Source organism: Arvicanthis niloticus, chromosome 15, assembly GCF_011762505.2.
Source record: "Arvicanthis niloticus isolate mArvNil1 chromosome 15, mArvNil1.pat.X, whole genome shotgun sequence".
Lineage (NCBI taxonomy): Eukaryota > Metazoa > Chordata > Mammalia > Rodentia > Muridae > Arvicanthis > Arvicanthis niloticus.
In genome coordinates this window covers 44,459,665-44,531,753 of record NC_047672.1, presented here as the reverse complement: position 1 = coordinate 44,531,753, position 72,089 = coordinate 44,459,665, and the positions used below count along the sequence as shown (strand labels likewise).

Here is a 72,089-nt window from a genome sequence, read left to right as displayed (position 1 = left end):
ATGAAGAAAGAGTACCAAGCCCCTCATGTTGTCCTCTGATCTCCACATATGTGCTGTGGCATCCATATACAAAATTAATAATAAAATTATTTATTAATTAATAAGACTTTAATAAAAGTATCCTCAAAACAAGAAAGCAGCTTCATGATCCACTGTTAATAGTGGGGAAAGACTACTCCACAGTTTTGCAAAAACTAGGACACCACCTGAATTTAGAGGAAATTACACTTCTTAAAAGTTTAACTTAAAGTTAGTCCTCACCAAAGCTTCATGAGTTCCTACTTCATGTTCCGGAAAGATAAATTATCAAAGTCCTATAGAGATGTCTTTTTAATATATACAATACTCCAGATGTCAATGAAAGATACTTAGAAGGCTAAACAGGAAAATCCTTTACTTATGAAAAACAGGATAAAATAAAACTAAAATTAATCCTCTTGCATTGTTCTGAATGAGAATTGAGTGACTTATCCAATCACCATCAACAGTGAATACAGACTTCTCAAGAGTACACTAGTGCCCTGCTGTTTCTAGAATTTATTACTACTACTACCACCACTACTCAACACACAGTCTTAAATCTGAGCTATAATATTTTGGGTTTTGTCCAAACTAAAATCTCAAATCAACCCGCAGCAGTATGGTTCTATAGCTTAAGGCTTAAATTCAAAGCTCCAGGATTTCCCACACGCACACAAAAAGTAATTCTGAAAATTCTTGTGTATGACTTTTTTTGGGCAAGGGGATCCTATTTGAAACAGACTAAATATTAAGCTGCCACCAATCCCAAACAAGCTAGTCTGCCTTAATATTAAACCAGAAATTCCTGGTCACAGATACAGGACTTTTTACATGGGTCAGGGAGAAAAAGACAAGTGGCATGTAAAAAATGAAACTGAGAGAACTTTCACTAAGTATCTGGCACCATTCCATATGTGTGACAGTTGAAATTTAAGGACAAACATTTTCTATCTAATCTTTTAAATTTCAGGGGTCAGGGTCCATCATCAGGAGATGGGGGATGGTGGAGGGAGAGAGTTAAGTGAGGAGAGAAAAAGGTGTGAGAAACACACACACACACACACACACAAACCTATGGAGCTATTAAAGGAATTACTCACTCAAAATCCATGTGCCATAAAGAGATTGGCTCAAACAAGAAGAAGCAACCATGCTTCCAAATTTCTCAAGCTTTGTCCTGTGACAGTAAAAGCTGATCAACAGATGCCTTGTTTTTCTTCTAACAAGGACATGGATTCCTCAATTAAAGTCTCCTAAAACTTGGGGAAATTATTCAATAGGTGATATTTGCCAAAAATCCCAGAATTTCATACAGCCTTAGGGTGAAATATAAAAGATTAAAACATCCCCAAATTCATGGTGTTCCAGATATAATCATCTAAACAATCCATACCTTTTTGATGACAAGTGTAGGAGGTCTGACAAACAGACAAGGTTTGGAAATTGTTTCTGGGGCTTTCTTGATGGATCTGCATAACCCTTAACCAATACCAACATTGTATTGAAATTTTGAACACTGATTATTTTGAAATTCTTAAAGAATATATAAATTTCTTCATTTAACTTTTTATAAATGTATATGTAATTTTATGTTGGACTTAGCTTTTTGTAGATATGAAGACGTTTCTCAATTAAGAATCAGGCTTTCTGATAAATTATTAGTACACTTCCAAACTTTGTCTTAAGTAGGGGCTTATTAATATGCAGTGAGGCCTCAGTTTTTCATGTGACATATTTCAATAGTGGTGAATTTCATGGTTCTCAGACCCAGGAAAGGCAGGGAAAGGTGACTTGTGTCCTCAGGGGACATTTGGCAATGTCTGAAAACATTTAGTGTTGTCATGACTGCACAGAATTATCTGCAGCTAGTGAGGCAGAAGCCAGGGATGTTGCTAAACATACAGTTCTTGGGACAAGCCCTCAAAGCACAGGGTGATCTGGCTGAATATGCCAATAATGTGGAAGTTGAGCAAGCCTCCTCTTACCCAAGTGCTTTAAATGTCAAGAAATTATTTCCATCAATGACCAATTCCATGCATAGCCAAGGAGTACAGCTGTATGTGAGCAATGCAGGGCACTAGAAGATATACTTGTGATTTAAGAAGAAAACTTTAGAGGGAAACTGATTTTGTTCATATGAGTATTCACAAACACATTACAATAAGCCAGAAAAAGATCTTTCTTTCTTTCTTTCTTTCTTTCTTTCTTTCTTTCTTTCAAATACTAATCTATGATCAAGTTGTACTCCCCCATTATTTTTATATGAAATCAAAAGCTCAGTCTTATTAGAAGACATGGTACACAATCACAGCTAGAAAGAGACAGCACCAGCATTGATTTTCATATGACATTTAGTGTCCCCTTCCTTATAACGGAATACGTTTTTGAGGCTCGTTGAAGGGTCATCCAGCATGCTGGACAATGCTCGTGTGGGCTCGTCCATTTAGCTATAACATCTTTACTTTTTTTTCTTTATCAGTTTAGCCTGAATAAGACTGTCTTTGCTGTGGGAATCATGCTGACTTAATCCCCTTGAGGATAATGGTGGCTGCCATTATACACAAAAATTTCAGATTATATAATCTTGACAAATGTCTTTATTGCCATGATGAAATGCCTCTATTTTTTCTATTTGAGCTGATATTAACACAATCATCTCTACATTCTTTTCTCCCTGTGTCTAAGAATATTCTAGTAAGAGCATCAAAATCATTTTTATAGAAATCCTTAAAAAAAAAAAAAAAACTTGAATTAAAATAGCGAACCAGGCAAGAATGTCTTTAATATAAGTGTCACCAAGTCCCAATCCATGGTAGAGGGATATATTCAGTAAGTCAACAAATGAGTCTTCCTCTATTGAATTCTTCACAGCATACACCAAATCTAGACAGGTTCTGCTTTTAGCATAAGCTTCAGAGACATCTTTTATAAATACCTATAATTTTACAAATGAATCTATAACTGTAACTGTCCAATAAAAGAAATTAGATTTACCTCTCGATGGCCTCCTGTCTCCACTACCTGAAAACTCAGCAATTATTTGCAACAGTTCTTTCAACTGTCCTAAGGAGGACATTGGGAATGTGATGGTATCCTGAAGACATGGAAGAGAAATAGCCTCAGGGCCAGATGTCCCAGCCACCACCCTGACTGCAGCTGTGATTTTTGTTTTCTCAAGAAAGAGCTTACAACTTTGAGGAAATGTAGCTTTATGAAAGATTAATTAGATGTAATCTATTGCTTCCAGATCCTTGGTAATCAATATCATGGCCTTCCCTTCAAACTCCTGCCTTCCAGTGGCAGCATCTAGACCCTATCAGATTCTCAGAAAGTCTGAATGAATGCAGGAGCATGAAATGCCGAGAAAACAAGTGTAAGGCCTATAAAGGACAAGTATAATTCAGGGAGACAGGGAGGCTTGAGTAACAGAACTATGTGAGGGAGAGAAGTCTCCAGGACCTGGGATTCAACCCTGTGACATCCTGCATTACTGCCACACTGACCCACACACTGCAAAGTTTTGCCTTCATACATACAGAGTTTTGCCTTCAGAATACGTTTCCCTGTCAGTTCCCGGGTTGTCTGGTTGGTTGGTTGGTTGTTTTGTAACTTTCATTACTCCCCAAATAGCCTTTCCAAAGAATCCTTCAAATCGAATCCCTACAAGAGATTTTTTTTTTTTCAGGAGGCTCTAAAGTCTGCTGTCCAAAGCAATGTCTGCTCTTTGGTACTACCTCTTGGGCTCTGGGCAAGCTGCAAGCATCATTCCATATCTATATTCAACAAATTCCCGCAGGCAAATTTTAAGGTTACCAGATGGCAAACTCTTTATGCCAACTCCTCCCAACTGAAGCTCTTGAGGGAATGGTCCGCAGGCCCATTCACGTACCATGACGTGGTTTTAGGCTTCTGTTTATGCTCCTCCTATGATGGTATTACAGATCTGTCTGCACGGTATTAATTCCTGCAATCTTTGAACAGAATCCTGACTCAAGGGAAAATCCAGTGTTGTAGTTTGGAGGTAGAAGAGCAGACCTCTCCTCGGAAGGCACAAACTCCTAGAACAACTCACATACCAACTCTGGGGAAAAAAAAACAAAACAAAACAAACAAAAACAAAACAAAACAAAACAGAAGGGGCTCCAGGAGCCCATCATCTGCCCATAAGGTACGCTTGACTCTTAGCCTCACAATTCAGCAACACTGCTGTGAGTTAGGGACCAAGTAAACTTAGGAATTAACATCTCATTCTCTCGGGTTAGCTCTGTGGAGCAGGTGCCACAACTCTAACCCAACCAGCAATGCATGTAGACTTTCCTATTGCTTGCCCCTAGCACCTCCAGACCTTCTCTTAGTACACACACTTCCCGGACCAATCCTCCTGCCCTTAAGCATCCCAGTTGGAATTGCTCTCCAAGTGGCCCGGGAGGTCTGCTTTGCCCGGCTTTACCGAGCCAGGAGATGACTCATCCAGCCGGTTCCCCAGTCTCCTTGGGGCTCTGGCAAGCAACTGGAGAGGTGCCCTCCCTCCCCGCAGGCCCAGAGGGTCGGGGCGGGGCTCGGCCAGCCAAGGCTGGGAGCGGGAACCGGCAGCGGGAAGCGGCCGCCGCCCGTGGAGCCCGAGGCTAGGCAGGGCGAAGCCAGGCGGGGCGGGGCTGGGCGCCACGGGAAGGGGAGGCCGGGCTGCCTTGGGACCGACCGACCCGAGCCACTCTCCCAACGCCAGCCACGATGGGGCTGGAGACCGAGAAGGCTGACGTGCAGCTCTTCATGGCCGATGACGCCTACAGCCACCACAGTGGTGTCGACTACGCAGATCCCGAGAAGTATGTTGACTCGAGTCATGACCGGGATCCTCACCAGCTCAACTCGCATCTTAAGGTGAGTTTCAGGCTGGGCTATCAATCACCTGGGCTGGAGGCTGCTGCAGGAGGATGACTCTTCAACTTCTCCCCAGTAGTGGGAGTTGGTCCCATTGCTCCGGCTGGTCCCATTGGCACTCTGCCCTGGTCCCACAGCCTTCAGGCTCCCTGCACAGCCAGGAATGTGTGTCCAATTCCTGTGTGCCCACTGTCACTCTAAGAAAAGCTGAGGATACTCTAGCCAGGTCGCCTTTCCTTCGGACCTCCCCGGTTTAGAGTGCTTCTGCCACCGCCCCTTACTCCGTCCCCACCCCACCCCCACCCTACTCCTGACAGGTTGGATGATAGCAGGAGTCCTTGCATCTTGTCTCTCTGCAGCTAGGCTTTGAAGATCTGATTGCAGAGCCTGAGACTACACACTCCTTTGACAAAGTGTGGATCTGCAGCCATGCCCTCTTTGAAATCAGCAAATACGTGATCTACAAGTTCCTGACAGTGTTTTTGGCCATCCCCTTGGCCTTCGTTGCGGGTATCCTGTTTGCTACCCTCAGCTGTCTGCACATCTGGTGAGAAGGGACACACGCGGGGTGGATCCGCTTTCTGAAGCTTACAGAAGTTTTTGCCACCTGCCCTCTGCTTTTCCTACCTTCCAGGCCGGTTTACAGAGAGAACGCTTACTTAGTTCCCAAGGGTAGCAAGACCTGAGAAATCTTGAGGGGCAGTGTGCTTTCTTTAGAATAATAGTCCCAGCTGAGTGTTTAAACAGAAGGAAGCAAGGGCCTTTTTCCTGGGTGTGATTTTTCCTTCCATGCAGAAGGTTGAGCTGAGTGCAGAGGTGGGGGCTGGATGGCCACTTCCTGTCATAGGCTGCTCTCTCTAGGGCCTGTTGTGACTTGTGCCTGTGGTTCTGGGCAGGTCCTTTCCTCCTTTCATTGACTTCTATTCAGTCACCATCTGTGCTTGAGCAAAACAAACGTGATCTTTGAGCAAAACAGCGCTATATTCTGACCCATGGAGAAGGGCAGGCTGTGGACTGGGCCACTCAAGTCTTGCTATTGGCAAATGGTAGCAATGAACCCCGGGGAGATGGGAGGTGTTTACAATGATGGGTTGCACACCTTCCATGAAAGAGTAAAATCTCAAGGTATGAAACGAGAAAATAGGCCGCTACATTATTGTTTCACCTATGAAGCAGAAACGAAAATGCCATCTAGTTACGAGAAAAAAAACATGGACACCAATCGAAAGTTGATAGGATGTCTGTAAAGTTATTCACCTTCAAAATATACCATAAGCCTTATAGATCATTTTTAAGCACTCAATCTTTTCTTAGGGGAAACAAGCACATTCCTTCGAGAAATTCTTTCGTGTTAAAGATTATCTACTTTGTTCAAGGAATCATCCCCACTGTCACAATAGTTCTCAAGATGGCACCTCAAAGTGGTCCTGGGGACATGTGTAACCCTAGATACCACCGTTTAGTTTTTCACTTTATGGGGCATTGCCACACCCCAATGCAGTTTCAGTGTTCAGGAGTTACCCAACTCGCTCCTTCTTTTGGTCTCTAGTTACACTTTGTCATGTTAGCTAGCTAGTTCTGAATGTCACACCTATTAGGTGCACAGTTTTGCTGGGCGAGGACACACACCTTTCTTCAGCTAGCCATCACCTGGGAGGGGTATCTAGAAACAAATGCAAATGGTGAGAAAACATGGTGAACCCCAATGGAGAAGCTGGGAAACAATGGGAACTTTGTGAGGGAAAGGAATCTGAAGACCAAAAGAAGTCTTTTGGAAGATAAATATAAATTCAGATGATGAAAGGACAAACAAACAACACCAATTCAATCCATTGAGGCTATAAGCAGCCATGTTGAAAGGGCCAAAAGATTGCCAGAGATGTGAAACTCTTTGTTTTTGTGTATATGTAGGTCCGAACAAGCATGTTCTATTGTTATACAGTTAAATAGTTATCGAATATCGGACATTCCCACACATGTGATTTTTTTTACATGCCTAAATCAACATACAAAACTTACTAAAATCGCCAACTGAACAACTGAATTTGTTTTTTTTTTTTTTTTACTTTCAAAAAATAAGAGAAAACAAAGGACCCATAACATTTTGTGACATGCTAGCTTTGAACAATGGAGGTTTATTGACAACACTATGTCTTCTCACAGCTTTGGAGGAAGAATTGAAAAAAAAGGCAAGTTCTCATTTGCTAAACAGTGGAAAGATATTAACAATATGACAATGAGCTAATTGATGGTTCTCTCCACCTGTCTTCCCTGGGAGTGGGAGGAGCTTCGTGACTGGCTTCCACTGGTGAATCATCATACCATGTCCCTTTTAGACACAGAATATTTATTATTTAACTTCGGCTCCTTTGTCAAACTGTATTCATGTTGGGCATTAATATTTAACTGTTACATGCTTGTCATCGGGTAGCTATGAATCGGTGTTTAAATGTTACTTTTTACCTTTGATTACGAAACAGTAATCATCAATGAATTACATGCCCCTAACATATAAGCTGGATCAACTGGAAGGCTTATAGAACAGTAGACTTGCCTGAGCAAGCTTGGCTTTTTGTTTTTGTATTTTACTCATCAGGTGTTTATTTTATATTTTTTAAGCAGGGATTGTTCATTGTTTAGCCACAGTTGAGAAAACGAAAGGGGCTTTTAACCAAGTCAGTGTCACCACACACCTGATTTTAGATGTTTTGTTTTGGTTGTTGTTATCGTTGGGACAGGAGTTATTTGGTTTATTAGTGGTTTTGTATATTCGTGAACACAGAGCTCACTATGCTGTGCAGGTTGGCCTTGAACTCCTGGGCTCAAGCAGTCCTTGTGCCTCAGCCTCTCCAATAGCTAGAACTACAGCTAGACATCACAACAGGTAGATATCAGATTCTTCAGCCAAGCAAATAACAAAAACTAAATTATAAACATCTGGTTATATTGGACCTTCAGCCAAATGTTCGGCTCATTAGGACTGGTGAGTTGATTTTATTCGATGCCTTGATCAGATCCTCTTACCATTTGGCAAGTAAGTTTTGTTGTAAATGTAAGTTTTGTTGTTCATAACTGAAGAAATGTCACAGGGGCATCTATACTCTCATATTTTCTTTTTCTGGAATGCTAGGAAAATAGATGTCAGGTTACTGGAAATACACTGCTCAGTTTCTCATTTCCAATACAGCACATTGCTGAGACAACACAGGCTTCAAGACACTGTAGTATAAAGACAAATAATAACCCCTGACCCCAGGCTAGTTGTCCAGTAGCAGCACAGAGGGCTGTAGATTAGGCAGTTCACATAAGTAGCATTTGGTTGGTTATGTGGCGCCTCAACACATTTATCATCAGTCTAAACTGTGTGCAGATTTAGGAGAGAAGTGATTCACAATGTTAAGAACATAACTCAACACCGGGCGGTGGTGGCGCATGCCTTTAATCCCAGCACTGGGGAGGCAGAGGCAGGCAGATTTCTGAGTTCAAGGCCAGCCTGGTCTACAGAGTGAGTTCCAGGACAGCTAGGACTACACAGAAAAACCCTGTCTCGAAAAACAAAAAACAAACAAACAAACAAAAAAAAAAAACAAAAACAAATACATAACTCAAATTCTATATCCAAGGCCTGTTGAACTCTCTGATAAAAATGAGAATAACTTGCAGAAAATAAAATACTCTCATCACATCCAATGAACTGAAATCTTCAAACATGGCCAATTGGAGTTCAGTGAATCACAAACTGCTCAAGTGCCTTTTTACAGCCCAGAAATATAAGGGGTTATGAAAAGCAAAAGGGATTAGCCTAAGGAGAGTGGAGAGTGCAATTTATTCAATGTGAAGTGGATTTGATTAACAAACTTTCAGACATAAACTTAGAGATGTCTATTAATTTGAGGTTATTTTGTTAATATTTTCATTATATATTCTGGTTTCAAAATAGGTCTATTGATTATCATTTATTAGATGACAGTACCATGTGACATCTCAGGGACATGTAATAAAGCTTAGGCCCATAACTGGTTCTGTAAGATTTCCAGTCTCTTGTTAATGTGTGGCAGCGTGTGGAAGTGACATCATGTGAGAAGCATGCAGAATAAGAAATGAAATGTTGCTATCACTCAACTATTAGTCACCTGTTTAGTTCTAAATATCCATAATTAATGCTCTTACAAAATAAATTGTTTCAAATATTTAGCAGTTGAAACAAAACATAACATATAGTCTATGTAAATGGGCAGCATGAATAATTCAGTACTCTAAAAACATATTAATCAAACACACAGTTGCTGATCATTTGGGTTAAAATCAATATTCAGATTTTATTGTTTGTTTGTTTGTTTGTGACAAGGTTTCTCTGTATAGCCCTGACTATCCTGGAACTCACTCTGTAGACCAGGCTGGCCTCGAACTCAGAAATCCGCCTGCCTCTGCCTCCCAAGTGCTGGGATTAAAGGCATGCACCACCATTGCCCAGCAATAGTCAGATTTTAAAAACAAACTGAAAATATCAACCTTACCCCCAACTCTCCACCAAGTAACAAGTAATAATTCCATCAAGATCTCTGGCAGAATTCAGAATTCACAAACACTTTTTTTTTGTCAAAGGGAACATTGTTTAGGGGATCACACAAAAACTTCACCTGGGTAATTGAAGAATATTAAGCTATCTTAATACAAGCACATGGGAAAAAGAGAAGGTATACAAACACGTGGGAATAAACACTCTCTCTTTTAACTAGAGAATACAGGCCTTCTTGGTGAGTATAATTACTGTGGAGAATAATAATATGCAGTCGTTAATGTTGTGAATGGTGATAACAATATGAAGCTGGACAGAATACTAAATTCATTTCCACACCAATCTTAATGAAAGAAAAACTTCAGCATATAATCTAGAAGGGAAAACAGAAATATAACTATCTACTCTCCATGCTTTTTTGATAAATTTGAAAATCACTAGGTTTGTTTCAGCACATTAGAAATGCGGAGAGGTTGCTACCAACCAGACTGGCTAAGAGGATAGGCCAAGCGAGAGAAAAGGGAAAGGCAGGCAGGAAGTAGAACCGCAGAGAAACAGGAAGTGCTAGCCAGTTAATGTTCAGGGGCAGAGATCTGGCAGAGAACTAAATCACTTTGCTTATTTTCGTTTTACCGTTTCCACCAGCGTTCAACCAGCAAAAAGAATATTAACATGTATTATCTATGGGCCCGTTTATCTTTTAAACAGCGTGCCTTCTTACCACGCTGGCCACTGTTCATTTATGTATTGTGAACTGTTGAACCAGGTTTGAGTTAAGTCATTATTATAGTTGTTCATGTGTGTGTGTCAGGCCCCTTACTTGGTAACACAAATTGTTAGCGGTAACATTAACAATGCTTATATCGCCCTTTCCCCCCGTTCCAGGATCCTGATGCCTTTTGTGAAGACCTGCCTCATGGTCCTGCCTTCCGTGCAGACAATATGGAAGAGTGTAACAGACGTTGTCATTGGCCCATTGTGTACAAGTGTAGGACGCACCTTCTCATCTGTCAGCATACAACTGAACCACGACTGATCACTCAGGCCTCAGGTCCAAACATTTGGATGCTGTACAACTCTGTTGATGTAACGAGAAAGTACTACTGTCCTGTTCGCTTCCCAACTGTTATAATTACTCTTACAATGGGACTTTTAAGATGGGTTTATCGATGTTCGCTGACAGATCTTTACAAATAATGATTTCCCCACTAAAAGCCAAGGATTCTATATCTAATTCTATGTTTTGTATACTAAGAATCAGCAACACGCAATGTAAGAACAGACAGCTTTTTACTTTAGGAAAAAACATCCATCAATCAGGAGCAACGTCCTCAGACATTAGAGTAATTTTGTGCCTAACTGCTCATAAAAGTAAAAAATTTCTCATTTTCTTTTACTTTAGGAGTAATGCCCTTAAAGCTACTTTTCCAGACATGATCATAAGGCTAGCTAGAGGTAATATATTCCAAGATTCTAGAAACGTTGTGCATATACTTATGATACAAAAGCATATACTTATGATAATAACTATCAAATATAATAAGAAAGATAAATGTGAAAATGTGTTCCTCTGCAATATTATTAGCCTGTCAGCCTATTTAATAAGATGTTTCATTTTGCTGTATATTTTACACCTAATGCAAGTGTTATTCTAATGCAGTCGCCTTGGAGTGTGTTTTTCTTGCATTTGCCATCTTATTGATCTCATATATAAAGTAAGCATAGCTAAGTTTCTTGGTAAGACTGTGATCTCGTATCTGAGAGTTCTGATAGCTTCTTTGGAATGCAGTGTAAAACATGCTGTCTAAGTGTCCTTTCCAACTTTCCCAGCAAATGTTTTATGACTGGGGTTTGTCTGTCTGTGACCATAAGATGTGTAGCTGTTTTGTTTACTAGAAGTTTTCTCCCATATAGTTAGAAACTGAATCTGTATTCTACATTCCTATGAATGCGTCACTTACTTTCAAGTAATTCTGGTGCTAGTTAATAATATTTTTATGATAAAGGCTATGTCTAACATCTAAGCACTTTTTTTTTTACTGCAGTGGCTCACGTGGAGAACTTACAGGAGAATTAACAATTGTGAGGGTTTAGAAAATTAAGTACATGTGTAAATTAAAAACTAACAGTTACAAATTTTCAAGATGTTCTCTAGTGTGAATGTTGTAACCCATAAAACATTTTTTCTTTTCAATTCTAGACCTATTTTAGCAGTTACTCAGCACGGCCTTTTAAGAATTGGTATATAAAAACTTTCTATGTTATAATTATGTAATTTTTCAAACTTCAGAATTATTATCAAAACCTGAATGAGCTCATAGGTGTCAAATCTTCACTGAATGAAGATAATTGTTTTGAAACTTTCAATTCTGGTCAGTATTATTGGTGATTGAACTGGGATTCTATTGCAGACCAGATCAAAATATCATATCAAGAGACTAAGCTATAAAATTCATATCAATTTGATGGTAATCATAAAAGAAACATTTCAAAACTCCTTAGGGTATTGTACCATCTGCAGAAAAAGAAGTCATAGCATGGTAATAGCCACAGAGCATTGTCATTAAAGTGACTCTGAAAATTGTATCATACTAGTCTCCAAGGTCAGTCTCATGGCTTTATATTACTTTTTGTTATTTAAGTTTTAAACACCTGGATATATTGATTAGTCAAAACTTTAACAATAAAATATCAGTTTAATAAATTATAAGCTTCAACCTTTTAAAATAGTTCTTGACAGATTTTAAAGACAAATATGTATAATTATATATAAAAAACCTTTAATTTCTAATATATATGATTTCCTTTTGCTGAATAATGATTACTTTCGAGTGAACTTTGATTAAAACTTTTCCTGAATTATTTTGTCTCAAAAACTCAAATTATGAATAAAAGAAATCAAAGTTGAATATGTAAATGTGTTGTTTCTTCTTTGGGGGGCAGTTGGAAGTCAGAGGCAAAGAAATTCACTCATTATTTATAATAAGCATTTTTAGAAACAGTGAATGACTTCATTGATTTTATTATAGCTTGTCTTTCTGCTGTTTATTTCATACATCTGGAACTCAAGAGCAAGAAGCTTTTCAAATAAAGTATATTAAAACCTGAAATAACAAGTACAGGAATTGCTGTTCCAAGATGTATCTGTGAGGATGAGCAGATGGGTAAATGGCTAACGTGAGTGCTTCTCATGCAAGCATAAGGATTAGAGTTTGGATTCCCAGAACCCAGATAAAAGCTGTGTAAACTTGCCAGCCCATCTTTGGCTCCATTGTTACAAAGACAGAGATGAGATCTCCAGAGCCAGCTGGAAAACTAGTCATATCCATGACCTCTGAGGTTAACTGAGAAATCTTGTTCAGCGAACAAGGTGAATAGTGATAGAAGACTTCCAACAACAAACCTCAGGCCCTGCATGCATACAGATGCATGCACAACCACGTACCCAAGTGTGTGCACACATGAGAGAATGTGAACACACACTGCAAATGCACATAAGGAAAAAGAATGCTGTCCTTAAGAATTATGAGACTGACTATTTCATTCTCTGTTTTTCTAGCACTTGAAGAGATTCTGCATAAACTTTCCTGTCACTTGATAACCAATATGTGGTGGCTTGCTCACAAACCAACCACTCTGGATCTTTGGAAAGTCTCATTTTGCTAATCCCAAATAAACTGATATTTCTATTTCTAACTCTTAAATACGAAAGTGATACCAATATAACTCACATACTAAAATACCTTGTATCCCAAAGCCAGATTTCTCCAAAATTATTTTTGGAAAGTAAGTATGTGAGGAACAACTGCTGATATTGGCATAGACTTTCTTGTGGTCAATTAATTTGTTAATAAATCAGATATTTGGCTGCTTTTGACTGTTCTTTATGGACTGAAAGAACTTTAAAAGTCCCTCTTTTTACCAGTCATCTAAATCTCATTCATTTACTTTCAAGTCTTTCTTGGGAAGCTGTTGCCTGTAGAAAAAGACCCCTACCCTAGAAGTGAGATATCCCTATTCCACCCTCAGCACCACCAGGACTCCTGTAATTCACCTTCTGTAAATGGCTTAGCCTCAGAGACTTGTATTTTTATCTATAAGGAAAATAGGGAGTTAAATGTTCTCCCAAAAGCTCCACACTCCGCTTTATTTTATAACACGAAGATTTGGGTATGTCTCTTCTTAGAAATTTAGCTATTTAGTCCAGGAACTTTAACAACAACAACAACAGTAAATAATAATGAGGAGAAAGATCAGGAGGAGGAGGAGGAGGAGGAAGAGGAGGAGGAGGAGAGGAGAAGGACAAGGAAGGAGGAGGAGGAGGAGGAGGAGGTGGAGGAGGAGGTGGAGGAGGAGGAGGGGGTGGAGGAGGAGGTGGAGTAGTACTGTAATTCCTGTCAGTTACTCAGTTGGGATACTAAATATACATTCACAGACATACTTTGTACTCTTTCATTGCTTATAGGACTCTTTTTTTTATGACTTTGATTCTTTATGACAGGAATTTTTAGATTTTCATAAGCTCTAATATTATCATTCTGTTCCCTAAAGTAACATGTTCGGGTACATTTTAAATTAATTCAGATTAAGTTAAAGGCTTACTCGCAAAATTGATGTTTTAATTGGTGTTATGGTTTGGACTTTAAGTGATTCCCCCAAAAGACTCAGATCCTAAAGGTTTGGTCACCTGCCTGTGGTACTACTGGGATTTGGTAGAACCTTTAGTAGCCTGGGTCTAGACAAATCAAGCCATGTCTTTGGAAGTATAGAAGACAATATTGGGATCTCAGCCCCTGGCTGCCTCTCTCCTCTCACTTCCTGGGTACCATGCAGTAAGACGTTTACTCTACCACTACATGTTCTCCCTCACTACACCCCAGAGTCAACAGGGACAAGCAATTGAAACATCTAAAAGAAAATATGATCCCCCCAAATATCCTTTCCATCTCATAGTCATCTCATCTGTTTGCCCCAGCAATGGAAAGCTGATTGAGAACCACCATTGCTGTTATCATCTTTACCCTCAGCCTGGTTGTCATCCAGGGCTCCCAGCTGGCCTTACCCTTTACTGTCAATATGTTATCTAATTGTCCTTCTCTCAAAAATGTTACCCTATCAAAGCTATGCCATCTCCTTGATTTAAAACACTGGCTGTAAGTGATTACCTTTATAATGATCAAACTCTTGAGTGACATGCACATGGCTTATCACACTGTCACTGTTAAAGAGTCTTGTTACTATCACTTACACTGTTAACTAACCCAGCAGTTAACTAACCCACTGTTAACTAATACAGCAGCTCAGGGGCCCAAAGCATGACTCCACGTTTGATGCCTAAGATCCTGGAATGGTGGTAGCCAAATGAATTCAGGAAATATTTTCTGGATGAGTAACTGGAGAAATAAATGATTAAGGAAAATCTGAGGTGCTTGCAGAGTTAGGAGTAAAAGTCACATTTCAAAGGAGTGTAAAACAGATTGATTTTGGTAAAGGTTCATATGTGTGATTTTCACACTCAAAAAATCACTAAGGGAAAACTAGACCTTACATAAAACATATGAAGTGCATTCCTTCCTTTGGGGCAATACCAGTTGTGTTGGTTACACTCATTATTGCTGTAACAAAATACCTGACAATTACAATTTAAGGGATTTATTTTGACTTGCTCTTCCTATCTTGGTCATGATAGGAAAGACATAGAACAAGAGTGTGAGGTACTTAGTTTTATTGCAGTCAGGAAGCAGAGAACAGGCAGGAAGGCTCAGCTAGAAACTTTAGACCCTCTCCGTATAGCTTACTTTCTCTGTCAGGCTCCACTTCCTTCTCAAGGTCTGTAACTTCCTGCAGCTCAATCAACAGGGAACCAAATGTCCAAAGACGTGCTATTTCTCACTTAAAACGTGCCTGTCTAATTCTGTGCTGCCTTTTTCCAAACCTGCTTTTAAATTGTCAGGATCAGGGATCTGTACAACTTGGAAACTTGCTCGTAGACTTGCTTGTGTGATTTTCAGAATGGAAGTTTCTTTGCTATCCCATTCCCACTGAGATAAGGGGAAGCATGGTTTCTGTAGAATGTTGCATGTCAGAAAACACATTCTGTATGTTATGTCATTTCAACCCTAGCAGAAATTAAATGACATTGCAAAGTAAGAGAACATACAAATTGTGTGGCTGCAACTTCATCATTACTGGATGTTTTTCCAAGGTAACAGGAGGTTCCAAAGGTTTTGTAGAATTATGTGAAGCAGCCAAGGGAAGAAAGTAGGTAGAACTGCAAAGAGACCTTAGCACAGCTGATGCAGTTCATCACAAATCAGGAAACAGGACATTTTCTCTGAAGAAAAAAAAAAACAGACAGAGGAGGAGACAAAGGATATCAGTGCACTAGATATTCAGGCTACATAGTCAAGAAGTAAGAATAATTTGGGGTCGACTCACTCAGTGTCTTCCCTCTTTACTTCTAAGTAGTAAAATGAGCAAAAGAAGGCCCCCCCTGGTCATGGTTTTAAGTCACTTCTGTACCCTCTAGCCTTTCTCTGGGTAACATCTGAAAGCTACCACAGGTAGCTTAGCTATGATGCTTTTTTTAAGTGGAAAATAGTCTTGAGTGGGGTCACGTTTCAATTGATTAGCAGCCTTATATTTTAAACTTCAGTATGAATGGGTGGTCTAAAGGGGATATTGAACACTGCAGAAAGGACGTGCCCAGGAAGAGCCCTGAGTACCGCATGGACCAAATACACAGGCCAAGAAGAAAGCCAGGTTAGAGATGCAAAGACAGACAGCTATAATGGCACTGACCTTAACCCTCCCCAGCTTGCTTTGGAGACCTCTGCTTCATATTCCTAAGCAGGGTTCAGTGGAAACTGAATAGGAGTGGAGAGACTTCAGTCCACAAAAGAGACTTCCTTTTCTCCACAAAGAATTGCTTTTGTCTTATTGATTGAAAGGGGGCCTGGGGGTGGAGCCTAGGGGCTCTGCGGGAACCATACACCCTAAAGGCTGTCCAGTGAGCAAAACTGAAGATGAAAATCGAAGTATAGCTGTGACCACTTCTGTCTCTTTCACCTTGCCCTGATCCACTGTTGACCCCAGCTACAGTGTCTGTGACAGAGAAAGGATGCCACAGAGCAGTCAGAGAAATCAGAGGACACCACTCCAACAATTACCCTAAAATAGGACAGGGACACCTATCTGCCTGCACTTGTGCGTGTTATGTTACCCAGCGTGGCTGCACAGCTGGAGAAGTCATTTTGCCATTATGAGAAGAGGTAAAGGTGGAGGAGGATGAGAGGAAGGAAGAGACGTGACTCAGTGGGAAACAGCATGTCGCCAAGGGCAAATATTGCTTGCTGATATAAATGAATCGGGAAGAGATGAGAGCAACAGGTCATCTGTGGAACATTCTTTTCTTTCCCTGCCTCCCAGGCACTTGTCACTGAGCACCATCCAGTCACAAAAGGGGAGGGAAGGGCAGTAATCAGGCCCTGCTACAGCTGAATGGTAGATCAGTTCCAGGCAACTGCTGTCTCAGTTAACTGGGACAGCAGAACAAGGAGTTGTTTGGGATGTTTCAGGGCAGAACTAGGGTGTTTTCCAGGGAGGCAAGTGACAAAGATTAGTGCGCTTATTGTAATCCTTCATGTGTATATGACTGAGAGCTCCCAGTATAATCAACTACAGGAATGTTTACATTGCTTAATGCTCAGGAGCTGGGAATTTCATCTGTACCATATGACATGGATTCTATTTTTCCCATTTTTTGTTATTGATGAAAATGATGTTCACACTTTAAAGTATGATTTGAATCAAGACATTCTGACATCAAAGTTTATACTTATTCTCCAAGGCGATGTCTACCTTTTCTAGAATTCTATGCATAGCTTCTCCTGTCCTTTCTATCATATAATCTCACAGAAGCACATTTGTGCATTCTCCCATCCATGGAGTCAGTCTCCTGACCCCAGAGGAAGGTCCTCTCCCAACCTGAAAGCTGCCCCTAGCCATGTCTCCTGATACAGCTCAATCTTCTACTTCTGTAGGTACAGCCTTTCTTTCCTTTTATAATCTTACTCCTAGCTCTTAAATTCTGTCCAATGTCAGAAAATTATCTTCCAAATGCCATTATTCACAGATAGAAGTTCAAATTCTTCACAAGTTTCTCTACAATATGTCTCAAGCACAGTGGTTTCTCTAAACAGGCACATTGACACACATTAACAATGGCATCATTTTTTGTTGTTGTTGTTTTGGCTAATCAGTTCTCTAAGCAGAACATATTTGATGTCTTTATTTGTTGAAAAATTCCATCTCAGTGTGTCTAGTCTTTGGTTGTTCCACATCTTTGTCTGACATTCTGTCTTTGAATTTCCAAGGAAAATATATATTTGTTTGTTTTCATATCACTGATGATTTTATGATAATTGTTCAAGAGTGAAGCTTCATGAAAGGATATGATAACATTAACAGTTTAGTTTTATAGTGTCTTATAGGTGTTCAACCTATGTACATCATGCATAATTACAATAGTAGTATATTATGAATTATTATTTTTTTTAGACTGGATCTTAATTTGTAGGTCTGGATGTCCTGGAATGCACTATGTAGAACAGGCTGGCTTTGAACTCTCAGACATCTGCCTGCCTCTCCTGCCTTTCTCTGCTTCCCAAGTGTTGGTATTAAAGATGTGTACTACGGTGCCAGGCTGTATATTATAATCTTGTTATCAGTATTGATTGGTACTGTGAGAAATTTAATTTTGCTAGCAAAAGTGGCTAGCCCTCCAAAGACCAATATTCCATAAATCCTGTACAGACTTTTTATTTAAATCTTTCAATCTCCCCTATCTTATAAAACATGTATGCAAATCTTTCAAAAATCATATTTTTATTTTTTATTTATCTCTACCTTTTATGTACATGAATCTTTTTTGCCTACATGTATGTGTAAGCACTGTAGGTATACTTGGTACCCAGGAAAGCTGGAAGAATGTGCTAGATCCCCCAAGCTAGAGTTATGAACAACTGTTAAGTTACCGTGTAGGTGCTGGGAAACAAACCCATTAAGCCAGTTGTCTAGTTCCCTGTGCAAATCTTTTCATCTCCTCTCAAAGGCCCTACTGCATTACAGGAACTTAATGACCCTTAACACCCAACCCCTTCCCCCTTGCCTCCAGGCCACTTTCCAAATTATCCAATCAGGAAAGTGAGGTTGAACTTTAGCCAACAGGGATGAACAGCCAAGATTGTCCCTTGAATTAAGGATAAAAAAACAGAGGCCATCTTGACCATGAGAACTGCTAGCTCAGTTTTGGTTGTGGTGCACTTTTGACAAAGACATTGTCTTCTCGGGTCATTTTCTTTGTTAGATATTTCTTTTGCAACACTGAGAATATTTTTTTGCAGTAGTATGTATATGTGTAACTCGGTATGATTTTTTATATTCTTTTCTTTTCTGTGTGTGTGTGTGTGTGTGTGTGTGTGTGTGTGTGTGTGTGTATTTGCACGAGGGTGAATGTGTATAGAGAATAAATATAACATGATGTGCACCAGACCAGACCATGCAGAATTTCATATGATTCAGGAGCTAGGGCCATGATCAAAGCATAATAATAGTAATAATAATAATAACAATAATAATTAGAAAATGGTTTGAATCATCTAGAAGAAACAAGTGAGCCATCAACTGAATCAAATCGGCCAAACTTTTAATAACAAGATCCTTTGAAAGCCATAACAACCTTTTGGAACAATTTGTTCCAGAGGTTACTCACAGCATGCAAATTGTTTTGGAAAGTGTGGTTCTTATAACAACTTTTTGATCCTGAAAGTCTAAATAAAGTTATCTTTATTAGAAAGAACACAAGAGACATATGTGTAATGCTTGCACAACCACTCACACTGAATGCTACAACCATAAAGATGTTCAAATAAGAACAGAGACAAAAAGATTATGAAACAACTTGTCTGGGAGAACTTTGGTGATGGTCAGCACCTTCTACCAGAGGCAGGTATGACAGGGACAATGCTCTCTGCTGCATGATGAGCCAAACCAAGAGTTTATTCAAAACTTCCACAAGAAAATGTTCAATATCAGAAAACAAAATCCCTTTGCCTAAAGTTTACAAATGAAGTGTCCTAAATGGGGTATCCTCTGGTAAGATCACTAGGTCCTGTGCCTCAACTCACCATCCATTGGCACCATTTTCATTGGTGTACTTAAGGGTATACTTAATGTTGTCAATCCTGCTCTCTGCCTAGTGGATAATTTCTAATTTCACGTTCCAAAGAGACTTCCGTTTCTAAAGGAAAAAAAAAAAATTGTCATTTCCCTACAAGCAACTTAGCCAACATAACTGCAGGGTTCCCCTTCAATGATGCTTCCTGCTATTTGCTTACAAACATTTCTTTAGTAATACATCACTTCCTCTTGCTGAACTGAGATTCCCTCTTAGTCACCCAGGCTATAGTTCCAAGGCTCTTTCTTTATTGTAACTGTTTGTTTGTTGTTTGTGTTTTCTGTTGTTTGTTTATTTTGTCCACACTTTCTATATGAGTTAGTAGTATTTACTGGCATGCCTTCTGCTTCTTAAAATGCCTTAAGGTTTAAAGTATTTTTTTTTTTTTAGTTTCTTCTAAAACAGTACTTCTTAAAGACACGAAGACTATGGATTGCCTGGGGATTTTGATAAAATGCAATTCTGACGCGTTGTGACTGTGATAGGACCTAGGATTCTGCATTTCTAGGGATAACTCACTTCTATGACACCGACTCTCTAGACCACCCTCAGAGTGGTGTGGCTCTGGGTGATCTAAACACTTTTAATAAGGCACAGATGGAGAGACCAATGACAGAGCTGCAAACAGAGGAAACAGTGGTGTTGTCCATGTGTTTGGTCCTCTGAAAAGGGACAGCAGATGATTTAAATATTAGAGTCTTTTCTACCTACATTAAAGCACATTTGCGTTCTCAAAACTAGCAATAAGGAATTAAATCCAGTCAGCAGCCACATCAAAGCGAGATTGCAGTGTTATACTTTCTTTGGAAAGGAAAATAATAAACTTTATATGACTGTGGAAAAATAAAGTGTTATATGAAGACCATATCATTTAATGGGTAATGTAAAACTACACACACACACAGCCCACACGTTTTAAAGCATTATATATTTATCAGTAAGTATCATAGCCTCGAAGGAAGTAGTGTGCAGACCCATTTGCCCAAGTAAAAGCAATTTCTGGTAAACAGTTTATTTATCAGGAAAAGCATCAAAGGAAGAAGAGTTTCCTTTGTTAAATAAAGCATTGGCTTAAAGTCATGATCTCTAAGCCAAGGGCTGTTGTGGATGACTCCTCCCAGATATTTACTCAAGAAACATGTCAGTTTCATATCTCCACTTTACGGTTTTGTGACGTGCAAACTAAATTTTTGCTACTTATCACTACATCAGAATCAAAATATCTGTCTTGATCTACTATTATTAAAAATGATAATGTGTAGTTTTGCAATATAATATAAAAAAGTATGCAGATGTTCTTCAAAATAGCATATAGTGGTTTTACTTTATTATATCAAAGTACTCTAGGTTGCATTACATCCTATATCATAGCACCATTTGTAGTCAGTTCTGGATAGCATTTATGAGACAGTCACATGTCCAAAAGAAAGTCCCAATTTACTCAGCCTGAGCAGGAGGAAATGCAGCCATTATTCCACTACTCAATATACCCTCACCTAGATTAATGGAGTAATTTTCTTCAACACTTAACTTCATATTTTCTGAAAACTTCTACACCTGAGACTTATTTACAGTAGTTTCAAGTTTATATTCAATAGAATTGCATTTGTGTTTTCATTATTGATATAAACCTACTAAGATGAAAGAATAAAGCAAACATTTATTTTCAACTTCATGTTTTCAGAATATATAATCCTTAGATCATGTTATTGTTGGCTGTAAGTTTAGATTAAGATTTTTTAAAAATAATGGAAGTACAGTTATGATCCAGTTAGCACCATAAAGAAAATAGATCAACTCATTTTCAGGGCAGCTAATTTGATTTATTCTATGTCATCATAATAAGACAATTAGTTGAATTGAGAATTTTACAGGAGTTTCAAGCATACCATATCTCTCTGCCCTTGAGTATTGTTGATATGCTACATAATGCTTTCTGAGAATGAGACAAAGGACAGCAATAGAATATATATCAAAGCTTAGATGAAAATTTAGAAAATCAGCAAAAAAAAAAAAAAAAAAAAAAAAAAGCCAATCTCTGAGGCTCCCCTGGTTCCCTTTATTCACAGCCTTAGCATGGCTTCCTCTTTGGTGATGGTCAGTTTCTCCTCCCTTGTCCTGGGGTCAGACCAGGTCAATGCCTGGCCACACCTACTACACAAGGCCACACCCACTACACAAGGCTATGCCTCCTAATAAAGCCACTCCCTGGGACAAGCATATACAAACTACCACCGTAGTGTCCCACCAAAACTTGCTAAGGCTTCTCTCCTTGTCTCCTTAGTCTTTAAAACTACTAGATTATATAGTAGTTGATTTATACAGGCATGCTGTAGAAACAATTGATTGCTATACCCTAAAGTTTAGTATTTAAATATATATCAAATATATAATAATAAAATCATGTTGGTTCCTTTCAACTTTCACTTTCAGTTAGCATTGTGTACCATTTAGACAGAGTCCATAAAGCCGCAGTGGACTGGAACTTAACAATCACAACGTGCCCATGCTTATACTGTGAATATGCTTGTCCCAGGAAGTGGCACTATTAGGGGGTGTGGCCTTGCTGCAGTAGGTGTGGCCTTGTTGGAGAAAGTGTGTCACTGTGTGGGTAAGCTTTCAAAGCTTCCTCCTAGCTGCCTGAAGATGCCAGTCCTTCCCCTGACTGCATTTGGATCAAGGTGTAGAACTCTTGGCTGTTTATCCAGCACTGTCTCTGCCTGGATGCTGCCATGCTTCTTCCTGCCCTAATGATAATGGACTAAACTTCTGAACCTGTAAGCCAACCCCAATTAGATATCGTCCCTTATAATTGTTGCCTTGGTCATGGTGTCTCTTCTCAGCAATGGAAACCCTAAGACTGACACAAAAGTGAATTCTGGTTTTTTGTTTGTGCATTTGTTTGATGGTTGATTTGTATGGTTGGTTGGTTTAGTTTGGTTTCAATTTTTTAAAACAGTTTCTCTGTGTAACCCTCTCTCTCTCTCTCTTTCTATCTCTCTCTCTCTCTGTCTCTCTCTCTCTCTCTAGATCATGCTGGTCGAAAAAGAAGAGATCCTGCCTCTGCTTCCTGAGTGCTCGGATTAAAGGCATGTACCACCACTCCTTGCTAAAATAAATATAATTTCAACCCAGCATTTGGTTCCTAAATGTTTTGGGGGGGGGGTGGGATTTCACTCACAATAAATAACAATTAGGTTGATTTAGAATTGCATAGTAAAAGGTTTACTGATAGAAGTGTGAACTGACATAGTAAAAGCTAATTGGAGATCATATTTGTTGCAGCCCTCTCCACTCCACGCTTGGCAGCCACTGTTTCCCAGCCCAAGCTGCCGCTCCAGTCTGCGAGTCAGGGTCTATCGAGAGAGAGAGAGAGAGAGAGAGAGAGAGAGAGAGAGAGAGAGGGGGGGATAAAGGGGAAGAGACTCGAAAAATGGAGACAAGACAGAGGTTCTGATCAAGTCTCAAGTCTTGTTTATTGAAGGGAAATCTGGGGTATTTATAGGCTTTTACCACGACGTGCCTTATAGGCACGTGGATACCACGTGCCTTGCAGGTGTTGATACAACGTAAGCCTTACAGGCGTGGATACCACGTGCACCTTACAGGCATGTATGGCATGGATAGCACATGGATAGCATGTGAACTGCATGCCTTGCAGGCGTGGCTACCACGTGCGCCTTGCAGCTGGGGGCAGTAAACAGCAAAACAAAATATGTTGGGTATTAGAGTGTGCTTCAGCTGTTGTAGGCTGTTGAAAAACAAGTCTCACGTCAGGGTATATGGCTCAAGATGGCTGCAAAGCTGATAGCTGCTTTCTGCTAAAAGTCGGCTCCCAACACATATTGTTCCATTACCATTTTGAGCTAATAGAGGACAAAGGCTTTAATGTGAAGCTGTGCATGAAATAGAAGTGTTAACAGAAATGCTAAGATCACATGTTTGCAATTTGAGTTGGCTGGTTTGTTATAGTTCAGACAAACTAGGTAGAGCTCAGAGATGTTGCTTAGAACTTTCCAGAGTTTACTGATGCCCCTGGAGGCCCCCTCCCCTTCCCAAAGCAGGACTATGATATATATTTAAAAAAAAATAACAACAACAAAAGGCAAAAAACAGTGTAGATGCTCTTCATCCCCACAGCCTTGTTCCTGAGAGATTCAAACCATAGAAGTATTACAAGGTGACACAGGAATAGGCTGCCTGCTCAAGAGGAAAGAAGTCAGAGAACAAAGTGTTCTTAAGCAGATAATGTACACGATTCAGAGAGCAAAGATAATGCTTTTGGTGCCTGGGTAGAGCTCATGTTGGTAGCAACCCCAGCATGTTTTCAATGAGTCGTGACAAGGCTAGAGAGTGACTTACCTCACTTGGGATGGATGGGTACTCCTGTATCACTCCTGTCTGTTCAGTTTATCATATTTCCACAGAGCCCTTGGGACGTACACAAATAATAAGAAAGCATTACTGGTCCTATGCTAGTCAGTTCCCCATCACTGGAATACGTATTTGAGCTAGTCATCTTGTAAGAAAAAATTGTTCTGACTCACAGTTTGACTGTAGTTCATGGTCAGATGTCCCTATGACTTTGGGGTCAGTTTTAAAGAAGCACATAGTGGGAGCATTGAGCAGAACAAAACTGTTTCCTTTGGTAGGGGTTATAAAAGAAGATGAAGAATGAGATGGAGTCTGACACTACTCTTTCTGAGTTTGCCTACAGTGACCTAATAATCTCACCTCATAATATCTCTGCCACCTCCCAACAAAGTCCCAACTCTGAGGACTTTGAAGGACAGTCAAGATGTAAATCTGAGTGTCTCCTAAGGTGCATGGAAGGATCATGAAGAATGACATAGGGGCATCCACTGCCTGAGAACAGAGAGATGATTTCAACAGTCATTGGGCTTCAAAGCATCCCAAGAGACTCCTCCACAAAGATGCCTCAAAATTGAATTCCTCAGTAATTCACAAGCTACTGAGGAATGGAGGAAAGTAGAAATTGTCCTCAGTGGAATCTCTGCTACCTAAAGGAATTGAAGTTTGTTAGGGAAATTAAGTTCAGTTATAGAAAAGGACTATTATGGCTCACAGATGACTTTAACCGTGTCTATAATGATTTTTACTTAAATTCTAAGGCAAATGAGAAATAAGACAAAATGATTTTACCATCAAGCTTGAAAGGGCTGTTCATATTATGTATTGACTTTGGATGGTTGAATTATTTTACAGTAAACATATTATGCAGTAGTTTACATAAGAATGGCCCCATATGCCCATAGATTTGAATGCTCGGTTATTAGGGGGTGGTCCTACTTGAAAGGGATTAGGAGATGGGGGTCTTGTTGGAGGAAGTCTGTCACTGGGTGTGGGCTTCAGGGTTTCAAATGCTCTAGCCTCTCTTCCTGCTGCCTTCAGATCTGGATGTAGAACTTTTAACTACTTCTCCAGCATCATGTCAGCCTGCATATCTCTGTGCTTCCTATTACAAGATAATAGATTGAACTTTTGAAACTATAAGCAAGTCCCAATTACATGCTTTCTTTTGGAAGAGTTGCCATGGTCATGACGTCTCTTCACAGTAATGGAATACTGACTAGGACATTTTGTGGAGTAAAATCTGCCCATCTCATTATTGAATTGGTGGGCTAAACTCTGTCCCTGAGGGTTAGTCGCATCCATCATAATTTAGGAAGCTGCACCAATCTTTTAACTGTGTCATCTTATGGAATGTTCACAGCACTTCTGGTAAATATGCATCAACTGCGTCTTCCATTTTTAAAAAATAAGAGATGTAAAGCTAATTAGAAACACTCTCCAGAGTACAGAGGGGAGGAGTAAGGAGAGGAGGAGAAGAAGGAAAGGAGGAGCTAGGTGATGAGAGAGAAAGAGAAAAGGGGGCCAGACATGGAGGCGGATGTTCACATGTCTCTGCCAGTCAAAGATAGTTGATATATCTAGGTTGGGTATTAGGTTACTCTTTTGATTGATATTGAGCATTACCAAACTTATAAAGCCTATGGTTGACATTAAAAAAAATTGTATAAAAGCAAAAACTAGAAGGGGGTATGGGATAGGAGTTTTCTAGGGAGGGGAAATGGGGAAAAGGGATGGCATCTGAAATGTAAATAAATAATATCCAATAAAAAATAAATTTAAAAAAAGGAATAACAAAAAAAATAGAAACACTCTCCAGGCATCTTGATCAGAAAAACAAAGAAATGGTTTGCTTGTATATTTAATAAATAAATTATATAAGAAAAAAATTATTAAAATACTGAATGAAAATCTGGGCATGACATGCTTATAAATTCCAGTATTTAATAGGTAAAGGCAAAAGATCATAACTTCAATGTCAGCCTTCTCAAATACATAGGAAGTTTGACATTTCATCATGATGGTGGTGATGATGATGATGATGATGAAGATTCAGCCAAAGAATTTCCAGCTACCCTTCCAGACAGGGAAGAAAGGAATCAGGGATGCAACAAGAATACTGTTACTTTCCAAATGAAAGCCATGAAATACAGGAAGAAGGCCTCCATGGAATCTGGTAGACAGAGTAAGTAGAAGAAAGTATATGAGGTGGTAGTGTTGGAAAACTAATGACTATTCTGCTAGGCACAGCAATTGTTAAAATGTTGACATGTTTATGAACCTACATGTAATAAGTAAATCCCCTGGCATGTACCCCTTTCCCAGAGGGTCCACAGTGCTTGGAGGAAAGCCACAGTGTCATAGCTCAAGTCTGGAATGAGTGGTAAGTGCATTTGCCATACACACACACACACACACACACACACACACACACACACAAACACACACACACATGCACAGCCATTTACAACCCATTCCCAAATCTCTTTTCTAAGCTGATTCACAAAGACACATGTAGATAACCTAGGCATCTGGATGTGGGGAAATACTGGAAAGATCTGGGGTTTTTTTTCTCTTCTTTTTTTCTTTTCTTTTTTTCTTTAAAGACGAATGTATTTTCTTTTACTTGTAGGAGTGTTTGCCTGCATATATTTATAAGCACCATGTAAGTGTCAGTTCCTGTAGGATCCAGAAGAGGGCAGACAATCCCCTACAACTAGGGTTATGGACAGTGTAGCCTACCATTTGGGAACCCAACTCGGATCGTCTTCAAGAACAGCAAGCCCTCACAACCCTCCTCACCTCTGATCCATTGCTCCAGCCCAGGATTTTACTTCTTAAAACCATTAATGTCACTTACTGTATGTAGGCAACCCTTACGCTTCGAGCCACAGAGTAGAAGTTAGATAAAGCTAGAAAAGAAGAGGAAAAAGATTCTGCATCATGAGAATGGGAAAGAGAAAGCACAAGAAGATGAGCTTGCAAGAAAGGCACACAAAAAGCAGCTAACTGTTATTTAGCCATGAGCAGATCCTGTGTCCTGGAACTTAACAGGTGCAGTTGTTTGTCAACTTAGAAAGGGTTTATTATCCGACAAAATGTCCTGAGGAGGAGTTTTAGTGTGCTTCTTTATTTAGTTGAGCATCTTTAGTAACCCCGAGTCCCCAGGCATGCCTTTAACATTGTGTCTGACATGAGAACAAAGCCGATACATAAACTGCAATCTACTCATTTCCAGCAAATGATTTAGAGAAAGTCATTAACTTTAGTGCAAGCCTGAAGTTATGCATGCGAATATCAAAGGAAAGAATTGTTTGCATCACCTATTCACTTAAATCTCGCACCTGCCTCTTTATGTCTCATAGGGCCAGAGTCATTTCTCTGAGGCAGGTGTCACAAGAGGATAAGAACTGCTTCTCTGTGGCGCCTGTGTCTTGTTGAGGTGGGTCACCCAAACAGCATATGGTTCTTCCATTCATTACAGATGCATCTTGGCATAGAGAACACTCCCTGGTCTTTATGATTCCAGAGCCACTGTTGATTTGACTTGACTATGTATGGGCTTTCCCCTGGAGGTGGCCTGAGGACTGTTTTAGTCATCCCCTGAAGGACCTTTTCAGAACTTCTTTCTGCCTGGAATGCAGGGCAAGCTTTCTCAATACCTGTTGACTTCTTCACAATCAGAATTTCTCAGCAATGGCTTAAAACAGTAGGTGGAAACCAGTTTCTACATTTTTCCCTAGACCAGAACCCTAATTGCCTCGAAGCAAATATCCCTGAAAGACAATGTATATAGTAGACAAACAAACAATATCCTAAGAGATCTTCAGAGGCAGATAGGTCTGGATACATGGAACCAGAAGGCCTTTTCTGGCTTACCACGTACATTGACACACAAGTTGACCAAAGACTTTGGAAAAATAACTTAGTAGAAATAAAACTAAGGAAAGGAGCCGTTTGGAAGATCGTTAATCTCATGGTGAACAGCCAGCATAAGTAACGTAAGGTTTACCACACTGACTCCCCCCTACCATTCCTAGTTAAAATCCATCCTTTTATTTTTAACAGTGTACTGCTAACCACCCTCATTTGATCACTATGACATATGCAAGTGTTGAAATAGTGCACTGTACCCCATTAGTATTATGGCTATCACATGCTATAAAAATAAATTATTCATAAATAATATAATTTATGATAAAATATATAAATTTGTAATCCATCAACTAATTTATTCAAAGGATAGATTGTCTCTTTTTCCTGTCAGCGGGGACCCAGGTCTTTTCATGTCTTCTTTCCAACCAGATGATCACTTCTTTCAGGGTTCCATTTTATTTGTTTTCAGGCTCCGGGTTTCCTCTTCATCATCCTCCTGATCCATGTTCCTGCTTCTCGGTAGCCATTTTAAAAATGTACTTTCTGTTCCTTCCAGTTATGGAATACTTGGGTAAAACATCCCTTTCATCCTTGAAGGTGGAGGGTGAGGGGTGGGGTGGGGGAGGGAAGGAGAGTAGGGGTGGGGGTTGAGCGTTGAGCGGGTATGGGTGGTGGCAGTGAATTGCTTAGTTGCTGTCTCTAGTTAGTTACTCTTTTCTTTAGTAAAAAGCAACTATAGTTTACCTTATTTTTCCTTACCAAAAAAAAAAAAAAACCAAACAAAAGGAGGTTGGACAGCTTTTGAAACTGATATTTTAGTTGAAGAAAGATAGAAAGAAAGAAAGAAAGAAAGAAAGAAAGAAAGAAAGAAAGAAAGAAAGAAAGAAAGAAATCTACTTTGTGGGGAAAAAAAAATCTCTCACAGCCGAGCACATATTCCTGGGCCAGGATCCTCTATGGCTGTGGATGTAGTTCAGTGGTAGAGTGTTTGTCTCCAGGTAGAATACACAAAGCCCTGGATTTGATCTCAAGCCAAGAAAAAAAAAAATCCTCTCTGGTAACAAGCTTGAACCTCTAAGTAAAATTTTCTGCAGTTGAAAGTATTCAAAGTGCCTATGATTGCTGTATGACCTGTTGGTAGGAATTTCATTTTCTGTATTGCAGAGAGAGGCGCCCACACAGATTCCTTCATTGTGTTTATGTATAAAATGTTCCCTCGGGTTCCCAGCCATCTCGCTTCTCTATCTTTCTCTGTGAAACAAGGAGACAGATCAGTCCTGGGAGGTAATGGAATCTGGGCGAAGCCTGGAAGAGAAGCAGCTTAGGACAGGACAGAATTCTTTCTGCAAAGCCGGATGCCCAAACTGGGCATCTCTGTGGACTCTTATGCTCCCTCCACCCCTGCTGAGATGATGCACTGGGAAAACACGCGCTTTCCCCTGGATGCCTCTCTGTTGGTTTATAGCTGGGAAAAACGTTGCCGCCGGTCTAAAATATCTGCCCAAACAGCCTAGCTCTGATGAAGGCTTTCTCACAGGCTCTCAGCTCCCCGCGGGCACTCCCCGCCCTCTGCTGCCAGAACCTTGGGGATGTGCCTAGACCCGGCGCAGAGCACGTCCCAGCCAACTGAGAGCAGAACAAACCCCTGGCGGACAGCCAAGAGGCTCCCTCCCAGCCACCGCCCCCCGCCAGCGCCTTTCCCCCTCTATACAATACAAGATCTTCCTTCCTCAGTTCTCTTAAATCACAGCCCAGGGAAACCTCCTCAGAGCCTGCAGCCAGCCACGCGCCAGCATGTCTGGGGGCAAATACGTAGACTCCGAGGTAGGCTTGGGTGAGGGCGCGCCCGCTCCAAAGTGCCTGCTTTTGCTATCTCCCACTCCACATGCTCAGACTGCTTTCCTAGCCCCAGCCCTTTCTCTACCTTCCCGGCCCTCAGAGAGCTGGCACCGCGGAGGAATGGGCTGGGTGGGGAGGTGAAAAGCTAGGAATGTCTTAGAGCTTCCTTTTGGAGAGGGGATCAATGGAGCCAACGGGGAAAAGAAGGACCCCACTCCACCCCACCTCCGGGTACTCTTTTGCGAGTCTGCCAGACTTAGAAAAGTTTTCCAGATGATACTGTTCGCGAGACCCCCCTGCAGACCAGCTCCTACCTACTGGGAGGCTAGTGGTGTGTGTGTGTGTGTGTGTGTGTGTGTGTGTGTGTGTGTGTGTGTGTGTGTGTTGAGTGTTCAGGGGAAGGAGATTCATCTGCCACAATCCTAAGGACAGTACCTCCACCCAGGAGCCTAAAGTAGTTCGCTTGGGCGGCGGCATGCGTGTATTGCACTTACCGAAGTTCTCGAGAACTTCAATAATTCTTTCTGCCCCTTAAAGGCCCGGGGTGGGGGATGAGGGGTGGGGAGTTCGGAGGTTGGGGAGCCTCTTTCCTCACAAGTACCACCGCCACTGTCAACTACTTCTTGGCACTCAGGTGGACTGAACCTGGAGATCTCGGTTCCCAAATACGACTACCTATGGTTCAGCTTGGAGTAGACAGCCTAGGCGTGATCTAAGTAAAGGGTGGGTCAGGCAGTCCTTCAGGTGACATTTCCTTCTGGGACACGAGGGTGAGGGGTCTTAGCACATGCCTCTGCTTAAAGAAGTATGTTAGACTGCGAACCACTTATTCACCCCCACGGCCTAAGGAAACCCATGGGGCAAACGGGGGGGGGGGGAGTTAAAAGGGTAAGGGCTGCGGCAGGTGCGAGGGAGAAGCACAGAGGGGCAGAGAAGATGGGACCATTACTGTCAGTATGGTCCAGAGGAATCCTGATAGTGCTGAAGGGATCTAGGACAGGGTTAACGGTTAAGAGAGGGACGGGGTAACAGGTGAGGTTGTGGGGACGTGGATGGCCTGGCGGAAAGAAGGAATACAGAGGAGGCGGAACGCGACCCCCCAGTTCCTGAGCTGGGGAGTTAGGGTCGGGAGCCGCAGGGAGCAGGAGGGTACTTGGGGCTTCGCCCTGACCCCTGGCGGCAGGCGCAGGAGGCAGGCGCTCCCTGCCTGGTACCGAGGGGTGTGGTGTCCTCTGCTCCGTCCTCTTAAAAAGCTTGCAGCGCTGGAGTTTTCTGTGTGCAAAGCCTTTCCTTCGAGGTTGAAGCTAGCAAAAGTTGGAGCTCCAAGCTCCCCCCCACCCCCCAGCCAGGCTGACTCTTGACTCTTGTTTTTCTTTCTGAACTTTTCTTCCCACCGCTGTTGCCACCCTCCCCTGGCTTGGCCGGTTGCCCTCACAGGGACATCTCTACACTGTTCCCATCCGGGACCAGGGTAACATCTACAAGCCCAACAACAAGGCCATGGCAGACGAGGTGACTGAGAAGCAAGTGTACGACGCGCACACCAAGGAGATTGACCTGGTCAACCGCGACCCCAAACATCTCAACGACGACGTGGTCAAGGTAAGCACTGGTTGCTGTCTGAGTCCCGCAGTGTACTCTCCCAAGCTTTGACAGATGCGCACTGTTTTTTGAGCTTGGCTGTGTGTGAGCCCCTGCGGGTCCGGTGTCAGAAATGTCGCATCTGTCTGCCTCCTCCTACTGGCAAGTTCAGCAGGAATTTAGCCAGTTGTTGTGGGGAGTCCCATAGAACCTCAGCCACAAGTGCCCCACCACATGCATGCACTTTACTTGGGAAGGGAAGATGATTATGGTCCATTGGTGGGTTAAAAGTTCAGGTACAGATCCTTTACGTGTTGGTAAAATAATCGTGTGAGACTGTGCCACTGATGAATATCAGAATGCAGAATGAACGTAATCCTTCCCCTAAATAATCTAAATGATTAGTTTAAAAATATTAAACAGATGAAATTGCTTAAAACTGATAACATATGCAAATATTTGTACTTATTTTGTACATTGTGTGTGTGTGTGTGTGTGTGTGTGTGTGTGTGTGTGTGTGTGTGTTGTTTTAACTATAAAAACGTAGCACATGTGCATGGTTAAGCCAATTTACCAAACTGAAAGTCATTTCCACCTCTTGACTTCTGGATCCCTCTAGTTAAATGTGTGCATCTGTGGTGACAGCCAATGTCAGCCTGCCCTGGGCTAAGAGAACTCAGGTTTGGTGTTTCATTTTACACTTTCAAGATGTGCTTGCTGGGATTTATAATACATTACTTTCCTGAGTTGTTGTCCATCGTTGACTTGACACAGTGGTCTGACTTTCATTATCATTTTGTTGTTCAACTTTGACCCTTTCAACAATTCTGGCTCAAGGAATTTATTGTCTGAGTCGGAGCGGGTTGAGAAATCCTGGACTTGAGCTGTGCTTGGCAGAGGGTTTCCTCTGAGTGGCCTGGAGGGCCAAGGAAAATCCTAGCTTCAGGGGTTCCAGTGGGAAGACGCTGTCCTGTCCAGCCCCTAATTCCCCACTGAAGAGGTGATGCAGTTTCCACCCACAGCCTCCTCTCTATGGATGGGAGGAGCTCCAATACTCTTTCACCTTTATGAATAATATATTTCAGAAAGAGAAACGGTTTAATCTACAACCACAGGGAAAGTGTACCTGTCAAAATTGACTCTCTTGGTTTGCTGGTAGAGGGAAAGGAAAATTGGACCATTTTTCTCTTGGCCACATTGTGGAATTATGAAGGCACCTCATAAATTGGAAGTTAAAGATTGCTAAAAATCCATTTATTAGCCACCCTTCCTTAAAGGGGAAAGAGCAGTTTGCTTTTCACCCTTCTTGTGCTGCGTTGGTCAAAGAGGGAGACTCCAAGGATAAAAGCAGACTTCAGGATTTCAGATTGGCTCCCCTTCCATGGAGCCTCCCTGTTGTTGCAATGTGGATTCCCGGGAGCCAGCTAGCCTCCTGGGATGAGTCAGAACAGCCAGCAGTGTAGATGTGGGTCTCCACACATAGCATGACTAAGTGGAGAAAGAAGGCCCCACTGGGAAAAGAGACTTCAACCCAGATGGAAAAAAGGCATAACAGGCGTGGAGGGAATAGCAGTTTACAAAATATCAGGCCAAGAGCGAGTGTGGGGATCCTCACATCAGAGGAAATGGAAGAGTTACATCAATACCTGCCTGCTTACTCCCAGAGCTAGGAGCAAATCCAGAAAGACAGACAGACAAGAAAAATCTAACCTTGAGAAAAAAAATTGGCAGGATTTAGGCAGATGTCCTGCCCAGGAGGATATCTTCTGAAAACACTTGTTTTGCAAAGACAGACCCAGGCTACCCCCTGCTCATTAGGCTCCTCCCCTCCCCCACAGAACTGGCTAGAAAATTTCAATCATAGAAATCTCTGCTGAACAGTGTCTGGCTAGAGTATCCCTCACTCTTCACTGATACCTTCGTGTCCAGTTGAAAAACACAACTAAACAAACCCTCTATGTAGACGAGATAGGAGGCCTAGGTTTAAAGTATAAAGAACAGTATAGTTCATTGTCCGAATCCTTTCAGTTTTATGCATCAAGTATGGAGGCATGGAAGGGTTCCAAAGCCTGCATGCTCTACACTTGCACTTCAACAACACAGAGCATGAACATCTAGCCCCCTGGCAACAAGAATATCAATTTAAATATAGAATTGATTGCCAATATATAACTGCTTTCATGTAGAGGCTTGCTACACCACATAATGGTTTATCTACATAGATACATTTATCCCAAAGTATTGTGATTTGAATGTCTTCTAAAACTTTTTTTACCCAGGTAGTTAAACCTTGGATTCACCATTCTTCCCCTGACATTAATAATGTCCATTCATTTACTTATTAGATGTGATTAGAATTTGAAAGTAAAAAGAAAAATGCATTAAAACACATGATCTTATTAATTACTGTTCCACTTATTACATTGTTGCAATGTGTTAGGCTGGATTCTTACCATTTAATTCTTAAAATAAGTCCAGCAGATAAAAACATTACTGTTAGACAAGAAAGATATGTACACATTAAAATCTTAATCTTGAACACAACGCACAGCCACAATGGGTCCTTTAGTTTTGCCTTGACTACTAAGACACATGTAGTTCGATTGTTTATTTTATTAGCTATTAGCACAATTTATTTACTTTCCCCCACATGTGGTTTTGTGTTTTCTCTCTCTCCCTCTCTCCCACCCTCTCTCTCTCCCCCTCCCTCCCCCCCCCATACTGGCATGCAGTAATATGAGGCGCCATCGTAAATCACATCATCATTTTAGAAATAGACTAAATACATGCTATGATAGGTCAAAGTAAGTAGTACTGCATACAGCAGAATAAAAATGTGTTTAAAAAGTGATTGTCACTGATGTTGTCAAGAAGATGTCACAGAAAGAGCAGAAGGTGGGTAGAAGATTCATAAAAAATACTTTATTGGAGAGGGTCAAGAGGAGTAAGCGGTCTGACCTGGGTGGGCGAGCACAGTCTGCATGCAATAGCTTGGTTGGGGAGGGCAGGAGGATGCAAGGAAAAAGGCCAGACTGTTACATGTTGTACTTTGAGCATACTCCCTTCCATGCCTTTGTATCCTTCATCTTCTCAGCCTCCCATCCCAATTGTCTTCCTTGTTCTTCTAGACACTTCCACATTTTTATTTTAATTTAAAGTCTGATTATACTTTTTAATTTTTGAGATTATAATTGCATTCCCCTCCCCGCTTGCTTCCCTTTCCTCCTTCCAGCCCCTCCCATGGTAACCCTTAGCTTTTTCTCAGATTCCTAGCTGCTTTTTCTTTAAATGCTTTTACTTATATTTGTGCATATATATTTCTAAATATAAAGACATAGCCTGCTCAGTCTATACAGTGCTATTTCTCTGTGTATGTTCTCAGTGATGACTAACTGGTGTACTTTTACCTGGGGAAAACGGTTTCTCCCACTCTCAGCATCCTTAGCTGCCTATTGTTTTTTGTCTAGGGTTGAGGCCTTGTGAGCATGCCCCCATCCCTTAGCACATCTATTGATGACATCCCTGCTAAGGTCTTGTTTAGCCAGCCATGATGGTGAGGCTTCATGGGTGTTGCTGCTCCGACATTTCTAGGAGACACAGTGTCACAGCAAACTATGTGTTCCTCTGACTCTTCTCATCTTTCCGCCTCCTCTTCCACCACAACTCCTTAGTATTAGGTGCAGTTATGCTGGACAAGTTTTAACTTTGATTGGAATCTAGGGTTTCATGTGGCAGAGTGGAAGACAATTAAAATGAAATGAGAGATTATAGCCAAGCAGCAGACTTCTGAATCTCACACTCCATTTAAGATTGTAGGCTCTCAACCCAGCAGTGGGAAGCTGTTTCTTAGTTGAAGTATAAAACTGATAAGAGAAGCTGGAGTTTTGGGAAAGCCTGGGGTGAACACACAGCTGTGATGTCGCCTTGCTGGGTAAGCAGGAACGAGCTGAAATACAAGTCGTCCACTCACAGTGGTTCAACCTGATTGTTCAATTTTCGATGCTACAAAAATAAAACAAATCCAATAGGAACTATTCTTCAAAAATTTGAATCTTGACCTTTTCTTAGTCTAGCAATGATATGTAGCACAATGGTCTCTTGTGATACTGGGCAGTGGCAGTGAGCCATAGCTCCCAGTTGGCCACACAATCACAAGAAGAAACAACCACCAATACTACAGTGTACCATGTGGCTAAGCTATGGTGTTTAGTAGGTTAGGTCTATTAAATGCATCTTTGACTTGAAATATTTTCAACTTATAATGGACTTAATTAAAGGCAATCACACAGGATTTTGAGGAGCATCTGTACTTACTTCATGGGCCAGATGTGATATGAAATGAATGGTACATACACTAGGGATAGAATCATCAAAGCACAAAACAACATATTTATGGGACCATAATGGTTATCAGGCTAGTTTCTAGTTCTCCCTTTTGGATATTAATAAAAAAAACTTAAGAATTAATGAAGTTTAAAATGTTTTCTATAGTTTCAAAAGGTGCTCAAGACAGATATTTTAAAATGTACCACTAAAGAAGAAAAGAAAAGATTACATGATTTGTCATGGATTATTGTCATGGGGAAGAAACAGGTTTAGCCATCTTGGGATTAGCACTGAGACAAACCAGAACATCTGGGAAAAGGTCTTTGTTCAAAGGTAAAAATATTTGTTTTCAATCTTCTCTCCTAAAATGTGAACAAAAAGTTGTGATTAATGTCATATCAGGATCACTTATAAAATTAAGCCACTTTAATATACACATAATCAAAGCATGCTTCCAATACTATGGTGGCAACCTTTTCTGCTGGAGTTGATAGACATTTTACTTGTTTGTTTGTTTAAGGTGCTTCTTAAAATGGTAATTAATATTCTGCCACATCTGAAATCATACCTAGAATTCAGGATGTCCAGTTTATAAAACTCGCATTCTTGATTGCAAGTTTTCACACATTGCTGAGCAAAGCAAGATATTAAAATGAGAGACATTAGTTATTCCTAAGCATATGAAATGATTTTAAGTTCAGCCAACAATTATATGTATATAAGTATTCTATATAAGTATCCTATATTTATATATTAATGTATAATATATTACATATATTGTATGTATTATGTAGAGTACATATATTTTAAATGTTTTTTAAAAGTTACCTTTTTCTTATATCCATCTCCTACTAAAGTCAAAATACAGTGAGGAATTATTTATCTAAACTTTTACTTTAACTGAATAAAAATCTATATTCCTAATTAGGATAAGTGTAGTATATATCCTTGAATTATGAAGGGCCTATGATGTGGGATATTTTTTCACTAGCAGCAGTGCTGACTACATTTCCTACAAGTTTGAGTTATGAACAGCTGCAGCAGGGAACAGGATCTATACAGTCCAGAAATTTCCAGAGCCACCCGCTTGTGCATCCTGTCCATTCAAGTGTATACAATAGCAGGTACTCTCTAGCTCTTCCTAGCTTGCTCTACTTTGAAACAACAGTTCTCCATGATTGAATTCCCAGACAGAGCTGATTACTAAAGAGAGGGGCCTGTGTCCACTGGCTTGTGGGGCTCTGGATCCTTCTATGACACTACATTTGCAGTAGGGAGAATAAATGACTACAGTATAGTTTATGCCAAGATGCAGATACCCTTCCTTCTGCTCTGGAGAATGTGTATGGATATGCATGTATATAAACATATGCATTCTCTGCAATTGTTTGTTATACGATATGCACTGTATACAACTGGTGATATATGCACATATATAAAACTTCTATGATGCCAATGAGATATCATTGCAAGGATATATTGTTTTTGAAAAATATACATGTCTGAAAATAATGTAGTAAAAGAGTTCCCTCTCTTACAAAGTGGCCTAATATAGAGGAACTCAGAGATGTCCTGCTGTAGTGGAAAGACTACCATACTAAAAAATACTTTTAAACAATGTCCTATTTGAATTCTGCAAAACTGTGATTGAATTGCAGAAAATATTGCAGTTAATATTTAATCTCCTCTCTTCACTTATTACCTTTTGATTTTAATCTATGGAACATTTGAAATCTAGAGCCTTTTAAAAATGGAGAGTTTCTTTCCAGACCCAAGAGTTTTCACAGATTTAGTTAAGCGCATCAAAGTCACTATAGGAATCCTTAAAAATCTAGATGCGTGGGTCTACCCGGATCTGTTGATTTGGAACATATAGATGGCAGGCCTGGGCATCGACACTTTTAGAGCCTCACATGATCATTCCTCAACTTGACTGATTCTAAACCTCAAGTCAGGTTTAGAAATAGTTCTTCCCACATTGGCTTAAAGATACATAATCTTTAATCTCTCATGAGAACAGATGAGTCATGTGGTAGAGATTGTTTGTTTGTTTGTTTGTTTGACATTTTCCCTGACAGCATATTATTTGAGGGTCTGGACAACTTAAAGCTTGTCAGCGAGTTTTGAAATAACATGCAGTCCTCCCAACTCACCCTTGCTCAATGGCTTTCCATCTTTTGAGGTCATTTGAATTTAGAGCCAACTGGAATCCCAAAGTCCCAGGGTAAGCAGAGTGGGGCAACCGTAAGTTCCATGTTGCCTTATCCCAGACAACACTGATCATTCTTGAGCAACCAGGATTTTTTTTTTATTAACCTTGAGCAACTATTAATAGTACCCGCCATTTCATACCCAGGAGTGCATCAATTTGGGAAGAAAGCATTTAAATGCATTAGCAAACATCTGTTACTTATTTTAATGCTTGGGATACCCTACTACTCCCTTACCTAACAGCTGGTACAATATTTTCACATTCCAGGTGTGCCCGGCCTCCCTCCTCCCCACTCTCTAGGGCCATCCCTTTCCTGCATCTCATCATAATCAACAAACTGCCCCATCATCTGGATGAGCAGTTTCTAAACTCAATCTTCCCTGTGCTAACCCACTGGATTCTTTCCACAAATCACAGGGTTAAATGAACTGACATTCCTCCATCACATATTTTGTCAGTGACTCAATCAAAAGATTAAAATGTTTTAAATCACTTAACTATTTTTTCAGTTAGTCCAGGAAACATAAAACAGCATACTTTCACATGAACCATTGTTTGGGGGGGGGAATGTTTTTGAATTCTGTCTTAAAGGAAATCTGCATGATCCATGTACTGGGTGAGTACCAAGGGATTTAGCCAGTAGAACAGAGTTACACCTGCAGAGAATACATATTTCCTGTCTCTCATGGAAAATGTGTTGATGGTTCAGATATAAAATACATCTCGCTTTCCTTATTGAGCCTTACAAAAATGTCTCTCGTTGGTCATTACTTCATGGAAAGGGAAGTGCATGTTCTTAAAGATACAAGCAGGTTTCCCCTTAACCATTGTTGCCTGCTTTGGTAATTAAAAACTAGGCATTTTTGACTTTGAGGAGACTTAAGTTTCAGTGGAGTACATCTCACAGTGATGTAAAAGTTAAAAGTTTAAAGCTACATTAAGTATACAAATCTTTTCTAAGCCCAGGAACAACATTATAATATAGTTAGAGATTGACAGATTCAACCCTAGATATTTACATCTAGAGATTATACTGGATTATCTAGGGTGCAGATATCAAACACAAGTAAATTTTCCCATTTACAGTGAATCATGTAAGACACTGAGAACAAATCGTGAAAAACAAGGTGACTGAAAGCAAATAAACAAACATTTTTAAATGTTCCTGGCTGGTTTCCTGCTCTGTGCTAGACTAGGCTGCATACACCCCAACCCCAACTTCCCCCACATTTACTTCTACTTGCAAAGTGCTGCCATTTTGAGTCACAGCACCCATCTGCAAGGCTGTAGGGTAGGGACATGCACATAGATAATTCTGAGGAAGATTGTGTAACTAAAGGGCTGGCAACAATCAGTCACAAAGCAGAGAGTTCTTGGCGGTCTCCAAAGTCAAGTGCATGTTTGCACAGAAAGGATTTCCACCAAGAGCAGCCAGGGAGGTAAAAATGCCTGGTATCAGCAGCAGTTCCAAGTATCCAGAGCCACGTGTAAAACCAGCAGCCAGTTCAACAGGGCTATCTTCACTCAGCCACCATGTTTGTGTCTTTATAGGTGTCAGTGATCCACAAAGGGCCTTGGGTCCACAAAGTCTCCTGATGGTACATGCCCTTTCAAAGGCTAGTTACAAGCATCCTAGTGCTAAATTCCTGAGTAGGAGGGAGTAGGGAATGGGAGGCTCCCTCTAACCTTTTTTTACAGCACAATTCAATGATGCTCATTTGACCTTTTGCTCCAGTGGTCCTGTGGGATCCACACTGTTGTTGCCACCACCATCACACTCACAAACAGTGGAACTCAAGAGGGTAGACTCCTAACCACTGTTACCCACTTGTTACCCATACCCCTCTGTATCGGGTCACCCTCCAGGCAAACACTAGTGTTGTGAAACAGCTGAAGTATGTGACGGTGGCCTCACACAGGGCACACAGGGAGTTTGATGTGGTCTTCTACATTGGGAGTAGCAGGCCTATCATTGCCACACCTGACTTTAGATCCTGCCAGGTTGGTAGGAAAGAAGAAAAAATGGATGTACAAACCGATATAAATTCCCAGACATACAAGTTCCCAGTGAGGTGAAGGGCACTATGTTGCAAAACCAGAGGTGAGCACAAACGCCTGGAGCATCTCAGTGAGTGGAAACAGAAGCAAAGGCTTTGACTGAAGAATGTTTAAAGAGCAGGGATCACCCAGGCTGCCAAGAGCACCGGGCCGCTCCTGCTGGGTATGAAGGGTGGGGTAACCATGAGAGAACACCAAGGCAGGCCCCAACAAGTACAAAACAACGTTTCTGAATGTTCTCAGTTTGCCTACTCAGTCTGTATAGACATACGTGCCAGGGAGCCATACATTGTGGAAACAGGAAGCTATTAAGAATAACCTAAGTTAGATGCTGGTGGGAGAAAGGTCCATTGAGTTCTGCAGGGAGTTTCTCTGAGACTTCCTCCCTGGGCATTACATATTTGTTCTCAAAAACAAATGCCAGAAACAAAGACTGACTTAACTAGTGCATTTTTACAAGGCAACACTAATCCTTTAGAACGACTAGAATGTTCTGTCAGTCAGGCCTCACTGTTCGCCTTCCCAAGATTGTTAGCAGTAGCATATAGCTGGCAGTGGGCACTCCAGGATATATCAAGGCAAGGGAACTACATTTGTTAGAACCATCCCTGATTATCTTTGTTAATTCAATGGATACAATGCTCCTTTCCTGTTAGTTCCTCAAAAATCCAGGATTTTTATTTGTTTAGGAATTTTGGGGGTGGCGACGGGAGTGGGGATGAGGGAGGCCATCATTATTGAAAACAGTTACAACCGATCTCCCAGATTATTTTTGAATAAGCTCCTTCTATTTCTGTAGTTCAATCGTATGAGAATGAGTTATCCCCATCAAACATGCTCAAGCAATACTTAAGAAACCCAGCTCCCCACCAGACCCAGAGAACATGGAGCCCCAGAACACTAGAACCCCATCAGAGAGCTCTAAGCATCCTGCAGCAGCCACCACAGAAGCCCGTGTCTCACGAGTATCCGAGAAGTCTGCTCTTTACGCTGGTAGCTATGTGCTCACTGATGAAGATCTTCTAGCTTTCCAGACAGCTTTTCACTGGTCACTAAGAGAAAAGTGGGCTCCTCTCTTTCTTTTTGAGAATTCTGTTTCATTCTCCCTCTCCCTCTCCCTCTCCCTCTCCCTCTCCCTCTCCCTCTCCCTCTCCCTCTCCCTCTCCCTCTCCCTCTCCCTCTCCCTCTCCCTCTCCCTCTCCCTCTCCCTCTCCCTCTCCCTCTCCCTCTCCCTCTCCCTCTCCCTCTCCCTCTCCCTCTCCCTCTCCCTCTCCCTCTCCCTCTCCCTCTCCCTCTCCCTCTCCCTCTCCCTCTCTCTCTCCCTCTCTCCCCCTCTCTCTCTTGCTCTCTCTCCTTGCTCTCTCTCTCTCTTGCTCTCTCTCTCTCTCTCTCTCTCTCTCTCTCTCTCTCTCTCACACACACACACACACACACACACACACACACACACACACACACTTCTCATCTCATGCCTGAGTTCTCCAGAACAGGCCCGTACTTCTACAGTTGCCTCAAACCTCCAGGTGGACCCCAGAGCCCAGCACTGAGTCAGCCACCAGAAAGTAGAGGTTTAACTTGAACCAAGGCCAATGACTCAACTTCCTTTGCTAATTACATTTTTGGTTGTTTTGTTTTTATGAAAGCACGGTTGAATTGTATCACCTGGCTTCCTTTGCGCCTTTTATCTACATTGACTACAGTTTGAAAGCTTGTAAGAAAACAAACATCTGAAACAGTAATAAAAATGTCCAAAACAGATGAGTCTATTAAGAGAAGAAAAATGCTTCTATTTGTATACATGCTTATATGCACACATATCTGTATGTATTTGTAATACTTGTGTGCATTTTAACAAGTATTTTTAATGTTATTTTAAAATTCTGTTAACTCCAGTATTAGATGAACACAATATAACTACATCTTCCTTTGGCCTTCTTGTGTTGACCTCCTGGGGCTCCACAGATCAAGGCTAAGCTCCAGCATATCCCAGGCACATTCCCAGGATGCCATTGGCTGCCATTTGGCCTCCCCACTTCTTCCTCTACTTTTATTTTATCACTTTGAGATGATAGGCATGCAGAACTTGAGGCTTTACTTGCTTCAAGGATTGGAATAGCCATCCGCTATTCCAGAAGGTTCCCCTTACACCAAAGCTGGTCTCTTGCAGTTCACAGATCTCTTCTCTTAGAAAAGGTAAAATTAAGTAAGTAAACTAACTAACTAACTAACTAACACACCCAGAAAAGACAGAACATAGAACTCTGGGGTCAGCTGTTATTGCTTCATTATTGGTGTCTCTGTGCCACGTGCACTGAAAGGTGAACTTTTATCTCAGATATTCGACCCAATCTTGTCCCCTGAAATAGCTGATATATTTACTACAATATGTCTAAGAATCATCAGCCACAGGATGTGTGTAAAATATCTTCACTATGTCACATCAAAGTATAAAGGAAGAAGAAGAACCATCAAGAGATAGTGTTGAAGTATGATGAGAGTGCTGGATAGATGACTTTGTACCAAACATGCAAGCCAAAATCACAATCTTAGCACGTCGGATGATCTGTCAGAGACTGGAGTGGACAAGTTAAGAGGACTTTCACCTCACAGATAACACCAGTTATGATGACCTTATCGACATCTGTGATAAAAATAAAATCAAGGTGTCCTTGGTAAATTATAGATAGCCTATAAAAATAATGACCAATACAAAGCACAATTGTGTGAAGGGACTAGAAATAAAATACATAATGAAAAGCAGATAATTAAACATAAGAATAGAAAATAACAATGAAAGACATCTCATTTTCAAGTCATTTTCAAGGAAACGTGATGTAGAAAGACGGTCTGTCTGTTGAACATAGTACACTAGATCGCTCTGCCATAATGATTCAATTGCCCTTGGGACCAAGACCTTTTTTGTCACTAGTGTAAACACACCCTTAATGGATCAAGACAAAGTCCCTTGAGCAATAGGAGACACATACTAACTCTGTCAGTTGTTCAAGAACATTGAACATCTCTGTAATTAAATGATGTTTCAAATCAAGCATGGTTCGATGTCTCAAAAAGAATGCCACCTTCAAGAATCTTTACCTTACTATGCTACACACTATTAGGACGTGGGCTTCTATTTTGATCTTGAAAGAGTATGAAGATTCTTGGGGAACCTTGGAGAGTTGAAAAAGGCAGGTGGTGGCGGGGGGGGGGGGTCGGCGGGGGGGAGTAAAGGGAGAGAAATGCCCAATGAAAAGAGGGCTTTTCGGTCTGAATGGTATTTTGGGAAAGATCGTGGAATGACAGCTATCTTTGCTTATTTTGAGGTTACTAGGAGACTTACAAGAGAAATATTACCCAGACAGCCATTATTCAAGAAAAGATAAGAAAGTAGAAAATACTTCCAAGTAATAACAGTGGTTAATCCCAGGAATGTGTCAATGTGTCACAAGAAGTGGTTTCCTGATAGTTGTGTGTGTATTTCTATACAACTTCTCAACTCTCCATCCCTCTGCAATTACAACTTGTTGTATGACCACACACACACACACACACACACACACTGCCTAACATAGACATATATGAACATTGTTATCTATTTCAACAGAATGCCTGATTTGCTTGAGTAAAGAATTGGTGTAGCTTTACTTTAGTTGGTGATGGAGAACACCCAAAAGTGAAACACTGGAAAATGCATGCATTGTAGTGACCAAATGTCAGCATGAAGCATTATCTGTATGGCAAACCCGCCCTCCACTCCCTCCTACACAGCACATATTCACAGTGCTTGCTGCTTCTATAAACCCCATTGTGATAGAATCTTAAGATGTAACCTCATGAGAGGGTGTGGCTTGCACAGAGAGGCTCTTCACCCAGCCTCAGATCATCTGGAGAACACTTTAAAACACTACATGATGATATGTAGAAAATCGGATGCAGTTATTCTGTGGTAGGGCCCAGGCTCCATGAAGTCTTTCTTCACAGCTTCTAGATGCAGCTGATACACAGTCAGAATTAAGCTCAGACTGGTTTAGACTCAGCAGAACTTATTAATTAAATAATCACAGTACAATTTTCATAAACATAAAAGCATTAGGGTAAATATTACTGCACTAGCTCTTTCCTAGTGGTGGACAGGAGGGTCTTCACCATTTTACTGGAATATAATATTTTCTGCTGTAGCAGCTATACGAGATATACTTTACATGTAGAGTGGAATTCTTGTCACTTATAAAATCCAGCCATGAGTTACCTCTCTTTTCTTGGATTATACTTGTCTATTCTCCCACAAGAACACAGCCTGTTGTTCAGAGCACCAAAACATTATGTCCAGCCCGTTTACTTAACTGCATTGGAACTTACAACTCACATCCATTTTTCTCCTAAATGTGCTATGAAATTCCCACAGTGCCAGTAGCCATGGGGAACTTCAGAGAATCCACACCAGGCAGGTACCCCTAAGTTCTCCAGTGCCTTGCAGAGAAGAGATTCCAAGTCATTGACAGACATTTCCTGATGCTAGTCATTTTTCAGAGCAGATGGGGAAACTGATTCCCCCAAAGTAAATTTTACTTCCAGTCCTCTTTTGGACACATATCGCTAATGTTCCTCTGGGCCTTGGCAAAGTCCTATCTACTTCCTGTGTCTATAACAATCAAAATTTAGAACTAGAGAACTCCTAAGTCACTTTTATTTTTAATAATTTATAATTCAAATAGACCAACATTTATACAACAGTAGAAGCCCCAAAATAAAGTTGACAGAAAATGTTGGAAGACTTCTCATTAATAAATAGTATATGTTTGTGCTGAACCTGTATGTTCCACAATACACATTGGGTTCTGAAGACAATCTAGATCCAAGTTCATTTTCATCTCGACTCTATATTTTGCATGCTTCTCTTTTATTGTGTTCACCTCCAAATTGGTTGCTTGCATTCCAAAATGAACTAGAATTCAGTTTCCAAGTTGGCTCTAAACCTTTAAGATTTCTTTTTCCTCATTTGCAGCTAGCCTGTTCATCTAAGTTTGTTAAGCAGAAAGGGCATAATTGTAACTTCAGTTAGAGCAGTGGTCTAATGGACCTAGGCGAATAGAAAATCATAGACTTTATGAAGCCAACGGTTGTCAAATTCACCTCGTTCCTGTGGCCCTGTTTCTGGAGTTCTTTTAAGGCCCATCTGTGAGCAATAGGATCAGATGACTAAGAGGCAAAGGAAAGGCAAGTTACTTTGAGTCATATTTTCCTGTCAGGGAGTTGTAAAGTTTGTTTCTCTCCAACTGACATAAAGTTTAGCATTTAAAGGCCCACAGAATTTTAATCCCATCACTTAGCACCCCAGCTGTGTGACTCTGAAGGTAAACAGAGTCTCTGGAGTTCTAAACCAAGGGATTTCTCCTAGGGGACCCATCAGCTCACACAAGCAAAGCTACACGTAAGACCTGTAGGTCTAACTCCAAAGTATCACAATACACAGAACTAAATTAAGCCATCTTCCCTGCCAATACTCAGCCTTTGTTCATACTTTCACAATTATACCTGGGTTGAAAAAAAAATGGCTATCAGCAGTGAAATCAGTCTCTAATCTATAGCCTGATAAATAACAGACTCAGAACTGTTTCTTAAAGGGGAGTCCATCAAGATATCAATTGCCTGTAAGGAAGAGAAGCTACAATGCACAAATGTCTGTTAAGACAGCAGGAATGAGAGTGGTGCCCATAGGCTCATGTATTTAAATGTCTGTTTCTAAGTTGGTAGAATGCCTTCTTCTCTTACCTAAAAGTAAATGAGTCTATCCCAGAAGGACACTGCCCTCCCTTGTAGATTCCTAAGTGAGTCTGCAAAGTCAAAGCTCACATCTATTTTATGTACACTGTGCCCTTTCAATGACATAGAGTCTGCCCTTTGACCCTCACCTGGCTCCCTTTCCGCATTTCATTTATTCCATCCTCAAAAAGTAAATGCTTCCCAAACATTAGATGGATAAATAAATGGCTCCAGAAGGCCAAAGCAGAGCAAAGCAAACATCGCTGCAATAAACAGACAGCATTCCAGGCTATAGATACTCCTAAAGTCAAGTACTACCTCATCACAGCATAGTATGAGTTTCTAGGGCAGGATTCTTAACCAGGTGCAATTTTGCTTCCCTTCCAAGAGGACATCTGGCAATGTCTAGAGACGGTTATACTTGTCACAATTTGGAGGGTGTTACTGGCATCTAGAGAGTAGACTTTAAGGACACTGATAATCTTCCTACGGTGCACCTCCAACAACAATGGCTCATCTAGACCTAAATACCAGTCTGCTAATTATGTCCACGTGGAAAACCCCATTGTAAAGGTCAGGAGCTCTTACGTAAAGTGTTAGTTCTGTACAATGGGCTGTGATTCTCCTTGCAATGACGCTAGTATGTATCCTTTCCCCTGTTTGCCAAGTAGTGTTCAGGCCTGCAGAGATTTATTTCATTCATTTTCTATTTGTTTAATAAACAGACTAAAAGCACTGGAGGGAAAATATTCCTGCAGTGAGGTAAAATTAATGCTGTTCATAATGCTCCCTTGACTGAGCCGAGTGGTAGGAAGCAACATCTGAAGTCAGGATGGGCACAGTAGCAACTGAAAAAGGAATTCATACTCTTTAAAAGGCTGTGACTCAAATGTATTTAAGGACTAAAGGGTGATCCTGAAAATGGCAAAGGCATTTCTGCTTGTTGTATGTTGATAAAATATAAAAAGCCTTTTTTTAAAAAAAAAAAAGTATGGTAATCATTCATGTCTGTCCCATGACATGCCCAGAAGCTTAAAGAACAATAAACACCAAAGTATAAACAGAATTCAGTGAGCAAGCCAGACCTCCAGATGAGCCTTCTAATTGGGTGTTTGCACAAAATAAGATCTCCATATGTTTAATGAGGCAAGCCTTCTCTATTGGGGACACAATTTACCATGAATGCTACAGTTATTCCTCCTCTTGCATGGCCAACACAAGTGCGCCCAAACAATCATTCTTCTCTGCCCAAGTTCACTAACACACCCTCTTCAGTTTCCTATCTCTGGCCTTTTCTTGCTCTATTTTTACACCACTGTCTGTTCTCCGTCACCGGTTTGATGACACTCAGCATCAACAAGTGGCACCAAACGGACACCAGAAGTCCGAGGAGAATAAAAGGAACCAAGAGATACTCAGCCTGCTTTGTACAGAGACATCTGCAACTAGACCCTTTGTGACACGGAAACTGAGGCATATGGGTTACTTGATAAGACTCCTCGCCAAGTAGCCTCAATTACACAGTACATTCTAGGTTCCCACCTGGGATCACCCTAAGAAAGAGAGGGCCACCTATAATGAAGTGTAGAAACAGAAATCCCCAAACCCTGATGCTGAAAATAAGTTTTGAAACTTTAAGGGAGATGTAGATGCATTTCCCAGGAGTCCCCCAACCCCATCAAACCATCACAAGCTGGGTGCCTTTAAAGCAACAGATATCCATTGTCTCCTGGACTGAAAGTGAAGGGTCCAAAATCAAGATGATAGCAAGGCCATGATCCCTATGAAAGCTCCTGCTGATCTCTGTCTTTTCCTTGTTTGCCATGGATTGCTGAACACTCTTGGCAGTCTCTAGATGGCAGCTGCCTAACCTCATTCCCTGCCTCCATCATCACTTGCCTTCTCCCTGTGTTTACTGGAAATCAGGGTCTTAATTTAGCTTACAATGGGGACACAATTCAATGCATGGCAAAATACAAACTCCCATGTTATCAGACCGGGAATATTCAGCCTACAATGGTGAAATGTGACGCAACTCTCAGAATATATCATACTCCTTCATGACCAAGACAACTGGGCCAGTGCTCCTCATACAGGAGGACCAGTGCTCCTCATACAGGAGGACCAGTGCTCCTCATACAGGAAGACCAGTGCTCCTCATACAGCTGGCACCATCCTACACATCTTCCATAAGTTAACTATTAAATACTTTGAACATCCCTTTGGTGCTGACACCATCGTACCCACTTGTTTGAAGAAAAAAAAATGATACCGCCACGAAAGAAGGCAAATGCAGCCTCCACGTCGTTGATCTGGACAATGTATCACATTTCACAAACAACACACTGTGTAGCATTGCGTTCATTCAGATCCTCATACCAAGGTTTTGAGATCCTCTCTACAGGCAGCTTTGCTTTTCCCTACAACCTCCTGCCTCAAATTCAGGCTAGAGAAAGATACCTAGGTACCCCAGCACAGACTACTAACTCTGATTTGAGACCCAGAAATTCGTACTTTGACAATATCTTTTGGAAATTCTGAAGTCTTTTATTAGTGTTTGAGAAACTGTCCCTCAGAAAAAAAGGGAGAAATAAAATGCTCTGGGGAGAGAGGGGAGAGAGAGACAGGGAAAACAGAAAGGAGTGACAACTCACCCCCACCCTCACCCATCAAGGTTCTGGCCAGGAAAGCATGAGGTTACTGAAGGCGGAACACAAGGAGGGAAGATGGTGGCCAAACTAAAGTCCAGGCTTGTCCCTGCAAACCTCTTCCTGCCCTGTAACCTATACTCTAAAATATTTCACTCGCTCACACTCAGCATCTTATGCTAAAGCTCTGTTTATGGCTCTATCCTTCCAGACATGGGCCTGGTAACCTCTGAAAGATGAGTTCCTTCACATCTTCTACTGAAAAGCAGCAGGCCTCCAAGCCAAGAACATGAAGCAATGTTTCTATCCCAGATTTACATTCCTCTAAAGCATGGGTGGGTCACCAAGGACCCATGTGATCGTGGGCATGTATAACATAATCCAGACCCTCTGCCTTCGGCACAGCTGTAAGGGCACCATATCCTCTGGCTCAGTGGTGCCAGTTCTGCCCAGTAAAATCTGCTTCTGAGAAAACACATGGGAATTGCAGCAAAGTTTCTGTGTTCTGGTAGCATTTAACGGTGCGCTTTCTCATCCTGCTCCATCCCCACATGCTCAGACACAATATTATTCCATTGGCTTCAAAGGTTTCTCAACATGTTGGAAATTGTGGGAACAGAGAAGAGTTAGAAGTTGGAATACATGCTCTCTCTGTGTGACTAGATTTGGTACACATATTAGAATTTTTAAAATATGTATTTCATTTAAACAAAGCTGTACATTGGTTTTTGTTGGATGTAGAGTGATGGAGATACACTACGATTTCTACTGACTGGTTTTTCATAATGATCACGGGCATTTATTTTTGAACAATAGTCCACGTCGGTAGATTGAAATTAGAAAAAGCTTTTCTGAGAGTGTTTACATCCATTTATTCGTTAGCATCCAGGTGGTATCCAGCATAAGAGAAACTCACAGAGGAAAAAGGAAGGAAGCCAGAGACACAAGGCCCAGAGACTACAACATAGAAACAGGGCTGTCATTAACTGTAAGGAGCCATCATGTGCTTCAATAAAATTTATCACTGAGGAAAGAAGTCTTGTTTAAAGTGAAAGCCCTGGGGGGAGTTTTGTGGAGAAATAGCTCAGTGGTTAAGAGAGGATAAAGCTTTTTCAGAGGATACAAGTTCAGTACCCAGCATCCTTGTCAGATGTCTCACAACCACTTGTAACGATAACTCCAGAACATACTGCATCCCTTCTTTCTCTGCAGGTACCTGCACTCATGCATATACTGACATACAAACAGACAGACAGGATTTTAGTCTTAGCACTCAAAAGGCTGAGGCAGGAGGATTTTCAGTTCAAGAAGAGCCTGAGCTACATAGGAGATCCTTCTGAAATAAGAAAAGTGCAGACCTCAGACTCCACTCCACAAATGTCTGATCAGAGTGCTAACTGAGAATATGTAGTTTTTTTCCTTTGAAGTTCCTCTTGCCGTGTTAGTCATGTTGAGAATTTCTGAAAATCAAGAACCATAAAGTAGGTGCATTTTGGAGTATTAGATTTAAAGGTCTAGATTTGGTTGTCTGGGTGATTGCATAGCTGACATCTAGGTAAGATTCTCCAGAGAAAACAGAACCAATAGAATGTATGTAAGAGAAGATTTATTAGCCTGTCTTACAAAATACAACTCTGGGTATTTTAATAACAAGAATCTGCGTTCTGGAAAGGCTGAAATTCCAGTAGCTTCTCAATCCTGAAAACTGGGTGCCTCAGCAATCCCCAACAGGAGCTAAACTAGAAGAAAGCTTTCTGGAGAGCTGCTAGTATCCGGTCCACATTGGAAGGCCCAAAAAACTAGAGGTGGGTACACTCAGGAAGGAGCAAATGCTAGCAGATAATACTGCGTTTTCTTCAGATCTATTTATGTCTCAATCACCATTGGAAGGAACCAGCCAGCTTGAGCCAGTTAATGCTCTCTGCCTAAGGTGCGGCTACATTGTAAACTGTAGGGTAACTGTAAATCCTATTAAGGTAACAATTAAGACCAACGATCAGATCTGGTCCTAAGCTCCATTTGAGGTATATGGGTGGATAGTGTTACACAAACACTGAAAGTGGTCTGATTATTTCTCTAAGACTGTGTGGACTGCAAAAGTTTAAGAGGATGAATTTCCTTCTCATATCCTTACCTATTTTAGCCTCAGCACAAAATTTTGAGAAGTTATGTATATATTTACTCTACATGTTTTTATATAGGTATGAAAGTTGAGTTGTCTAATACAAAAGACATAAAGTAAAAGCAGTAACATGGAGGGGGCTTTCTTTAGAATTGGATTCATTGTCTATCCCCTCATATCAAGTTATCTTCAAATACAGTAATTTATACCAACAACCATCCATGATTTTATGCTTTCCGTGTGGTGTGACTTAGCTGAGTGGTTGCTCAGGGTCTCTCACGAAGTGCAATCCAGTTGTCAGTACTAGATCCTCCCAAAGCCAAGATGGGGGAAGTGCCACATCCAGACTTATCAATGTGGTTGGTGATGCATCCTGTCCTCTTAAGTTTCTGGACTGCGGTTTCCAGTGTCTCAAGAATTGATAGCCAGGAACCTCGTCTATGTCTTGCCCATGCAACCCCCTTTGAAGGTAACCCAATCATGGCAGCTAAGTTCCAAAAGAGTAAACCAAAGAGCAAGAATGGCACACAAGGCAAGGCATTAGTGTTTTGTAAATTCTTCAGAGATCTCAGCATGTTTGAAGACCAATCACATCTAACCACCAACTCAAGCAGAGGGCATTGCAAAATCATAAACATCTGGAAAGAAACCCTTAAGACCCATTTTAGAGGCTATTATATTTTAACTTCATTTCTATAAATGAAAACCTGATTGTGCTGCTTCATTCATAGCTAATTTATCATTCTGATATTAATGTAAAGTAAACAGTTCCTGAATGAAGCTTGGCTATGATCTGTGGGAATTTCTAGCAGTGTGGGAAAGCAATGTTGAGGCCAGACAAGGAACACGTTTCTAAATGTGCACTTACAATGCCTAGCAACAGAGAAGCATGTTCTAGGAATGAAACCTAGAGCGGTGGTTTGCACTGATGGTGTATACACATCGCATGGGAGAATCTAAGTGGTCAGTATCTCTGGCATTGTTTCCATATCTGGTCAATGGCAAAAGGAGCATCTTTCCTATCCTGATGTCCTTCCACTCATTCATGTCACCTCATGATCATGAGATGATGTCACTTTATGAAATCATCATATAAAGGGGTCTCCCCATAAGCACCTGTATCTTAAGGAGTATAAAGCTTTTCTAGGGGCTGGAATGACGGCCAGAACTTGAGAATGGTCACTGTTCTCACAAGGGACCAGAGTTAGACTTCTGACACCTACATTTGGTGGCTTGAAATTGCTTGTAAGTTCAGCTTCAGGGAATCTGATGTCCTATTCTGGATTCTGCCAGTGTCTGTACACATACTAGCATGCACGTGCCTGTGAGTGTGCACACACATAAATAAATAACAGACTAACTTAAACCTTATTGGTCACAGCTGAGTCATATCCATATTCTCAACAAACCACTCATCATTAATACTAATGTACTATACCAGGTACAAACTAAGCATGACATAACTCTGAGATCAAGAGACAGCTTCAATTACCTAAGTGGTTAGGATTCTTCGGGGGCAGCAGTATAACTGTGTTGGACAGACAGCAGATGGGTCTTCAGTAAACATCTTGGCTGCCAAGATGTTTACTGAACATAGTATTATGTCCTACACATACATTTAATTATCCTAATAATGTGCTGATATATAGTTCATATATTCTAATACAGAGTTTTTATTGACAGTATAAAACTATATTTTCTCCACTGAAACCAAACATGAAAACATTGTTGTATACAAAATCACAAAGGAAAGGTTCTTAAATTTGTCTTGACTGTCATTTAGAAAAAAAATGGTCAGCGTTTGGAAAAAAATGACTGTATTTTATTCCTATGTACATGCAAACTGTCTTTAAAATATTACCTTAAGATACATTTAACAGGATAGGATCTTCTGAGATTTATTGCATTAACCAAGCATTATCAAAACATAACAAGACAAATTGTTATTCTTGACACCTGTGGCTAGACTTTGTTATGTTTCAGAAACAGCCAATGCTGGGAAAAGGTATTTTAGCATCATTTATAAAATTCTGGTAATATAAACTGTTGACTCCTGAGGAAGCATCCATTGAGACACAGAAATATTACTGAAGTGCATCTGTGACTTTGATCTGTACGTCTGCAGAGTGGCCCCATTACCAAATGGCGAGTATGCTCCTTCAGTTACAGAACAGAAAAACCAATTCTTTGGTAGAATAACTTAGCTTCATCTGAGGCATCTCATTCTAAAAGCCACAGGGTGCCTACACCATTTGGGTTTGTTGTCTTTTTTTCTAAGAAAAGCAAATTTCTAATTCCTATGCCAGTCTAAATCTGAGTAAGCATATAAAGTATTGCTCTAGGTGAAGCCAGAAACACTCTGAACACGCTAGTCCTGCTAGGAAAACAATCATCTAGTCAATGGCAGGGCAAAATTCCATGCCTACCGAGGGACAGTTACAATGGAGAGGGATAAGTCTTACGGATAAGCCTCCTGGGAAAGTGAATTCAAGGGTGGCCATTTTGATGGCTGATTGATCAGTCTGATGCTCTGTGCAAACACTAAGCACCAAGGGACTGGCAGAAAAAGGCACCATCATTTGTCTAACAAAATGAATATTTTGAAAGTCAACATATATACTAAAGATATTTTTTGAAGTATTCCTCAGAGTTGAAGAGATGGCTCAGTGATTAAAAGAACCGGTGTGCACTCATGAGCAACAGAGTTTAGACCCCAGCACCCTACACACAGAAACACACACACACACACACACACCATTTAAAGTATTCATTCCAGTTTTATTCACCCTAACTGAAGTATAAAAATGTCACGGTCACAGTATAAAAAAGACACCTCTCTAAAACATGCAGACATCCTGCCAAGCCAATGTCTTAGAAGGCAAGGAACATGTGTGGGTACCTAGAGATAGATCAGGTACAGAAAAAAATGGAAACACTGTGGGGCCTTGGTCTATTCATGCACTTGGGGTCTATGAAATTAGCATTCTATTTTAGCTTTTTGTCTGATTCATTTGGGACCATGAGAGTGTCTGCCTCAGTTTCCATATCTACCATTTAGCTTGACAGTCCCTGGCTGAATTCCCAGGATTGTGAGCACATAGTGTTCAGAGTGGTATAAAAATAATCAGTACACAAAACTCAAAATATCCTCCTTACCAGATGTCCTGGCTTAAAGTCATAATATTAGCAAGAGCTCTGCCTTTAACAACCACAGTGTGAGCGCTTCTAGGCACCCATGAACCTCAGCAAGGGTCAAGCACCAGGACTTTTGTGAGAGTTTGGATTCCCAGCTGTGGAAGCAAAGGACTATACACCCGAAATTTGACACATTCTGGCTTTGCTCACTAGCATCTGGGTGACCTTGATCAATTTATTAACTTCTCTCACCTTCGAAAAGGAGTAGGAGTGAGCATCTCAGAGACTTGCGAGGAGGGCAACACAAATACACGTTAGTCCTCTTGAGTCAGCAGTAGGCGCTGAATTCACAGCCTTTGGAGGCTGTGTCATTTTTGCTTATCTATTGAAAACCCTGCTCATCTGGTCAAGGAGTCTGTCACCGCTGTTGCTTATCGAGCACGTGCTTTGTACTCTAAGTAAGCACGCTGCACTAGTGGACGTCGCTGGAGAATGACGTAGGGAGGAGGAAGCATCACCTCAGGCTTTGATGCTACACCAGTCCGCACTACTTCTGCCTTCTGCTACACTTAATTTGGATGTACTATTTCATTCTTTTAAGCCACTGTGGATTCCTTTTTTTAAAAAATTAATCATATTATTTGTTTAAATTTCAAATGTTATCCCCCTTCCTTGGTCTCCCCTGCACGAGCCCCACCCCCATCCTATCCCCTCCCCTTTGCTGCTAAGAGGCTGCTCCCTCACCTACCCACCCACTCACTCACTCACTCCTACCTCACCCCTCTAGCATCCCCCTTCTCTGGGGCATCAAGCCTCCACAGGACCAAGCGCCTCCTCTCCCACTGATGCCAACAAGAAATTTTTCATAGAAACATATGTCCTAAATATCTTATCTAACTAAATATACTTCATTAGTATGAGCCAAATATATATATATATATTCAAATTCACATACACACACACTTTGTTCACTGCCTCTGAGGTCATACTAGGGAAATTATTAAGAATCAGAAGAGTTAAGGGTGTCAAGCCTTTAAGTCTATTAATATGCCTTTTAATTGTGAAATACTCTGTTCATTTAAAAAAAACTACTTTTCATAAAATGGCTCAGTATTAAAGAAATTATTAACTTTCTTTAGACAGATTTAAGCCTCAAACCAACCTCTTGTTCACATGGAAAATTCGTTGTCATTTCTGGGATAACTGATAATAGACCTCCCCTGTAATGAAAGGAGCGGGCCTTTGTATGCTTTGTACAATCAAACAGTTGTGCGCTCCCAGGATATTTGTAAATCACCATGCATTGTTTATCCTTTGATCCCAGATTTAAATTTTACTGATAATTTTACAATTTTGACTTCTTCAGTTTCACTTTTAAAATAATGACATTTCTAAAGAAGTAAAAACAAATATGTAGGGGAGGATGGCCTTGTCAGCCTAGGTGGGAGAGGAGATCCTTGGTCCCATGAAGGACGAACACCGAGTGGGGGGAATGTGAGGGAGGGGAGGTGGGGGTAGGGGGTGGGGGGCACATCCTCATAGAAGCATGAGGAGGGGGGATGGGATAGGAGGTTCCTAGTGGTGGGGGGAAGTGGGTAAGGGGATAAAATCTGAAATGTAAATATAATAAATAAATATAAATATATTTAATAAAATAAAATTTTATTAAATAAAAATAAATTTAAAAAATAAAATTTATTTATTTATTTATTTAAAAAACAAAAACAAAAAAAGAAGTAAAAACAAAGAATATATTTTAAATGAATTGAAGGAAAAAACCTTAATTTCTCATTTTCATTGCTTTGGAAAGAATTTATTATCATAACCTTGCAAATAGACAATTATAAATAAGTTGGACAGAAGCATCATTCAAGTGTTGGTCTGATTTGCCTTGTGTAAATTACCTTTCTCTAAGTGTCTGTGTGTGGTGTGTGTATGTGTGTGTGTGTGTGTGTGTGTGTGTGTGTGTGTGTGTGTTAGAGGACATATCAGGTGTGGGCTTTGGTTTGTTTGTATGTTTGCTTACTTGTTTACTCTTATTTTTTTAATGTGTTCTGAGGACCAAACTCATGTCCTTGTGCTTGCACCTAATCTATCTATATTCTACAACCTGTTAAAACACACACACACACACACACACATACACACATGAACACAAGTAAATATTTACCTCAATCTAGTTCTAAACATGCTGAGGAAAAATACGATAACCATAAATCTATTTAACTTCATTTACAAAATTACAACCAAACTGTTTTGCATATTATACTGTTAGAACATTGGGCAATAGAGCAAGAAACAGAATGTTCTAGAAAATAAACTTTAAGACTGGTAAGCATCATGTACTTTTTCCAAAGATATTTTGGTGTGCTAAATCAAAGGTGGCTCTTTGGCACTGAGCCGCAGCCTGAAGAAGCTTAAGTTCTAGCCTAGACTCTGAGCTCTGCTGGGCTGAATCTGGTCGACGTCAGTTTCTGTGGATTTCAAAGTATGCTAGAGCCCCTCAAATAGTAGCCCCCAGGAAGCAGTTGCTCTACTGTGCCTTCCTGTTAATAATTGCTTTTAATCTTGTACTTTGTTTAGTTTATTATAAAGCCTAAGACGTAACTATTGTAGGTGAGTAGGTGAGTCCTTGCAAAAGGACTGAATTTGCACTAGGATCCCCATTGCTGTGTGTGCTCTGTCTTTAGAAAGTCACATGTCTCCTCTTTTGTTAAGTGACGAGAACCAATATTGGTTCTAGGTCACCAATACAAAGACGCACTTGTAAGTGCTATGTGACTGCAAGTTTGCTTGATTGCTTCCCAGTGGCTTCCTAAAAGTACTTCTGAAGTATGATTCTTGCAGCATTGATATTGATATCTTGATCATTACCAAAACTATATTCCCATTTTATCTAATTCTAAAGTGAGGTTCAGTCCTGCTAACATAATTCTTTTCTCTCTGATATTCTCCTTGCTCTAATGTCACGTGTGTTCTCCCCAACAGTCCGATTGGGAGTTCAAAGGTCATCCTTTGTTCCTCTCTTTGAAGTAACCAAGTCCTAAGGGTTCTTGCCATAATGTCTAGGAATTATTTTCATTTTCTCCTCCTTTCTCACTTTCTTCCTTCTTTGTTTCTTCCTTTTTTTTTAATAACCACTTTCTCGTCATCTTAATTCTACCATCTTCACTTGGGCTGTGACAGTCTCCCTGCTGGTTTCTTTTACCTTAAGACCAACACACACACACACACACACACACACACACACACACCCCTCAGACACACATACACACTCAAATACAAACACACAAACGGCTCAGACACACACATAACTCAGACACACACATACATACATACATACATACATACATACATACATACTCACATACACATACTTACATACTCACACACATTGTCAAATTCATCTGAAGAAACTGAGTGGCTGTAGCTGCTCTTCCCTGCTTTTATGTCTTCGTAGACCCTCACTGTGTGGAAAACAATACCCGTTCTGGTCTCAACCTGTCTTTCTGATGTGGTCACTCTGGTCTCCTCTGCCTGTGACACCCCTGAGTCTCATTCTTGCTTGCTCCTGAGGCCTGGCTCCCAGCATTCCCATGCACCTTCTTCACTTTCCCCATCACATACATTTCCAAAATTCTGCTTTACCACTCTACAGTCATCTCTGTGTCTCAGCTCACAGTGACCTAACTCCCTGAAAGGATTCTGTTAATCCTGTTTTAAAAGTCATTAACAGATTTGTCTAATTCTGAATGTGTCTGGTACTTAATACTGGATTATGATTGTCTTTGAAGGCAGTAAAAACTTAGGTCACATTCACCTTTTAGTGAATGTTGGGTGTCATTACTCATGTCTCTGAGTTTTGCTTTAAAGCACATCCCTTTGTCCTGAAAGCAGTAGTCCTCAACTGATGACACGGTAAAGAAACACCTGGGATGTAAGTTAAAATCCTTTTTCAGCTCCACCCTAGAATAATCAGATCTGAGGAGAATCCATATATTCATGTTCCCAGTGAGGTCCACGGAGGCAGACGCTGCTGATGGTTGCTAATTATCTTGCACAGGGCTGGCACACAAATCTCAGACACTTGCATACATCTCAAGTGGTATTTCCCCCTTTGCTTCTGTTCTCACATTCTTCACCTTCTTTCAGATTGACTTTGAAGATGTGATTGCAGAACCAGAAGGGACACACAGTTTTGACGGCATCTGGAAGGCCAGCTTCACCACCTTCACTGTGACGAAATATTGGTTTTACCGCTTGTTGTCTACCATCTTCGGCATCCCAATGGCGCTCATCTGGGGCATTTACTTTGCCATTCTCTCTTTCCTGCACATCTGGGCAGTTGTACCGTGCATCAAGAGCTTCCTGATTGAGATTCAGTGCATCAGCCGTGTCTACTCCATCTATGTCCACACCTTCTGTGATCCACTCTTTGAAGCTATCGGCAAGATATTTAGCAATATCCGCGTCAGCACGCAGAAAGAGATATGAGGGACATTTCAAGTATGGAAGTTTTTCCCCCCCTTACTGTCTCCTTGGTGCCAATTCAAAGTTGCTATCACAGCATCAATTTATGAATGGTTTGTCTTGGTCAAGAACAAAGATTCATTCCCTCCATTTTCATGTATACTACTTGTCTCTTCTGAGCTACTGCATCTATTTTTGACAGTCTGGGATGTTTAAACCCATCCCTGCTCTCTTTTTTATAGGTGTATCATTGTTTCACTGGCTAAAATATAAAATATTATTGAAAACTAATTTGAGAAAAAAATAGAAAAGACGGGAAGGCGGGGGAAGAGTACCAACAATCTCAACTGACTGCTCCAAGGTGATGATGCCATAGAAAGGGAAGAGTTTAAGGATATGGTCATGTGTTTGAGGGCATAAAGGCAGGTTTTAAATATGTCCCAGCTCTTTGAGTAGTTGGTTGTTGTCATCACTTTTAGCAATCTGGTGGGATCCAGTGATCACCATCAATTTGGAGACTGTAATCTTCACGTTCAGTTCATAATATCATCAATGTACTCATCCTGACATTTTAACCTGTTATTTTGTGTGCCTGAATATTTGCTATACCGAGAATAAGATCTCTGTGCCTTCTAATTTTTCATGGTTTCTTTTCAAATAGGGTCTAACTCATCTCCTTGCATTATGCCAGCAGCTTTCCTAAAAACAAAACATACAAAATCTACTTGCTAGTTCTCTGTACTTCTTTCTGACTCTGAGATACAGAACCTGTTGATGTTGATATCTGTGCTTAGCTATGTAGCATCTTTCTCTATGTTAAGCCTGGTCAACATTAACCCAATGAAATGATTTGAAGCAGACAAATGGGGCTGAGACCTCTCTGGACTGGCAGAAGTAGAAGCCAGCTTTCTCTGCCACTCAGCAACTGAATGAGGCCAGCCTGTCTATTCAGTTTCGCTTATTTTCAAGAATAATCACATGTTCCTGACTCTAAGGTAACCCCTCACCAGGATGGTTTAGTGATGGGCTAGGATGGTTGAGGGGCTCAACATTGTGCTCTTTTTTCAACTGATGAGTGAGACCTCCAGGGAGGAATGTCAAAAAGGAAGCTGCAAAAAAAACGAGACTGCCTAGCCTGTTGCAAACATGACCCCTTCTACACGTAGCACTTGCAATAGTCTGTGATGCTGTGAAGCTTGACCTCTCCCCCTGTGAGGAGCATTTGGCCTAATTCATGCATCATTTTCTTCAGAGAGAAGGTGGGGGAGGGGAGGTAACAAAAGCTTGAGGTAATGTTCTTGCTGGAATAAGTTCAAGTTTTTCTGAACCCAAACTGAGGAATTTCACCTGTGTACCTGAGTCTCCAGAAAGCTGCCTGCCTGGGACACCAAAAGCCTTTTATTCCCTTGCTCACATTACAGCTCTGCCTTTGGGGATATTTTTAAAATTCCAGATAGGCTTTTATTTTCACGTTCATACATTTATTGGAACCCTGCCTGACTTGTTTTCTCCTTCAGTTTGCTGACACCTTACCAACCCGCTACCTACTTTGATTGTTTGCATTTAAAACAGACACTGGCATGGCCACAGTTTGACTTTTAAACTGTGTACATAACTGAAAATGTACTAGACTGTATACCTTTTTAAATGTAGAGATATTCTTTATCTTTATATAAGGAGAATCACTTGGGAAATGGTTCTACGATTCAGTCTGTAAACTGTGTGTTCCAAGACATGTCTGTTTTTTCTAGATACTCAGTCTTAATGCAAGTAAATTGCTGACCCAAAAGATTACTGAAATTTTATATGCTTACTGATATATTTTACACTTTTTTATGCTGCATGTTCTATAAAGATTTTAAATCTGCACAATAAAATTGTTTAACAGTTAAGCAGTTTTGTTTGTGTGTGTGTGTGTGTGTGTGTGTGTGTGTGTGTGTCTGCATGTCTGTATGTATGTAGTAAGCAGGTATACAAGGCATATTTACATGTTTGTATTATGTTTGGGGCTAGCAAACTTCTCAAATTTTAAAAAATAATTTAAGTGAGATATTTCTGCTAAAAGTCATTGCTATTCATGGATTACTTCAAATAGTTTAGTTCTAATTTATAACTAACTTAAAGCCATTTTAGTAATTTATACAATGGTTTATTATCTTTTAATCTGAGTCTCAATGACCATATGTCATGGATATTAATATTGTCATTTATTTCCACCTAAATTTACATTTGGAATTCTGTATTAAAATACTCTAAAGACACAAACCCACAGGACAGAGACAGAAATGATAAAGATGGAGATTAAGAAAGAAACCAAGAGAAAAATAAAAAACAAAAGATTTATTAGAAAGAACTTGGCTTCATATTTAGGATACTGGCAACTTCTAGAAGGTGAGCCAGGATGCGAGGGATCCAGCTCAGGGACCTATGAGCCCAAGACTCCAGAAAAACTAATCTCTCATTTTCCAGTGAAAACTGTGGGAGGGACCGATGTACCAGTTAGTAGGATTCAGGCACAGACCTCTATCTGACTTGAGGGTAGGTCAACTTCTTGTTCTAGTCAGACCTTCAACTGATTGAATGAGGTCTACTCGTGTGAAGGAGGGCAACTTGCTTTATTCAATCTAGCAATTGAATTAGCAATGCCATTCAAACCACTCTTGAAGGAACCATGACATAATGGTTGACCAGATGTCTGGACTTTTCAAGGGTCTAGTCAATTTGACAAATGAAATGAGCCAGTACAGCTTCCAAATTCAATTTGATTTTGAAAAATCTCTAATTTCTCTCAGATAAGAAAAATCCATGGACATCACTGGGTTCCTCTCTTTTCTCAGGAAGCATGGGAGCTGCTGAGCTGGCAGTTCTGCATAGACTATGAATTTACCTATGGGTTTCCACTGCACACACCCTGATCATCGCCACTCAATCCAGGCAGAAGTGAGACTTATAGGAGAATAAAGGAAGTGTCCTTAGACAGAAGTGAACTATTTTTCTGTTTGTCATGAATGTCTCATTGTCTACATATGATCAAAATCACATTGTAGCTTGGTTCAGGCACACCCATGAAACAGGTCCATCACTTGGTATACAAACAACTACACAGTTTGGAAGACTTTGGCTCCATATTAACAATAAGCAGATTCATAAATCACACATTTATATATTTCCATATATAGAAATAATACATGTTGACCCAGGAAACTAGGGTTCTCAGTCTGAATAGCTCACTCACACCATCCCTGAGATGAGTACTGATTTTCAAACATCTTATCTTTCAAATTGTCCACATTTTGAGGGGATAAGAAGTGAAAAAAGACAGCCTTAATATGAGGAAAGGGTAAAGCCACAAAAAGAAAGATTTGTTTATGAATGCATAAGGTAATAAATATATACAGTATTGAATTTCTATATATCAGAAATATGCAAAATAAGTGACAAAGAGATTAGGTGCATGTTTAAAATATGTAGTGCATAGTTTTATAATATACTTGAAATATAAATTAAATATAATTTCCTAAATTAAGATAATAAACATGACAATTTTTAAAGGCATAAAAATTTACAAATACATGATAATAATAAAGCTTAAAAATTTACAAAGTAAATTTAATTATTTTGTGGGGTCTGCTACCAATTTCGGATTTAAAACACAAAGGGAGCATTTAACTAAAATATTACATTATTTCTGAAATCAGAAAACTGAAAGCAAGGTGGGTCTATGTGAAGAACAAGTGCTGGTCAACATTCCAGGCTTCAATAAAATACAAAGGAAATATTTTCCATCTAAATATAAAAGTAAAACTACTCTTATAAATTTATCAAAATCATTTTAAGCATTTAAAAATAAGGGGTTCAGTAAGTAGAGCCTGAGTCTCATCATAAGGGCTTAAAAAATAAGTTTTTACCAGTTACCTTGATTTTTTTGTTTGCTTGTTTGACTTTTTTTTCAGAACTGGGTCTGAACCCAAGCCTTGCTATTACTGCCAAGTGCTCTACCACTGAGCTAAATTACACCTTTAACCCAAGCACTTGAGAGGAGAGACAGGTAGATCTCTGAATTCAAGGTCAGCCTGGTCTACAGAGAGAGTTTCGGGACAGCCAGGCCAATACAGAGAAAGCTGTCTCAAAAAGGAGAGAGAGAGAGAGAGAGAGAGAGAGAGAGAGAGAGAGAGAGAGAGAGAGAGAGAGAATGTTTTCACAACATAAAAGGAGTTTAAGATGCTATCTACTTTGTCATACAGTTTAGTTTCTATTCTCAGGATCTTTGTTCCTTAATGGCATGTCTCGTTAAATTCCACTATATTTTTTCTAGACTACACTCATCGTACATTCTTCTCACTTCAAAACCTCCCTTGAACTCTGATCTTTCTTTAGCTCAGTGGTTCTCAACCTGTGGGTCATGACTCCTTTGGCAATTATCTGTCTCCCAAAATATTTACATTATTATTCATAATAATAGCAAAATTACAGTTGTGAAGTAGCAATTTAAATAATTTTATGGTTAGGAGTTATTACAACATGAGGAACTGAATTAAAGGGTCACACCATCAGGAAGGTTGAGAGCCACTGGCACCTATTAACTATCTACTTTCTTTTATAGCTAAATTTCTCAAAGAAATGTCTTTGGACATTATCCAAACAGCATTAAAACTACCCCCAGTCTCACTGTATATTTAAGCTGAATAAACTTTTAGTGTTCCTTTGGAGTTCAGGTGCTGCCACCGTCAGTTCACTTGATGTTTCTTATTTTGTTGCTTAGCTATCTACCATCCATCCATCTATGAAAGCATCACCACACCAAGGTCTAGAACAATGACTACATGAAATACATTACATGTTGACTATTAAACGTTGAAGATGTTCTACTCAGAACATACTTCTTTAGAAACACGGTATTCTGTCCTGCACGGGTTGCACAGGCCCTAGCACTCAGGGGACTGAGACAAAATGATCTAGAATACAGGAGCAGCCCAGGGTGTAGAGTGAGACTCTATCTCAAGCAGCCAAGCTGTAGGGAATAGCACAGGATAGCATGTGCAAGGCCCTGGGTTCTAACATCTATACCACATACCCAGGTTACATCTATAGTTTGTTGTTTTTACTCTTTTTTTTTGAGATTATAATTAGAAAATTTTCCCCTTCACTTTTCTCTTCCCAAACCCTCCCATAGATAATTCCTTCTTGTTCTCTCTCAAAATGATGAGCATACATATGCATTTAGAAATATATTCACATTTCATATATTAATATATTCATGAATATATATGTGTATATATACACATATATAAGAATATATATGAATATACACATTAATATATATTCTTAAATATATAATTGTATAATTATAATATATATATACATATATATATTCTTAAATGTCAGCTACTCTTTTTTTATAATGTTGTAGGGCACATGGACTAGAGGAATGGGTGTGGTACTGATGAGACCAGCATGAATAGAGCTAACACTCTCCTTATTTCCATACATGCTTTGGGGCACATAACAATGTCCTCCAACTAAGTGATCACAGTCAGTCGTGTGCCCCGTACCTGGAATATGTGTCCATGCTGAGACACTTCAGTAGCCTTAGCCTTAGGTCAATGACCTTTCCTTCCTGGATATTCCCACAGTCTTCTCCAAAATAGCTCCCAGAATAAAGGGCATGGGTTCAAACTCACCCCCAATAAAGAAATACAAACAAGTTAAGAATATCCAGAGAGCTACTTCAATAGAGATCATCAAGAAAGGCCTTTGCCTAGAGGAGTCTAAACACTAAGACTCCACAAGAAGGCCTTCTCTCTCCTCCCATCTCCCTCCCAGATGGCATATCAGCAGCACACAGACACCACTGGAGGAGAGACACCACATAATGTTACATGCACATTTTGTTTTCAGGGCTGACAATTTGATATTGGATAACCAATTGACGTGCTCATCTCCAGGGAAGGCTATTTCTCCTGCTCACAGTATCCCTTAGCTGCCTGTAATACTTTGCATAGAGTTGAGCTCTACAGTTCTTTGTATAGGGCTCTTGAAAAATAAACTTTAAGACTAAACAACTAAATCATTATATAAAGACTCAGTACATAACTATAGAAGATTCTACAGATAGATGATAGATAGGAGATAGATAGATAGATAACTTGGTGACTCATCAGCATGTGTTAAAGTTTCTTTTGATAGATATTTATATGACTTTACCATTTTTTCCTGATGTATTCATTTCCAGTCTTTCCCTTCTCAGTTGCTGCACATGACCACATTCACAGTACAGTACACAATGCTATACTATACACACTGAAGTGTCCTTCAGAGAGACTGCCATATGGATATCACCTCCTGAGTTGTATATAAGGAAGCTTTCTATGGTCTCATACAATAAATCTTTTAGAAAAAGCAGAGTTATAACTGATTGTATGTTGTTTAACTAGCAAGTCCTCTCTCTCTCTCTCTCTCTCTCTCTCTCTCTCTCTCTCTCTACACACACACACACACACACACACACACACACACACACACACTACACAGCATATACTTCTCCTATGGTTTCTCATTACATTACATATAAAAATGGAATTTCTTTACCTAGACCTGCATAGTCTTATATGGTCCAGACACTGACCATTCATTTCATTGGCCTCATCTTGTACCATGTCCTCACTGTCTGTGCTCCAGGCACACCTCCAGTTCCAAGAGTAGGGTATTCTCTGTTTCATCACAAGACCATACACAGTTGTTTCCTCTGTCTCTGTTACTCCTTCCCATCCTTTAGCTCTCAGCCCCAATGACACTAGAGAGGTCATTCATGCCTTCCTTAACTGAAGTAAGTCTTGCTTATTATTTTTTTATCTTGGCCTTCCCCCTTTGTCTTCTACAACATACTTCAACAATTGCATCTGACTGTTCAGAAGACAGTCATTTTTAGCATAACAGTTACTATTTGTTGGATATATTCTTTCACAAACTGTCCAGAGACCTATGAAGGCATAAACTGTCAAGTTTTCTCCCTTATTGCTAGTAAAGTCATGATGTCTCCTAAGCAATTGTTGAAAGAATTACAGCATTTTCAACAAGACCTTTGTCATTGTTTTCTTTGTTCATTTCATTCATTTCTCCATGACGTTGTTCTCCATCAGAACTCCTTCTAGAGTGCCCATTTAAATGTGCTGGGTCAAAATGTGAATTTCAAGGCTGGAGAGATGGCTTAGTGGTTAAAAGCACTCTCTGCTCTTCCAGAAGACCCAAGTTTCATTACCAGCACAAGCATAGTGACTCACAAACATCTGTAACTCAGTTCTAGGAGATCTAACATCCTTTGCTAGCCTCTGTGGTCTCAAGGCATGCAAATGCTGGAAAATATACGTGTAGACAAAACAACCATACACATCAAAAATTAAATTAGAATTAAAACCAAAATTATTTTGAAAGTGTAAATTTCTCTAGTGAAAACTTTAGCAAAGGCTAGCATGGATGTTTGATGTATCTTTTTTTTTTTTTTTTTTTTTTTTTTTTTTTAGTGGAATAATAGCAAACACATGTTGATGGGGCTGTTAAGGAGAAAGACTTTCCAGCAGCTGTTGACTTCATCAATCCCACTATGCAATGAGTCATCTCTAATTTCTAGAGCTACACAGTTACAACTAAGAAAGTGTAGCCTTTTTTAAATATATTTTTTTAAACCATGATGAGAAGAGTGGGGAGAGTTAGACATGGAGAAAATGAAAAATAATCAGATTGAAGGAAGGACTGCATACTATAGAAGCTGAGTAACTATTTTAAAAGGAGGGGTGCCTACCAAGTGATTTAATGGAACAACTGAGCTGGGGGGCTGGAAACTTCAGAAAGGGTAGAACTTCTGCAAAAAATCTTCTTTTTCTTCAAAGAATGGCAACAGCTGCCAGCCTGAGCCATTCTAAGAACTTCCAATAAAGATGCCTATTTCTTGCCTTTGGCTGTATTTGTTATGCCAACTATTAATGAGTTAATAGCTATTCCAGGCATTAGTCAACACTCCTTTCAAGGATATATTTCTTAAATCCCATATCATATTGCCCAGGCTCTTGGAAAAGGTGACTTGCAATTACCTGCCAACAGCAAGTCAATACGCTGGACTCTAATACAAGGAAGTATTCTGAGATGTGCACAACAAAATATACACTGATGGAGGCAAATTTTAACTTGGCAGAGACTTTTTCCTTTAACTTGATGCCATTTCTATTGCTCTAAATAGAAGTTTCTATTTATTAAGCACATGCTATAAACTAGACAGAATCCTAAACATTTTATAACTATCACTGCTGGGCAGTGGTGGTGCATCTTTTTAATTCCAGCACTTGGTAAGCAGAGGCAGGCTAATCTCTGAGTTCAAGTTGATCTACATAGTGAGTTCCAAGATGGCAAAAGAGAAAGGCTAAACAGATAAATCTTGTCCCAAAAAATACAAGATAATAATAATAATTAATGATAGTAATTAACAAATTTTAAAGATCACTGATAGCCCTATACTGTGTATTATTTAGGTCAAGTGAACAGCACTGATCTATTTTATCGATTAGAAAAAGCAAAGCTCAGTGAAGGTCGGTAATTTAATCTGGGTGAGCTAGTTAATTTAAACCCATGAATGTTAGCTTAATGGAACAACTTATTCTTGAGAGAGTGTGTAAAAGTGTAGCTCCACTTCAAAGTCCTACAACTGCACTGTGTGTCATCAACCAAAAAAAAACATAAGACAGTAGTAAAAGAATAAAAGCCATGGAAACAATATGTAGAATTCTGTTAACAAAGTTGTGGGCTTTATTCTCTAGAGTGCATTAATAGAACAATGATTTCTCATTATGGAGGAAAGGAAGGTAAATAACAAGAAGGTTTTGTCTTCATAGTGCTTTGTGAGGCACCAACAGCAGCAATGGCAAAATGGAATGGGTTCATAGCTTCCTGTCTTCTGCTGAAAGAATAGCTATTGTAAAACCAAATTGTCTATAATGAGTTTTATCACTTAATACAGTGATGTCAAAACTATGTCCTGTAGGATCCCTGAGAAACAAAGGATAGAGTAGGGGTCAGGTGGGAGAATGGTCTCTGACACTTCTCTACGAACAAGTTCCAGTTGACTTTCTTTCTGTATTGATTTTCAGCCTTACATTTTCTTTGACTAAATCGCTTCATCACAGAAAAAATCATAAAGCTACTATATGTGTTGGTGAAATAAATGCATATACTGACTTAGATCTTAAGGGAAATATTATTTGCTTTTGTAAATACCATTCAAATATGTGAGTGGTGATATTTTTTAAATTTCTTTTATTTTAATTCTCTATTTGCATACATACATATGAGCACATACATATGAGTGCAGGAGCCTATGGGACACAGGAAAGTGTTCAGATCCCTTGGAATTAGAGTTCCCAGCAGTTCTGAGGTAGCTGATGTGGGTTCTGAGAACCAAACTGGACCCTCTCCAAGGACATTACAAGCTCTCTACTGCAAAGCCATTACTGCCGATGGATTACAACCCTGTCCTTGAGTTGTAATATCCTTTAAAAGTAGTCTTAACAGAGTACATGACCAAACACAGGAAACATGTAGCAAAGCCATGGATAAATACCAATTAAAATATAGGATGGCCTTGCAACCTCTCACACCCTTGTTAGAATAGAAGTGAGTAATGACTCTAGTGGGACAAATAGCAAAACGTGGTTATGTCTTTCATATTCCCGGGAAGGAAATGAACGTAACAGTGAGGTTATTGACAAATTCAGACAAATTTTTGACATACTGTGAAATATTGCCCAAGCAAAGCGCAAATAAACTATCAGCCTTCCTCTGGTTTGTACATTGGACTTGAGTGACTTATTTAGTTCTTATTTGACTTTCAATATCAAACAATAGGGGATGAATATAAGCCACTGGTGTATCAGGAAAAGCTTTGAAATTAGAGGCAGAAACCTATCATCAAATCCTCAACTAATTTTAGAACCGAGCGTGACTTTGGATAAGTCATGCAACTGAATAACTTCTCTCCTTTGGAAGCTGTACTATGGTGTTAGGTGGTGATTTGTGTAAAAAGTTGAAAAATCCCTAAAACAGACTCAGACCTCATGAGAATCAGGAAGATTCGGGCGGCCCCTTACTGCTTGAATTGGAATTACTCCTTCTAAATTCCAGCATCACTTACCTGATTTTCTTAACATATACAAGCCTTTCTCTATAGAATACATTGCTTTGTGTATTGTTCAATATAAACCAAGTCAACAATTTCCCAACTATACCTGACTCTTTAACCTTAAGGTTTCATCAGTTTGGTTACTATGTCTGTTCCTGCATTCACAGAGGGTGACATCTTATTGGCTCAAGCTAGATTATAATGTCAACTCATCTTGGATTTGTTGTCCTCCTGTCTCCACTCAGTTCTGGGAGTGTAGTCATCAGGTTTCAGCTAATAAAGAAGCTTATTAGTTAACATTATAATTGGTGAGTTAACATTATAATTGGGATGCAGCAGGAAAAACTAGAACACACCTTTCTTCACAGTCTACATGTCTATAAAACACTAATCTTCCAAACCCTCCCTCATATGAATCCCCATAGTCCGAGGAAATAGGAAAGAAGGTGCACTGCCCAATTTTACAGAGAGGAAGACACAACTACCAAGATTAAAGGACCTTCCCAGTAGCACTTTTTAAGTGCAAGTCATGATTGAAAGAAAGTTAAGTCCTTTGGCTGGTTGTTCTTTCCTTACTACCTGATGCTGCAAAAATTCAGAACATATGCAAGGACAGTGATGTGGCATCTGTATCAATAGCAGAGACAGTCTGAGGCTCACAGAGAGGGAAGATCCACGAAAGATCACTAAAGTGAGAAAACATCTTAAACTGTGCATGTATGTCTATAGCCACATTTTTACTTCTGAGGAGCTTTCTTCCTATCAATGACATTTATGGAAACCAGAAATGAACCAGAGGATTAAATCCTTGGACAGGCCCAGTGGCAATGGAGATTTCTCCCTGTCTTCACTATTCAGTAGATAAATAGATTTTTTTTTTCGTTCATACAAGTCTTAAAAGCACAGTGCCCATAAGCCACTGTTTACAAATTAAGTGAGATATCTCACTGTAAAGGACACATTAACAAATATTAAAGGGAGACAAGATCCAACAGAAGTTTCAACAAAAAGTTGTTCAGTAGCCTTAAGTCCATGGGACCATTAGGAAATCTAAATGTTCCCTCCACCTGACCTCTGATGAGGGCGGGAATGGGAAGAGAGATTCTCTCCGCTTTACTCAGCAGAACACAGTGAAAGACATCCTTGGCATGAGGCCTAACTGCCTGCCCTATGATTAATGTTGTTAAGCAAATTTGTGTGTTGTCACAGTTCCCACCCTGTGGTCCGTGCTCATTTAGAAAGTGGAGCAAAGAGAGCCCAATACTTTGAGAATGTCAATGCAAAATTAAAATAATTGCTCATTACATAATACAGTTATTAAAATGCCCTCTGTTGTTCGAGAAACAAGTTGTGCGTGATGATTGAGAAGACAGAAGAAATTGACATAATTACATTTTTCTCTGAAAATTTTCCCAAGCAGATAAAGTTACTCTGGCCCTAAAGACCATAAGACATTTATTCTTATCTTTATTGAACTATAGACTTCTGGGGAAGGCGGGCACTAGAGACCAATGTTTAGGTCTCTTTGTATCTACAGAATTTAGCCTAATGACTAGCACATTAAATACTTGCCAAAATAATGACATAAACTGACCCCCAGTTAAAGAATACACTGCACCAAATGTACTTTGCAATATGACAAAGGTTTGCTGTGGGTGTACCACAATTACAAGTCCTTCTAAGTGGCACTACACTTAGTCTCTTTATAGCTTTGTGACTCTACATCCACAGTTTTAGAACAAAGGCTTCTGATGTTTCTGCCTTTGAGTCGCAAGTCAGTGCTATTGGCAAATGTGGTTATTGTATGTTTGAAATACCATTAGTATGAGAAAAAATATTAAGTTTATTTATCTGTAATAATTTATATGTAGCCCAACCATTGTGCTTTATGGTTATCATCCTAGACAAAGAAGGAATAGATTATGGGATGAAGATTGCCACATAGTAGTTACTATTTGCATGTATTTGAATGAGTGAAGGAATGAAAATGAGTGAGTGAAAGAATGCACACAATCAATCCCTCTGTAAACTCGCACTCTGAATACAGCTCTCAGAGGTAAAGCTAAAAGCATTTCCTATGCACGGATTTCCTGGGTTGTGTCAACACAAGTTGATTACATTAAAGGAATAATATCTGTAGTTAGTATAGACTTGTTTTTTTTTCCCAACCACTCTTCCAACAGGCGTGTTTGGAAGGAATCTTGGAAGGGTGGAAATAGAGGATCCTTTGAGGCACAAAAGGAATGGAAAAACAAGACAAGAGAGCAATGTTGGGAGTGTCTTCCAAGGCTGAGAAGACAATAGCAGCCTGTACCTGTTCCTTTGTAAACCCGAACAATGTAATAAGATCCTAATGGGGAATATCTAGCTGGAGCTCCTAAAGAGACTTAAGTGCTATAGGAGAGTGGTCCAGCCTGCATCCTTAGAGAAAACATAGCTCTATAGACCAAGCATCAACTGTGGTTTGTGGGGAACCAAATAGGACCTTCATATGGCACAGTGAAGGACACTGTCATGATAATGTTTGACCTTCCCACCAGATGGGCAGAATAATGGCTTGGACCATGGTCAATTTACTCAGAGAAAGGAAAGGAATGCAACATTACTCACATCCTGTGTTTTAAAATAAAGTCATATTGCTAATCACTTTGTGACTGTGATTCAAAGCAGGGCTACCTTCCACTCCACACTTATAGAGACCATGGTGAGGTAGATTTTTTTTTACTCATTCTTTGTCACACAGCACACACAACCCTCCAAGAAAGCAGAGTACAGAATTAATTCTCAATCTGCTCTGCTTCTGGGCTGTGTTCGCTGCTACTCCTTTTGACCCATGAAGAGTTTCTTAGAACAAGTAAGTGTAATTGGGAAACAGATGTAAGAAAATTTGGTCATCTGTGAGTTCTGTGTTCCTCTAGTAAGCAGAGATTATCTCCTGTTTCTAGAAACAAATGGAAACTGTAATCCTTCTCCCCAGCAAGCTCTAAGACATGTTAATGGCACATCTGAGATCAAAATTGCCACATGTTCAAATGCTAAACATAGGCTTTGAAACAATAATGTACCTTGGGGCATAAATGCAACAACTTGCCAGGCAATACTACATGAAAGTCTTGAGGTACTGATACCCCAATGAAGAATACAGCTAAACTGGTCATAGCTTGGTAGGTTACGGGCCCTCTAGTGTGTGTGCACTTGGATAAAGCCATAGATAAAGAGCAGCACCGAAATGCAAGCCGTCAGTAGTGCTTTTTCCAGATTTTCCCCTCCTTCTTATTAGTTTTACAAAGGCAGAAAAACCTTCACAGTATTTCCTGCCACTCCACAGATCTTGATCAACACCCATTCCATCCACTGCTGTTAATCCCTAGTATTTTTTACGTTACTTAGTAAACTTTCCTGCACTCATTGGATATAACATTATGATAGGACGGCTCATTTGGGTCTTTCCAACACTAGCTGAAGATCCTTGGATCATAGATTTCTTGTCTCATGATTATGAAAGTTAATTGTTCACCCCTATGCTGTTCTGTCACATACCACAAACACACACACACACACACACACACACACACACACCTATGTTAGCCTTAATAGGATTATAACACTTTGCAGAGAGTATACTGATCTGCTTTCCCTCAAGAAGAGGTCTCCCAGGCTAGCAATCCCTTGCCCTCAGGTGATATGGTCTAGAATTGTACTTTACACATCCTGTCCAGAACATCATTCCCAGATTGGTTGGGTTGGCCAAGGAATCAAAACTTATCTGAGCTTCCACATTGTTCCTGAAACCATTATGGCTTTCCCTGTTTAGACCCATTCAGTATTTTGGCTCTGGCCTTCCTACTTTGCATCACTGCCTGGT

The 72,089-nt window shown here is 40.2% G+C and overlaps 2 protein-coding genes across 2 annotated transcripts; both read left to right on the top strand.

Moving 5' to 3' along the window:
* Positions 1–4,586: 4,586 nt before the first annotated feature.
* Cav2 (caveolin 2) lies at positions 4,587–12,330 on the top strand. Its single transcript, XM_034518837.2, has 3 exons — positions 4,587–4,902; positions 5,262–5,449; positions 10,307–12,330. The coding sequence occupies exons 1-3, from the start codon at positions 4,753–4,755 to the stop codon at positions 10,455–10,457; spliced, it is 489 nt and encodes a 162-aa protein (XP_034374728.1). The 5' UTR covers positions 4,587–4,752; the 3' UTR covers positions 10,458–12,330.
* A 17,239-nt stretch (positions 12,331–29,569) lies between these two features.
* On the top strand, positions 29,570–59,951 carry Cav1 (caveolin 1). The gene is made up of 3 exons (XM_034518836.2): positions 29,570–29,729; positions 31,182–31,346; positions 57,742–59,951. Exons 1-3 carry the CDS (start codon positions 29,700–29,702, stop codon positions 58,081–58,083), a joined length of 537 nt encoding a protein of 178 aa, XP_034374727.1. The 5' UTR covers positions 29,570–29,699; the 3' UTR covers positions 58,084–59,951.
* Positions 59,952–72,089: the final 12,138 nt, after the last annotated feature.

What these genes read in the sequence shown, in the direction of transcription:
- Cav1 (XM_034518836.2), top strand. Translation starts at nt 29,700, where the DNA reads ATGTCTGGGGGCAAATACGTAGACTCCGAG. An exon ending in GCAAATACGTAGACTCCGAG is followed by an intron (nt 29,730 to 31,181) that starts GTAGGCTTGGGT and finishes TTGCCCTCACAG; the next exon opens with GGACATCTCTACACTGTTCC. An exon ending in TCAACGACGACGTGGTCAAG is followed by an intron (nt 31,347 to 57,741) that starts GTAAGCACTGGT and finishes ACCTTCTTTCAG; the next exon opens with ATTGACTTTGAAGATGTGAT.
- Cav2 (XM_034518837.2), top strand. Translation starts at nt 4,753, where the DNA reads ATGGGGCTGGAGACCGAGAAGGCTGACGTGCAGCTCTTCATGGCCGAT. An exon ending in AGCTCAACTCGCATCTTAAG is followed by an intron (nt 4,903 to 5,261) that starts GTGAGTTTCAGG and finishes GTCTCTCTGCAG; the next exon opens with CTAGGCTTTGAAGATCTGAT. An exon ending in CTCAGCTGTCTGCACATCTG is followed by an intron (nt 5,450 to 10,306) that starts GTGAGAAGGGAC and finishes CCCCCGTTCCAG; the next exon opens with GATCCTGATGCCTTTTGTGA.